The sequence below is a fragment of the Manis javanica genome, chromosome 17, assembly GCF_040802235.1.
Source record: "Manis javanica isolate MJ-LG chromosome 17, MJ_LKY, whole genome shotgun sequence".
Classification (NCBI taxonomy): domain Eukaryota; kingdom Metazoa; phylum Chordata; class Mammalia; order Pholidota; family Manidae; genus Manis; species Manis javanica.
This window is the reverse complement of record NC_133172.1, coordinates 26,688,828-26,760,916: the sequence shown is the minus strand read 5'-3', so window position 1 is coordinate 26,760,916 and position 72,089 is coordinate 26,688,828. Positions and strand designations below refer to the sequence as shown.

At 40.4% G+C, this 72,089-nt stretch overlaps 1 protein-coding gene across 1 annotated transcript; it reads right to left on the bottom strand.

Moving 5' to 3' along the window:
* Positions 1–38,287: 38,287 nt before the first annotated feature.
* On the bottom strand, positions 38,288–69,290 carry LOC140846986 (uncharacterized). The gene is made up of 8 exons (XM_073225605.1): positions 69,264–69,290; positions 67,159–67,593; positions 66,044–66,140; positions 65,317–65,420; positions 61,717–61,817; positions 57,666–57,809; positions 44,519–44,624; positions 38,288–42,027 (listed from the first exon to the last, which is right to left on the bottom strand). Exons 1-6 carry the CDS (start codon positions 69,288–69,290, stop codon positions 57,752–57,754), a joined length of 822 nt encoding a protein of 273 aa, XP_073081706.1. The 3' UTR covers positions 38,288–42,027; positions 44,519–44,624; positions 57,666–57,751.
* Positions 69,291–72,089: the final 2,799 nt, after the last annotated feature.

The window sequence follows — 72,089 nt, the reverse complement described above, 5'->3', positions numbered from 1 at the left end:
TCTTGTTTTGTTCTTCCTAATGCTACATTCTTTTTCCCTAGGATCATATTCCATTATGTATTTATGCATGTAAGCTGCATCTCATACTCTGCTTTCTGGGGCTAGGGGTGGTGGTGGTTGGGGACCCAAAGGAAGTAGGAGGCTACTGTAACAGTCCAGACAGGACTAATGAGACTCGATCAGCTTGGAAAGAGAGTGGGTGGTGCTGATGGATGGTAAAGTTGTTTGGAGTCAGTGATGAAGTAGGCCAATGTCCACTTTGAATGGTTCTGTAGGAGGAGTGAAGATGAAGCTTCTTTCATTTGTCTGGGGGTAGACAATGCATTCTCCCAGGCCTCGAAGTCTATTTAAAAGGGCTGTCCTGTGCCTAGATGGAGAAGACCAGAAAGTCCCTGCTCTTGAGTCCACAACCTCCTGGGATACACTAATGTAGACAGACTACTTGAATAGGTTAGGCTTTGTGCCAGGAGAGTGCAGAGGGAGCAACATGTGACCTTTATACCAGAAGTTGTCTTTTTACCACAGGTAATCTCAGTTAATCCATGATCCTTTGAAATCTGGCAACCAACCACTTTTCTGAGATTAACTCCTGATATTTCACAGAGTAGTTCCATTCCCTTCTCTCCCATCCAACCAGCTCTAGGCTTTAGCCCACACTGTTCCTTCCAACTAGGATGAATTTCTTTCCCTCTCTCCTCACTCAGATCCTATTTATCTTTCAAGGTTTGGATCTGCTACTGCCTCCTCCATCAGATAACATGAATTGTTCCCCATCTGCATTTCCTGAGTTACAGAACTTGTCACACTGTGCCTGGTGTTGGATTTGCCTGTTTATACATCTGTCTTCCTCATTAGGCTGTGAGTTTGAGAGTGGAGGTAATCGAGTGTACTTTAGTCTCCTTGTGTCTCTTAGAGAAGGTTAGCACATAGTGAGTGATCAGGAAAGTGTAGTGAATTGAGTTCAATAACACAGCTTCCATTAATTTTCTCAACTGACCTTTTGCTAGTAGAAAGCAAAGGCGTGAAAAGACTATAAGCGACAATAACTAATCTCTGGTGGAAAAGAGTAATTTGTAAGTGAGGCTGTTATATAAGCGGAAAGCATGAAACCATCTTGCCCCAACCTCTAGAGCATCATCTTACAGGACTGCTCAGGACCAGGGGGTAAAATCTTTCTCTTATATTTAAAAAATGGGTTTAGGGATTTGATAGTATGTTGTTTTTTCTTTTCTCTTTTTCCATCACTTAGGTGGGGCCGAAGCCCAGTCAGAGAGCTTTTCCTCTCAGCCCCACAGCCTTAGTAGGAGTGACCACTCTGGTTTCCAGAGCTCTCTTAGGCTTTAGGCAGCCATAAAAGTCACTACTACCAATAGTCAGCATTTACTGAGTAGGGGCTCTGTACAAGGCACTGTGCTAAGTTCTTTGCATGCATTTCCTCACCAGGAAGGTGGTGCCATTTCCATTTTAAAAGACAAGAACACAAAGACCCAATCAGTGAAGTTCCTCATCAGCACCTGGACTTAAGAGTCTTGGTTGTACAGCTGAAGCTGCCACTTGTAACTACTGGATTTCTATGTTAAATGTGGTCTAGAGCTCAGTCTACACCCTCTTATAAACACTACCTCATTCCACAGAGACTACCTTCAGTGGCTGGACAGAGCATCTTCTCTGAAGGAAATGATCCCACCATAACCTTGGGATATTTAGGGATTGCCTGGAAGTTCAAATATGTAGGACTCATTTTTTTCCTGTTGTTTACTAATAATATGCTCAACTGAAATGTTTTTTGTCCATACCAAGGATTCAGAAAAATCAACAAATATTTTGTCCTTAAAATGTTTGATGAGGAGGAGCCAGGATGGTGGCGTGAGTAGAGCAGAGGAACTCTCCTCCCAAAACCACATAGAATTATGAAAATATAACAAAGACAACGTCCTAAAATAGAGACCAGAGGACACAGGACAACATCCAGACCGCATCCACACCTGCGAGAACCCAGCGCCTCGCAAAGGGGGTAAGATACAAGCCCGGCCTGGCGGGACCCAAGCACACCTCCCCCTGGCTCCCGGCGGGAAGAAAGAAACTGGAGCGCTTTTTTGCCTTTTTCTTCGTGAGTGCTTTTTGGAAGCCTTAAAGGGACAGGGACCACAATACCAGGGAAACAGGGCAGTAAGACTGGTGACCGGGTGCCTGAGACCGGCGCCTGAGGGCAAAGAAAATCGCGGGTTTTTCCCTTTTTTTTGGCGAGTGCTTTTTGGAAGCCTTAAAGGGGCAGGGAACCGAACACTAGGGAAACAAGGGAGCAAGACCGGTGAGCAGGTGCCTGAGACCGGCGCCTGGGGACAAAGAAAATGGCACGTTTTCTCCTTTTTCTTTTTTCCTCTTTCGTTGTTGCTGTTGTTGTTTTGCTTTGGACAGTGCTTTTTGGAAGTCTTAAACGGGTAGGACAGGACACTTACCCACAGGCAGGAAATCTGGGGATCTCTGGGCACTCTAATCCCCTGGACAACAGGGAGCACAGAGGCCAATTACAGAGATAAATAGCCTCCTAGCCGGTACCCCTTCAACGGGGCTCCACCACTCTGGAGGAGCAATCCCAGGCAGGACACGCCCACAGCAACAGCAGAGATAAACTCCACAGCAAAAGGGCAGGTAGCAGAAGCCCTGTCTGCCACAGCTGCCAAGCATTACCCACTAGAGGTCGCTATTCTCCCAGGAGAGGAAGGCCACAAACCAAAAAGAAGGGAAGCTCTTCCAGCGGTCACTCGTACCAGCTCTGCAAACAATCTCTATCACCATGAAAAGGCAAAACTACAGGCAGACAAAGATCAAAGAGACAACAGCTGAAAAGGAGACAGACGTAACCAGTCCTCCTGAAAAAGAATTCAAAATAAAAATCATGAACACGCTGACAGAGATGCAGAGAAAAATACAAGAGAAATGGGATGAGATGAAGTGAAAAATGCAAGAGCAATGGGATGAAGTCCGGAGAGAGATCACAGAAGTGAAACAATTGCTGGAAGGATTTATAAGCAGAATGGATAAGATGCAAGAGGCCATTGAAGGAATAGAAACCAGAGAACAGGAACGTATAGAAGCTGACATAGAGAGAGACAAAAGGATCTCCAGGAATGAAACAACACTAAGAGAACTATGTGAACAATCCAAAGGAATAATATTCATATTATAGGGGTACAAGAAGAAGAAGAAAGAAGAAAAGGGATAGAAAGTCTCTTTGAATAAATAATTGCTGAAAACTTCGCCAAACTACGGGAGGAAATAATCGAAGAGACCAAGGAAATACACAGAACCCCCAACAGAAAGGATCCAAGGAGGACAACACCAAGACACATAATAACTAAAAAGGCAAGGATCAAGGACAAGGAAAGAGTTTTAAAGGCAGCTAGAGAGAAAAAGGTCACCTTTAAAGGAAAACCCATCAGGCTAACATCAGACTTCTCGACAGTAACCCTACAGGCCAGAGAGAATGCCATGATATATTTAATGCAATGAAACAGAAGGGCCTTGAACCAAGGATACTGTATCCAGCACGACTATCATTTAAATATGATGGTGGGATTAAACAATTCCCAGACAAGCAAAAGTTGAGGGAATTTGCTTCCCACAAACCACCTCTACAGGGCATCTTACAGGGACTGCTGTAGTTAGGAGCACTCCTAAAAAGACCAGAGAACAAAACACACAACATATGAAGAATGGAGGAGGACGAATAAGAAGGGAGAGAAGAAAAGAATCTCCAGACAGTGTATATAACAGCTCAATAAGCAAGCTAAGTTAGGCAGTAAGATACTAAAGAAGCTAACCTTGAACCTTTGGTAACAACGAATCTAAAGCCTGCAATGGCAATAAGTACATATCTCTCAGTAGTCACCATAAATGTAAATGGACTTAATGCACCAATCACGAGACACAGAGTAATAGAATGGATAAAAAAGCAAGACCCATCTATATGCTGCTTACAAGGAACTCACCTCAAACCCAAAGACATTCACAGACTAAAAGTCAAAGGATGGGAAAACATATTTCAGGCAAACAACAGTGAGAAGAAAGCAGGGGTTGCAGTACTAATATCAGACAAAATAGACTTCAAAACAAAGAAAGTAACAAAAGATAAAGAAGGACACTACATAATGATAAAGGGCTCAGACCAACAAGAGGATATGACCATTCTAAATATATATGCACCCAACACAGGAGCACCAGAAATTGTGAGACAAATACAAACAGAACTAAAGAGGGAAATAGACTGCAATGTATTCATCGTAGGAGACTTCAACACACCACACACCCCAAAGGATAGATCCACTGGGCAGAAAATAAGTAAGGACACACAGGCATTGAAAAACACACTAGAACAGATGGACCTAACAGACATCTATGGAACTCTACATCCAAAAGCAACAGGATATACATTCTTCTCAAGTGCACATGGAACATTCTCCAGAATAGACCACATACTAGCTCACAAAAAGAGCCTCAGTAAATTCCAATATATTGAAATTCTACCAACCAATTTTTCAGACCACAAAGGCATAAAACTAGAAATAAATTCTACAAAGAAAACAAAAAGGCTCACAAACACATGGAGGCTTAACAACATGCTTCTAAATAATCAATGGATCAATGAACAAATCAAAATAGAGATCAAGGAATATATAGAAACAAATAACAACAACACAAACCGCAACATCTGTAGGATGTAGCAAAAGCAGTCTTAAGAGGAAAGTATATAGCGATCCAGCACACCTGAAGAAGGAAGAACAATCCCAAATGAATAGTCTAACATCACAACTATTGAAACTGGAAAAAGAAGAACAAATGAGGCCTAAAGTAAGCAGAAGGAGGGACATAATAAAGATAAGAGAAGAAATAAACAAAATTGAGAAGAATAAAACAATAGCAAAAATCCACAAAACCGAGAGCTGGTTCTTTGAGAAAATAAACAAAATAGATAAGCCACTAGCCAAACTTATTAAGAGATAAAGAGAACCAACACAAATCAACAGAATCAGAAATGAGAATGGAAAAATCATGACAGACCCCCACAGAAATACAAAGAATTATTAAAGACTACTATGAAAACCTATATGCCAACAAGCTGGAAAACCTACAAGAAATGGACAACTTCCTAGAAAAATACAACCTCCCAAGACTGACCAAGGAAGGGATACAAAAGTTAAACAAACCAATTATGAGCAAAGAAATTGAAACGATAATCCAAAAACTACACAGGAACAAAACCCCGAGGCCAGACGGATTTACCTCAGAATTTCATCAGACACACAGAGAAGACATAATACGCATTCTCCTTAAAGTGTTCCAAAAAATAGAAGAGGAGGGAATACTCCCAAACTCATTCTATGAATCACCATAATACCAAAACCAGGCAGAGATGCCACCAAAAAAAAAACTTACAGACCAATATCCCTGATGAATGTAGATGCAAAAATACTCAATAAAATATTAGCAAACAGAATTCAACAGTATATCAAAAGGATCATACACCATGACCAAGTGGGATTCATCCCAGGGATGCAAGGATGGTACAACATTCAAAAATCCATCAACATCATCCACCACATCAACAAAAAGAAAGACAAAATCCACATGATCATCTCCATAGATGCTGAAAAAGCATTTGACAAAGTTCAACATCCATTCATGATAAAAACTCTCAGCAAAATGGGAATAGAGGGCAAGTACCTCAACATAATAAAGGCCATATATGATAAACCCACATCCAGCATTATACTGAACAGGAGGAAGCTGAAAGCATTTCCTCTGATATTGGGAACCAGACAGGGATGACCACTCTCCCCACTGTTATTTAACATAGTACTGGAGGTCCTAGCCACTGCAATCAGACAAAACAAAGAAATACAAGGAATCCAGATTGGTAAAGAAGAAGTTAAACTGTCACTATTTGCAGATGATATGATAATGTGCATAAAAAACCCTAAAGACTCCACTGCAAAACTACTAGAACTGATATCGGAATACAGGAAAGCTGCAGGATACATAATCAACACACAGAAATCTGGAGCTTTCCTATACACTAACAATGAAGCAATAGAAAGAGAAATCAGGAAAACAACTCCATTCACAATTGCATCAAAAAGAATAAAATACCTAGGTATAAACCTAACCAAAGAAGTGAAAGACTTATACTCTGAAAACTACAAGTCACTCTTAAGAGAAATTAAAGGAGACACTAACAAATGGAAACTCATCCCATGCTCATGGCTAGGAAGAATTAATATCATCAAAATGGCCATCCTGCCTAAAGCAATATACAGATTTGATGCAATCCCTATCAAATTACCAGCAACATTCTTCAATGAATTGGAACAAATAATTCAAAAATTCATATGGAAACACCAAAGACCCCGAATAGCCAAAGCAATCCTGAGAAAGAAGAATAAAGTAGGGGGGATCTCACTCCCCAACTTCAAGCTCTACTACAAAGCCATAGTAATCAAGACAATTTCGTACTGGCACAAGAACAGAGCCACAGACCAGTGGAACAGATTAGAGACTCCAGAAAGTAACCCAAACATATATGGTCAATTAATATTTGATAAAGGAGCCATGGACATACAATGGCAAAATGACAGTCTCTTCAACAGATGGTGCTGGCAAAACTGGACAGCTACATGTAGGAGAATGAAACTGGACCTTTGTCTAAACCCATATACAAAGGTAAACTCAAAATGGATCAAAGACCTGAATGTAAGTCATGAAACCATTAAACTCTTGGAAAAAACATAGGCAAAAACCTCTTAGACATAAACATGAGTGTCCTCTTCTTGAACATATCTCCCCGGGCAAGGAAAACAACAGCAAAAATGAGCAAGTTCAGCAAAAATTAAGCTGAAAAGCTTCTGTACAGCGAAAGACACCATCAATAGAACAAAATGGAACCCTACAGTATGGGAGAATATAGTTGAAAATTACACATCCGATAAAGGCTTGACGTCCAGAATATATAAAGAGCTCACATGTCTCAACAAACAAAAAACAAATAATCCAATTTAAAAATGGGCATAGGAACTGAACAGACAGTTCTCTATAAAAGAAATACACGTGGCCAACAGACACATGAAAAGATGCTCCACATCGCTAATTATCAGAGAAATGCAAATTAAAACTACAATGAGGTATCACCTCACACCAGTGAGGATAGCTGCCATCCAAAAGACAAACAACAACAAATGTTGGCGAGGCTGTGGAGAAAGGGGTACCCTCCTACACTGCTGGTGGGAATGTAAATTAGTTCAACCATTGTGGAAAGCAGTAGGGAGGTTCATCAAAATGCTCAAAACAGACTGACCATTTGACCCAGGAATTCCACTCCTAGGAATTTACCCTAAGAATGCAGCAATAAAGTTTGAGAAAGACAGATGCACGCCTATGTTTACCGCTGCACTATTTACAATAGCCAAGAATTGGAAGCAACCTAAATGTCCATCGGTAGATGAATGGATAAAGAAGATGTGGTACATATACACAATGGAATACTACTTAGCCATAAGAGGAAAAATCCTACCATTTGCAGCAACATGGATGGAGCTGGAGAGTATTATGCTCAGTGAAATAAGCCAAGTGGAGAAAGAGAATTACCGAATGATTTCACTCATCTGAGGAGTATAAGAACAAAGGAAAAACTGAAGGAACAAAACAACAGCGGAATGACAGAACCCAAAAATGGACTAACATGTACCAAAGGGAAAGGAACTGGGGAGGATGGGTGGGCAGGGAGGGGAAGAAGAATGGGGGTATTAAGATTAGCATGCATGGGGGTGAGGGAGAAAGGGGAGGGAGGGCTCTACAACACAGAGAGGACAAGTAGTGATTCTATATTTTGCTATGCTGATGGACAGTGACCGTAAGGTGCTTTTTAGGGGGGACCTGATATAGGGTAGAGCATAGTAAACATAGTATTCTTCATGTAAGTGTAGATTAAAGATTAAAAAAAAAAGAAAGAAAGAAAGAAAAGGGGGATTACTCCTTGAAAGGTTAAAACAATTGGTAATTCAAAGATTTCAAAGATTAACGCATGCTTTAAATATTCTTAATGTTGATCACTTAAAGAGTGTCAGACGATCAGCTATGGAGGTACTCTTTTCTGATAATTTTCCTTTCTCTTAATAAAAAATAAATAAATAAATAAATAAATTTAAAAATAGGAAAAAAAGCAGTTCCTATGTGCTGACCACAAATGAGTTGTACACAGTGATATAGAGGCATGTCAAAGTGTGGGCAAAGGGTCTGTTTGTTTCTATGCAGAAGATCAAGGCCTAGCTTGGCTACCCAGAAAATGAACTAAGATACAATATGAGGAGGAGCTTCCGGCATCAGCACTCTCTGGAGGACTCGTTCCGGGGGATGATCATCAAAAAGCCTCCACAGGGATCTGGGCGATGTTGCGGTTGTGGCTGCGTCCACCCCACTGTTTCCTGGACTTGCCATTGGAATGAGGAGAGAGATGTCTAGGCTGGCATGTGCATACAGTGAGACAACGAATTTGACCGGATCTGTACTGTTGGAACTCAATCAGGAGTTGGGAGGGGTGCAAGTTGTACCGCTCCAAAATCTTATGACTATAGACTATCTATGGTTAAAAGAACATATGGGATGTGAACAGATCCCAGAAATGGGTTGCTTTAATTTGTCTGATTTCTCTCAGACTGTTCAACTACAGTTGGACAATATCCATCATATCATAAACTAATTTTCACAAATGCCTAGGGTGCCTAAATGGTCTTCTTGGCTTCACTGGAGATGGCTGGTAATTATAGATTTGCTTTGTTTATGTCACCGTATTCCTATTATGTTAATATGTATGTGCAAGTTAGTAGTTTAAAACCTATACATACTTAAGGTACTCTACAAGAATATATGTCAAAGAAATAATCAGTCCTCCCATGTTCTCTTCCATATGCTACCTCTATAGCTTTTCTTCTTCCTTCCTAATTACAACCCTTAAATAGAATTCGTGCCTCATATCGAATTTACCGAGTATCATACTTCCTCCAGGTGGTAAAGATACCTCGAGACAAGTGCTGGGCATAGAAGCCACAGGGCATAAATCTGCAAAGAAGTAAAAAGCTAACTTTTTCAAACAATATGGCTTCTCTCTCACTTACCAACTTTACATTTCCCTGTATGGCCCCGGAAGATGACTGGTTAGCCAGAGACGGGTAAGATTCCTCAAGGGAGGAACAACCTAAGACAGGCACAGTCGCAGGGGGGGCATCAGGTGAGAAACTGGGGAACAACAGTGGTGAGGCTTAGTACCTCAACCCCCCCCCCCCCGTGTTGAGAGAAAGTTTCTACATCCATGGATGTTTTATTGCCCTTGTCTAGCTCGGATTAGCTCATATTCTACAGGCACACACCTGATCATCTACAATTGGTCTCTTACAACTCTAAACTATGTTTTCTACCTTTATCTTGCATCTACCTACCACTTCAGCAGTTTACTAAAAATAAAAATAATAATAATAAAGGGAGAAATGTGGGATCCACATATAAATCAATTATAAAAATCAAACGAATATTCATATTTGACCTGATTGTTTATAGTTCATGTGTGTTCAAAACTGAAAGTTTCTGTGATGAATGCCCTTGTACTGTTCACCATGTAACAACTTATTCACTATGTAAGAATTCGTACACCATGTAAGAACTTGTTTGTTATGCTTTAGAAGATTGGAGACTGAAGAGAACTAGGCTTGAGATCGATTAATGACTGTGCATTGAGCATTGACCCCCCTATACAGAATTTTATTGGTGTTAACAACCATTTGATCAATAAATATGAGATGCCCTCTCAAAAAATTAATAATAATAAAGAGAGAAATGTGGTATTCCCATATAAATCAAGTATAAAAATCAAACGAATATTCATATTTGGACTGATTGTTTATAGTTCATAATGCGTGATCAAAACCGAAAGTTTCTGTGATAACTGCCCTTGTACTGTTCACCATGTAACTTATTCACTATGTAAGAATTTGTTCTCCATGTAAGAACTTGTTCATTATGCTTCAGAAGTTTGGAGACTGATGAAAATTAGGCTTGGGGTGGATTAATGATTGTACATTGAGCATTGACTCCCTTATACAGAATTTTATTGTTGTTAACAATCATTTGATCAATAAATAGGAGAGATGCCCTCACAAAAAAAACCAAACAAAGAACAACAACAACAAAAAAAAGTACACACTTCCAATTATAAAATGAATAAGTAACCGGGATGTAATGTATAGCATAAGGAATATAGTCAAAATATTGTAACAACTTGGTATGGTGATAGCTGATACCTAGAATTATCATGTATATAAATGTTGAATCACTGTGTTGTACACCTGAAACTAATGTAATACTGTGTCAACTACCCTTCAATAAAAAAATAAATAAAAATAAATTTAAAAAAATGTTTGATGAGAGAGGAGGAGCCAAGATGGCGGCATAAGTAGACCAGCGGAAATCTCCTCCCAAAACCATATATATTTTTGAGAATACAACTATTCCTAAAAGAGAGACCAGAAGACACAGGACAACAGCCAGACTACATCTGCATCACCATGCAAAGGGGGTAAATACAGGCTGTGGCCTGGGTCATGCCCCTCACCCCAACTCCCAGTGGGAGGAGAGGAGTCAGAGAGGGGAGGGAGAGAGAGACTAGCACTGCCAAACACCAAGCCCAAGCCATCCGCACTGGGAGCAGAGACACAGAGTGTGTGGTGTGCTGTATACTAGGGAAATGGAACAGTAAAATCTGCGAGTGGGTCCTGGATGACAGTGACCCAGGGACAAAAGGAAAGCAAGTGCCTTTGAAAGTCTTAAAGGGACAGGGACCCCACAGCTGGATGGAAGCACCGAGGTACACTAAGCCTAGCAGCTGGGAATCTCAGGGAACTCCGGATGCCCTAACTCCCTGGGTAGCAGTGCAGCTCTGAGGCCCCTCACAGAGATAGACAGCCTCCTGCCCATTCCCCCTCCAGTGTGGCTCCGCCACAGTGGAGCAGCAGCCTGATGCCAGCCATGCCCACAGCAGCAGGGCAGAGTTTCTATCACAGCAGCCAGGCAAGAATCAAAGATCCCGTCTGCGCGGAGCTGTCCAGCACAACCTGCTAGGGGTCACTGTTCTCCCAGGACAGAAAGGCCACAAATTAGCCAGAAGGGATGTTCTCCCAGTCGTCACATATGCAAGCTCCCCACAACTACCTCTATCGTCATGAAAAGGCAGAAAAATTTGATCCAGACCAAAATCACAGAGACAACCTCTGAGAAGGAGCATGGAGAGATAGACCTAACCAATCTTCGTGAAAAAGAATTAAAAATAAAAGTCATAACCATGCTGATGGAGCTGCAGAGAAAAGTACAAGAGCTAACAAATTAGGGAGGGAGACTACAGAAATAAGACAATCTCTGAAAGGATTTAAAAGCAGAATGGATGAGATGCAAGAGGCCATTGATGGAATAGAAACCAGAGAACAGGAATGCAAAGAAGCTGACAAAGAGGGAGATAAAAGGATCTTCAGGAATGAAACAATATTAAGAGAACTGTGTGACCAATCCAAAAAGAACAATATTCACATTATAGGGGTACCAGAAGAAGAATAGAGACAAAAAGGGATGGAAAGTGTTTTTGAATAAATAATTGCTGAAAACTTCACCAAACTGGGGGAGGAAATAATCACTCAGACCACAGAAGTACACAGAAATCCCAACAGAAGGGACCCAAGGAGGACAACACCAAGACACATGATAATTAAAATGGCAAAGATCAAGGACAAGGACAGAGCTTTTTTTTTATTGAAGGGTAGTTGACACACAGTATTACATTAGTTTCAGGTGTACAACACACTGATTTAACATTTATATACATGATAATTCTAGGTACCAGCTATAACCATACCAAGTTGTTACAATATTTTGACTATATTCCTTATGCTATACATTACATTCCAGTTATTTATTTTACAATTGGAAGTGTGTACGTTTTTTTTTGTGTGTGTGAGGGCATCTCTCCTATTTATTGATGAAATGGTTGTTAACCACAATAAAATTCTGTATAGGGGGGTCAGTGCTCAATACACAATCATTAATCCACCCCAAGCCTAATTTTCATCAGTCTCCAATCTTCTGAAGCATAACGAACAAGTTCTTACATGGAGAACAAATTCTTACATAGTGAATAAGTTACATGGTGAACATTACAAGGGTAGTCATCACAGAGGCTTCTGATTTTGATCATGCATTATGAACTATAAACAGTTAAATATGAATATTCATTTGATTTTTATACTTGATTTATATGTGGATACCACATTTCTCTCTTTATTATTATTATTTTTAATAATATGCTGAAGTGGTAGGTAGATACAAGATAAAGGCAGAAAACATAGTTTAGTGTTGTAAGAGAGCAAATGTAGATGATGAGGTGTGTGCCTGTAGACTATGTGTTAATCCAAGCTCGACAAGGGCAATAAAACATCCACGTATGCAGAAGATTTCTCTCAGAACAGGGGGTGGAAGGTTCTAAGCCTCACCTCTGTTGATCCCCATTTTCTCACCTGATGGCCCCCCTGCGACTGTGCCTATCTTAGGTTGTTCCTCCCTTGAGGAATCTTACCCATCTCTGGCTAACCAGTCATTTTCCGGGGCCATACAGGGAAATGTAAAGTTGGTAAGTGAGAGAGAAGCCTTATTGTTTGAAAAGGTTAGCTTTTTTACTTCTTTGCATATTTTATGCCCTGTGGCTTCTACACCCAGCATTTATCTTGAGGTGTCTTGAGGTGTCTTTACCACTTGGAAGAATTATGATACTCAGTAAATTCGATATGAGGTACAAATTCTACTTAAGGGTTATAATTAGGAAGGAAGAAGAAAAGCTATAGAAGTAACAGGTGGAAGAAAACATGGGAAGATTGATTATTTCTTTGACATACCTTCTTGTAGAGTAACCTCAGCATGTATAGGTTTTAAACTACTAATTAAATTGCACACACACATAAACATAATAGGAGTACAGTTACATAACCAAAGCATACCTATAATTACCAGCCATCTCCAGTGAAAAAAAGAAAACCAGTTAGGCACCTTAGGCATTTGTGAAAACTTATCTATGATATGGTGGATATTGTCCAACTGAACTTCAACAGTCTGAGAGAAATCAGACAAATTAAAACAACCCATTCCTGGGGACTGTTCACATCCCATACGTTCTTTTAAAAGTAAATAGTCTGTAGTTGTAAGATTTTGGAGCGCTACAATTTGCACTTCTCCTAATTCTTGGTTGAGTTCCAACAGTTTAGATCCAGTCAAATTTGTTGTTTTGCTGTATGCACAGGCCAGCTTAGATATCTCCTTCTTCATTCCATTGGCAAGTCCAGGAACTGGTGGGATGAATGCATCTACACCTGTAGCAGTGCATGGATCTTTGTTGGGGTTTTTTGATGGCCATCTTCTGGAATGAGTCTTCCCAACAGTGCTGATGTTGGAAGTTCTTTTTCATATTGTATCTTAGTTCATTTTCGGGGTAGCCAAATTAGGCTTTGATCCTCTATATAAAAACAAACAGACCCTATGCCTACACTTTTATATGCCCTTTATATCATTGTGTAGAACTCACTGGAGGAGACCACACAGGAACTGCTTTTTTTTATCATTAATCTACACTTACATGACGAATATTTTGTTTACTATGCTCTCCCCTATACCAGGCCCCCCCTATATACCCCTTTACAGTCACTGTCCATCAGCGTAGCAAAATATTGTAGAATCGCTACTTGTCTTCTCTGTGTTGTACAGCCCTCCCCTTTCTCCCACCCCCCATGCATGCTGATCTTAATATCCTCCTTTTTATCCCCCTCCCTTATCCCTCCCTACCCACTCACCCTTCCCAGTCCCTTTCCCTTTGGTACCTGTTAGTCCATTCTTGAGTTCTGTGATTCTGCTGCTATTTTGTTCCTTCAGTTTTTCCTTTGTTCTTATACTCCACAGATGAGTGAAATCATTTGGTATTTCTCTTTCTCCACTTGGCTTGTTTCACTGAGCATAATACTCTCCAGCTCGATCCATGTTGCTGCAAATGGTAGGATTTGCCTTTTTCTTATGGCTGAGTAGTATTCCATTGTGTATATGTACCACATCTTCTTTATCCATTCACCCATCGATGGACATTTAGGTTGCTTCCAATTCTTGGCTATTGTAAATAGTGCTGCGATAAACACAGGGGTGCATCGGTCTTTCTCATACTTGATTGCTGCATTCTTAGGGTAAATTCCTAGGAGTGGAATTCCTGGGTCAAATGGTAGGTCTGTTTTGAGCATTTTGATGAACCTCCATACTGCTTTCCACAATGGTTGAACTAATTTACATTCCCACCAGCAGTGTAGGAGGGTTCCCCTTTCTCCACAGCCTCGCCAACATTTGTTGTTGTTTGTCTTTTGGATGGCAGCTATCCTTACTGGTGTGAGGTGATACCTCACTGTAGTTTTAATTTGCATTTCTCTGATAATTAGCGATGTGGAGCATCTTTTCATGTGTCTGTTGGCCACCTGTATTTCTTTTTTGGAGAACCATCTGTTCTTTATATATTCTGGACATCAAGCCTTTATCGTATGTGTCATTTTCAAATATATTCTCCCATAGTGTAGGTTCCTTTTTGTTCTATTGATGGTGTCTTTTGCTGTACAGAGGCTTTTCAGGTTAATATAGTCCCACTTTTTCATTTTTGTTGTTGTTTTCCTTGCCCAGGGAGATATGTTCAAGAAGAGGTCACTCATGTTTATGTCTAAGAGGTTTTTGCCTATGTTTTTTTCCAAGAGTTTAATGGTTGCATGACTTACATTCAGGTCTTTGATGCATTTTGAGTTTACTTTTTTATATGGGGTTAGACAATGGTCCAGATTCATTCTCCTACACGTAGCTGTCCAGTTTTGCCAGCACCATCTCTTGAAGAGACTGTCATTTCGCCATTGTATGTCCATAGCTCTTTTATCAAATATTAATTGACCATATATGTCTGGGTTAATGTCTGGATTCTCTAGTCTGTTCCACTGGTCTGTGGCTCTGTTCTTGTGCCAGTACCAAATTGTCTTGATTACTATGGCTTTGTAGTAGAGCTTGAAGTTGGGGAGTGAGATCCCCCCTACTTTATTCTTCTTTCTCAGGATTGCTTTGGCTTTTCAGGGTATTTCGTGGTTGCATATGAATTTTTGAAATACTTGTTCCAGTTCATTGAAGAATGTTGCTGGTAGTTTCATAGGGATTGCATCAAATCTGTGTATTGCTTTGGGCAGGATGGCCATTTTGACAATATTAATTCTTCCTAGGCAGGAGGATGGGATGGCTTTCCATCTGTTAGTGTCCCCTTTAATTTCTCGTAAGAGTGACTTGTAGTTTTCAGAGTATAAGTCTTTCACATCTTTGGTTAGGTTTATTCCTAGGTATTTTATTCTTTTTGATGCAATTGTGAATGGAGTTGTTTTCCTGATTTCTCTTTCTATTGGTTCATTGTTAGTGTATAGGAAAGCCACAAATTTCTGTGTGTTGATTTTGTATCCTGCTACTTTGCTGTTTTCCGATATCAGTTCTCGGAGTTTTGGGGTGGAGTCTTTAGGGTTTTTTATGTACAGTATCATATCATCTGCAAATAGTGACAGTTTAACTTCTTCTTTAGCAATCTGGATTCCTCGTATTTTTTTGTTTTATCTGACTGCCGTGGCTAGGACCTCCATTACTATGTTAAATAACAGTTGGGAGAGTGGGCATCCCTGTCTAGTTCCCAATCTCAGAGGAAAAGGTTTCAGCTTCTCGCTGTTCAATATAATGTTGGCTGTGGGTTTTTCATAGATGGCCTTTATTATGTTGAGGTACTTGCCCTCTATTCCAATTTTGCTGAGAGTTTTTGTCATGAATGGATGTTGAACTTTGTCGAATGCTTTTTCAGCATCTATGGAGATGATCATGTGGTTTTTCTCTTTCTTTTTGTTGATGTGGTGGATGATGTTGATGGACTTTCGAGTGTTGTGCCATCCTTGCACCCCTTGGATGAATCCCACTTGGTCATGGTGTACGATCCTTTTGTTGTATTTTTGAATTCGGTTTGCTAATGTTTTGTTGAGTATTTTTGCATCTACGTTCATCAGGGATATTGGTCTGTAGTTTTCTGTTTTGGTGGGGTCTTTGCCTGGTTTTGGCATTAGGGTGATGTTAGCTTCATAGAATGATTTTGGGAGTATCCCCTCCTCTTCTATTTTTTGGAAAACTTTAAGGAGAATGGGTATTATGTCTTCCCTGTATGTCTGATAAGATTCTGAGGTAAATAAATCTGGACCGGGGGTTTTGTTCTTTGGTAGTTTTTTGATTACCGCTTCAATTTCTTTGCTGGTAATTGGTCTGTTTACATTTTCTGTTTCTTTCTGGGTCAGTCTTGGAAGGTTATATTTTTCTAGGAAGTTGTCCATTTCTCCTAGGTTTCCCAGCTTGTTAGCATATAAGTTTTCATAGTATTCTCTAATAATTCTTTGTATTTCTGTGGGGTCCGTTGTGATTTTTCCTTTCTCCTTTCTGATAGTGTTGATTTGTGTTGACTCTCTTTTCCTCTTAATAAGTCTGGCTAGAGGCTTGTCTATTTTGTTTATTTTCTCGAAGAACCAGCTCTTGGTTTCATTGATTTTTGCTATTGTTTTATTCTTCTCAATTTTGTTTATTTCTTCTCTGATCTTTATTATGTCCCTCCTTCTGCTGTCTTTAGGCCTCATTTGTTCTTCTTTTTCCAATTTCGATAATTGTGACATTAGACCTTTCATTTGGGATTGTTCTTCCTTTTTTAAATATGCTTGGATTGCTATATACTTTCCTCTTAAGGCTGCTTTTGCTGTGTCCCACAGAAGTTGGGGCTTAGTGTTGTTGTTGTCATTTGTTTCCATATATTGCTGGATCTCCATTTTGATTAGGTCATTGATCCATTGATTATTTAAGTGCATGTTGCTAAGCCTCCATGTGTTTGTGAGCATTTTTGCTTTCTTTGTACAGTTCATTTCTAGTTTTATGCCTTTGTGGTCTGAAAAGTTGGTTGGTAGGATTTCAATCCTTTGGAATTTACTGAGGCTCTTTTTGTGGCCTAGTATGTGGTCTATTCTGGAGAATGTTCCATGTGCACTTGAGAAGAATGTGTATTCTGTTGCTTTTGGATGTAGAGTTCTGTAGATGTCTATTAGGTCCATCTGTTCTAGTGTGTTGTTCAGTGCCTCTGTGTTTTTACTTATTTTCTGTCTGGTGGATCTGTCCTTTGGAGGGAGTGGTGTGTTGAAGTCTCCTAGAATAAATGCATTGCATTCTATTTACTCCTTTAGTTCTGTTAATATTTTTTCAGGTATGTTGGTGCTCCTGTATTGGGTGCATATATATTTATAATGGCTATATCCTCTTGTTGGACTGAGCCCTTTACATTATGTAATGTCCTTCTATGTCTTTTGTTACTTTCTTTATTTTGAAGTCTGTCTTGTCTGATACCAGAATTGCAACACCTGCTTTCTACATTTTGTTCTTCGCCTGAAATATCTTTTTCCATCCTTTGACTTTAAGTCTGTGCATGTCTTTGGGTTTGAGGTGAGTCTCTTGTAAGCAGCATATGGATGGATCTTGCTTTTTTATCCATTCTATTTCTCTGTGTCTTTTGATTGGTGCATTCAGTCCATTTACATTTAGGGTAATTATTGAAAGGTATGAACTTATTGCCATTGCAGGCTTTAAGTTTGTGGTTACCAAAGGTCCAGGGTTCCTTTCTTTACTATCTTAGCGTCTAACTTAACTCGCTTGTTGAGCTATTATACACACAGTCTGATGATTCTTTATTTCTTTCCCTTCTTATTCCTCCTCCTCCCTTCTTCATATGTTGGGTGTTTTGTTCTGTGCTCTTTTTAGGAGTGCTCCCATCTAGAGCAGTCCCTGCAGGATGCCCCGTACAGGTGGTTTGTGGGAGGCAAATTCCCTCATCTTTTGCTTGTCTGGGAATTGTTTAATCCCTTTTTCATATTTAAATGATATTCATGCTGGATACAGTAGTCTTGGTTTGAGGCCCTTTTGTTTCATTGCATTAAATATATCATGCCATTTTCTTCTGGCCTGTAGGGTTTCTGTTGAGAAGTCTGATGATAGCCTGATGGGTTTTCCTTTGTAGGTAACCTTTTTATTCTCTCTGGCTGCCTTTAATACTTTGTCCTTGTCTTTGATCTTTGCCATTGTAATTATTATGTGTCTTGGTGTTGCCCTCCTGGGATCCCTTGTCATGGGAGTTCTGTGTACCTCTGTGGTCTGAGAGGCCATTTCTTCCCCTAGTTTGGGGAAGCTTTTGGCAATTATTTCTTCAAAGACACTTTCTATCCCTTTTTCTCTCTCTTCTTCTTCTGGTATTCCTATAATACGTATATTGTTCCTTTTTGATTGATCACTCAGCTCTCTTAGAATTCTTTCATTCCTGGAGATCCTTTTATCTCTCTCTGCATCAGCTTCTCTGCATTCCTGTTCTCTGTTTTCTAGACCATTAATGGTCTCTTGCATTTAATCCATTCTGTTTTGAAGTCCTTCCACAGGTTGTTTTATTTCTGTATTCTCCTTCCTTAGTTCTTGAATATTTCTCTGCAAGTCCATAAGCATGGTTATGACTCTTGTTTTGAATTCTTTTTCAGGAACACTGGCTAAATCTATCTCCCCAGGTTCCTTCTCAGGGGAAGATGTAGCAGATGCCAAAGCTGTCTGGGTTAGGCTTGTATGGATCATATTTTTTTGCCTTTTCATGTTGACAGGTGCTATTGACTGTCAGCTGGGAGGGCCAAACTTTTCACTTGCTACTGGCCTTTCTTTACTGGGACAACTGCGACCCCTAGTGGCTTGTGTTGGGTAAGTGCATGTAGGCTGGGTCTTTGTGCCTTGCCTGGCCAAAGTGTAGGAATTTTCCTTTCTGCCTTTCTGTGGGCGTGTTTTGCCTTAGGCTGTTTCTCTGCTTTCGCAGTGGTGGGAGGGGTAATGGACTGGGGGGGGGGGCTGTTTGGCTGTTTACCTCTGTGAGGGGTCTCAGAGATGTTGCCCATGGGGTTAGTGCACCCAGTTTTCCCTGTAATTTCCAGCCACTGGGCTGTGACCTGTATTGTTTCCGTCCAGCTGTTAAATCCCTGTCTCTTTAAGACATTCAAAGAGCACTAGCTTTTCTTTGTCACAGGGGCATCAGCTTCGGCACCCGCTCAGAGGTCTTGCTGCCCTATTTCCCTAGTTTCCAGCCCTCCAAGCATGCACTGTGTCTGCGCTCTGGTGCGGGTGGCTGGGGCTGGGAGGAGGTGTGCTGGGGTCCCGCCGGCTGGGGCTTGTATCTTACCCCTTTCACCAGGCGCTGGGCTCTCGCACATGTCGATGTAGTCAGGCTATTGTCCTGTGTCTTCTGGTCTCTCTTTTAGGATTAGTTGTATTTGTTGTATTTTCAAAAATATATATGTTTTTGGGAGGAGATTCCCACTGTCGTACTCACGCCGCCATGTTGGCTCCACCTCCTCAAGGACAGAGTTTCAAAGGCAGCTAGAGAGAGGAAAAAGGTTACCTACAAAGGAAAACCCATCAGGCTATCATCAGACTTCTCAACAGAAACTTACAAGCCAGAAGGGTATGGCATGATATATTTAATGCAATGAAACAGAAGGGCATTAAACCAAGAATACTGTATACAGCATGATTATCATTTAAATATAAAGGAGGGATTAAACAATTCCAAGACAAGAAAAAGTTGAGGGAATTTGCCTCCCCAAAACCACCTCTACAGGGTATTTCAGAGGGACTGCGCTAGGTTGGAGCATTCCTAAGGCAAAACAGATGTCCACAGAGAAAATAAAATCCCAGCAAAGAAAGCAGACAAACCAAATACTAACTAAAGGCAAAAAATAAAATCAACTACCCACAAAAGCAGTTAAAGGAAACACAAAAGAGCACAGAATAAAACACCCAACATATAAAGAATAGAGGAGGAGGAATAAGATGGAAGAGAAATAAAGAATCACGAGACTGTGTTTATAATAGCTCAATAAGCGAGTTAAGTTAGGCAGTAAAATACTAAAGAAGCTAACCTAGAACCTTTGGTAACCATGAACCTAAAGCCTACAATGGCAATAAGTACATATCTTTCAATAATCACCCTAAATGTAAATGGACTGAAGGTACCAATCAAAATAAACAGAGTAATAGAATGGATAAAAAAGCAGGACCCATCTTTATGCTGCTTACAAGAGACTTACCTCAAACCCAAAGACATGCACAGACTAAAAGTCAAGGGATGGAAAAAGATATTTCATTCAAACAAAACAGAGAAAAAAGAAGGTGTTGCAGTACTAGTATCAGACAAAATAGACTTAAAACAAAGAAAATAACAAGAGATAAAGAAGGACATTACATAATGATAAAGGGCTCAGTCCAACAAGAGGATATAACCATTATACGTATATATGCACCCAATACAGGTGCACAGGCATTTGTGAAAAAAATACTAACGGAACTAAAGGTGGAAATACAATGCAATGCATTCATTTTAGGAGAATTCAATGCACCACTCACTCCAAAGGATAGATCCACCAGACAGAAAATAAGTAAGGACACATAGGCACTCAACAACACACTAGAGCAGATGGACCTAATAGACATCTATAGAATTCTACATCCAAAAGCAACAGGATACACATTCTTCTCAAGTACACATGGAACATTCTCCAGAATAGACCACATACTAGGCCACAAAAAGAGCCTCAGTAAATTCCAAAAGATTGAACTTCTACTAACCAACTTTTCAGACCACAAAGATATAAAACTAGAACTAAATTGTACAAAGAAAGCAAAAAGGCCCACAAACACATGGAGGCTTAACAAAATGTTCCTAAATAATCAATGGATCAAAGACCAAATTAAAATAGAGACCAAGCAATAATATATGGAAACAAATGACAACACAACGCAAAGCTCCAACTTTTGTGGGATGCAGCGAAAGCAGTCTTAAGAGGAAAGTATACAATAATCCAGGCATATTTAAAGAAGGAAAAACAATCCCAAATGAATAGTCTAACATCACAATTATCGAAATTGGAAAAAGAAGAACAAATGAGGCCTAAAGTCAGCAGAAGGAGGGACATAATAAAGATCAGAAAATAAATAAAATTGAGAAGAATAAAACAATAGCAAAAATCAATGAAACCAAGAGCTGGTTCTTTGAGAAGATAAACAAAATAGATAAGCATATAGCCAGACTTACTAAGAGAAAAAGAGAATCAAAACACATCAATAGAATCAGAAATGAGAAAGGAAACATCATGACAGACCTCACAGAAATACAAAGAATTATTAGAGACTGCTATGAAAACCTATATGCTAACAAGCTGGACAATCTAGAAGAAATGGACAACTTCCTAGAAAAATACAACCTTCCAACACTGAACAAGGAAGAAAGACAAAATCTAAACAAACCAATTATGAGCAAAGAAATTGAAGTGCTAATAAAAAACTACCCAGGAACAAAACCCCCGGACCAGATGGATTTACCTTGGAATTTTATCACATACAGAGAAGACATAACACCCATTCTCCTTAAAGTTTTCCAAAAAAATTGAAGAGGAGGGAATATTCCCAAACTCATTCTATGAAGCCAACATCACCCTAATACCAAAACGAGGCAAAGACCCCACCAAAAAAGAAAATTACAGACCAATATCCCTGATGAACGTAGATGCAAAAATACTCAACAAAATTTAGCAAACCGAATTCAAAAAGACATCAAAAAGATCATACACCATGACCAAGTGGGACTCATCCCAGGGATGCTAGGAGGGTACAACATTCAAAAATCCATCAACATCATCCACCACATAAACAAAAAGGACAAAAATCACATGATTATCTCCAGAAATGCTGAAAAAATATTCAACAAAACTGAACATCCATTCATGATAAAAACTCTCAACAAAATGGGTATAGAGGGCAAGTAACTCAACATAATAAAGGCCATATATGATAAACCCACAGCCAACATCATACTGAACAGCGAGGACCTGAAAGCTTTTCCTCTGAGATCAGGAACAGGACAGGGATGCCCACTCTCCCCACTGTTATTTAACATAGTCCTGAAGGTCCTAGCCATGGCAATTAGAGAAAACAAAGAAATACAAGGAACCCAAATTGGTAAAGAAGAAGTTAAACTATCACTATTTGCAGATGATATCATATTGTACATAAAAACCCCAAAGACTCCACTCCAAAATTACCAGAACTGATTATCAGAATACAGCAAAGTTGCAGGATACAAAATTAACACAGAAATCTGTGGCTTCCCTATACACTACGAATGAACTAATAGTAAGAGATATTAGGAAAACAACTGCATTCACAATTGCATCAAAAAGAATAAAATACCTAGGAATAAACCTAACCAAGGAAGTGAAAGACCTATACCCTGAAAACTATAAGACACTCTTAAGAGAAATTAAAGAGGACACTAGCAAATAGAAACTCATCCCATGCTCTTGGCTAGGAATAATTAATATCATCAAAATGTCCATCCTGCAGAAAGCAATCTACAGGTTCAATGCAATGCTTATCAAATTACCAACAGCATTCTTCAATGAACTGGAACAAATAGTTCAAAAAATCATACGGAACCACCATAGACCCCGAATAGCCAAAGCAATCCTGAGAAGGAAGAATAAAGTGAGGGGGATCTTGCTCCCCATCTTCAAGCTCTACTACAAAGCCACAGCAATCAAGCCAATTTGGTACTGGCACAAGAACAGAGCCACAGACCAGTGGAAGAGAATAGGGACTCCATACATTAACCCAGACATATGAGGTCAATTAATATATGATAAAGGAGCCATGGACATACAATGGGGAAATGACAGTCTCTTCAAGAGATGGTGCTGGCAAAACTGGACAGCTACGTGTAAGAGAATGAAACTGGGTCATTGTCTAACCCCATACACAAAAGTAAATTCAAGGTAATTTTATTCTTATGAGCGTTTGGTCCTAGATTTACCATTCACTTATGTTACCAAAAGAATGAGGGAAACAGAGGAAAGAGCAGGGGGTTTAACTGTGCCATTAGGGAATGGTAGGGAAACTGAGGCTGTAATACAGAAAGCTAAGAACTAACCATGTGATGCCGGGGTTCTTGTTCACAAAGCCGAAGAATGAGTTTCACAAACACTCAATAGGCCTCACCCTACTCTGACTACACCCACGGTCCCTGTCTCACTTGGATCACAGTATCGAAATGAGCTCCTAAAGAAACCATTCATATTTGGAGAGGGTGGGAGGAGGTGAAGAGAACTGTAAAGATTTATCTAGTTAATGATGTACAGAAACTGGCCAAAGCAGAAATTGTCTCTGAGGGGACCTAGAACCCAGAACTAAGGAAGAAAACGCTCATTGTTCCTAATCACAGATCCATGCCCTCGAGCATGTCAAGAGAAACCAGTGGCATCTTGATTGGTGAGAACATGAGAAGCTCTGTCCGATAGAATCTTGAGCCTAAGGAAAATCTTCACCCTCCTAGGGCCTAACTGCCCCCTCCTTCCAAATCCCCTGCTGTTAAACACAGTTATCTGGAGTTGCTTTCCTCTCTGGAGGCCCAAGGAACAGCTACAAGGCCTCAGAAGACAAAGATGAATGTACCCGGTTATACCATGTTTGAAATTTATGGAAAGAGAAGAAAAGGGAAGATCGGGATATGGGGGAGTTGGTAGAGGCACAGAAGGGACACTGACTGTTGCTCAGTCAGGTATTCTATTTGTCTGGGTTGATTTCAGTAACACAAACTATTTTAAGCAGAAAAGACCTGAATACAGGGACACAGGTGCTTACAAAATTGTCCCGAAAATGAACTACTAAACTCACTCACCAGATAAGCTCCAGAAAGGAAAAGAATCAAGATTGTATCACTGAATTGAAAGACTAAACAACAAATGCTGTTGAGGATGTGGAGAAAGGGGAACCCTCCTACACAGCTGGAGGGAATGTAAGGTAGTTCAACCATTGTGGAAAGCAGTATGGAGGTTCCTCAAAAAACTACAAATAGAAATACCATTTGACCCAGGAATCCCATGCCTTGGAATTTACCCAAAGAATACAAATTCTCAGATTCAAAAAGACATATGCACCCCTATGTTTATTGGAGCACTATTTACAATAGCCGAGATATGGAAGCAACCTAAGTATCCATCAGTAGATGAATGGGTAAAGAAGAGGTGGTACATATACACAATGCAATACTATTCAGCCATAAGAAAGAAACAAATCCTACCATTTGCAACAACATGGATGGAGCTGGAAGATATTATGATCAGTGAAATAAGCCAGGCAGAGAAAGACAAGTGTCAAATCATTTCCCTTATTTGTGGAGTATAACAATGAAGCAAAACTGAAGGAACGAAATAGCAGCAGACTCAGAGATTCCAAGAAGGGACTAGTGGTTACCAAAGGGGGGGGGGGTGGGAAGACGGGTGGATAGGAAGGGCGAAAGGAATTGAGGGGTATTATGTTTAGTACACATGGTGTGGGGAGTCACCGGGAAAACAGTGTAGCATAGAGAAGGCAAACAGTGAATCTGTGGCATCTTACTCCACTGATGGACAGTGACTGCTTTGGGGTATGGGTGGGGACTTGATAATATGGGTAAATGTAGTAACCACATTGTTTTTCATGTGAAACCTTCATAAGAGTGTATATCAATAATACCTTAATAAAAAATTAAAAGAAAAAAAAAGTAAATTCAAAATGGATCAAAGACCTGAATGTAAGTTATGAAACCATAAAACTCTTAGAAAAAAACATAGGCAAAAATCTCTTGGACATAAACATGAGTGACTTCATGAACGTATCTCCCTGGGCAAGGGAAACAAAAGTACAAATGAAAAAGTGGGACTATACCAAGCTGAAATCTTCTGTACAGCAAAGGACACCACCAATAGAACAGAAAGGTACCCTACAGTATGGGAGAATATATTCATAAATGACAGATCCAATAAAGGGATGACATCCAAAATATAGGAAGAGCTCATGCACCTCAAAAAACAAAAAGCAAATAATTCAATTAAAAAACAGTTAGAGTAGCTGAACAGTTTTCCAAAGAAGAAATTCAGATGGCCAACAGACACATGAAAAGATGCTCCACATCACTAGTCATCAGAGAAATGCAAATTAAAACCACAATGAGATATCACCTCATACCAGTAAGGATCACCACCATCCAAAAGACAAACAACAACAAATGTTGGTGAGGTTGTGGAGAAAGGGGACCTCTCCTACACTGCAGGTGGGAATGTAAATTAGTTCAACCATTGTGGAAAGCAGTATGGAGGCTCCTCAAAATGCTCAAAATAGAAATACCATTTGACCCAGGAATTCTACTTCTAGGAATATACCCCAAGAATGCAGCACTCCAGTTTGAAAAAGACAGATGCACCCCTATGTTTATTGCTGTACTATTTACAATAGCCAAGATATGGAAGCAACATAAATGTCCATAAGTAGATGACTGGATAAAGATCCGGTACATATACACAATGGAATATTACTCAGCTATAAGAAAAAAACAGATCCTACAATTTGCAAGAACATGGATGGAGCTAGAGGGTATTATGCCCTGTGAAATAAGCCAGGCAGAGAAAGACAAGTACCAAATGATTTCACCCCCAAAAGATGGGGCAGCTAACATGTACCAGTAACAGTCTTAGTTACCATTTGTTGAGTACTTATTATATACCTAGCCCTTTTCTAAATGATTAATGCAAATTTCCTCATTTAATACTCATAACAACTCTAAACTGCCTCTTCTATGAGCTACTTTGGGTTGGATATCCATTACCTACAGCCAAAAAGCATAGGAAATAAGCAATAAAAGAAATATTCCACAGAGATTAAAGATGGTGGCATAAGAGGTGAGACAGAAGCCTCCTCCTAAAACCACATATAATGCGAAAATATACTAAACACAACTAATCCTGAAAGAGCAACAGAAAAGAAGGATGCACCAGAGTGCATACAGCTGGAGAAAAGAGCAGACCTCATAGAACAGGGTAACATACCAAAGCCGTGATCCAGGAGGACCTAAGACCTACCCCCACCCCAGCTCACTGGCAGGAGGAAGAGAAATGGAAGAGGGAGGGAGTGGAGGGCTGGGACTGCTAAACACTTAGCTCTGGAGATCTTCTCTGGGAGCCCAAACCTGCATTGTATGGTGCTCTGATGATTACGGGGGTTGGAAATCTAAGGCAGAATACTTAGAGAGACTGAGATTCCAGCCAGTTGTGGAAAACAGGGATCCATATCTGGCTGCTCTGGGACAAAGGAAAGGCTGGTAGTCTGAGAGACTTCCTAAGAGCAAGACAGCTGCTAAAGGAGCAAGGAATGCCCAGAGCTTACTTCTCATGAGAAAGGACAGGTAGACAAAATTGTCTCGGTGCACCCTGCCCAGCAGGTTGGGAACTTTCATGATCCTCAAGTGCTCCAGCCTCCTGGTTGGCTATGCAGCTCCAAGGCCACCCTCTGTGATATGCAAACTGTTGCACCTTTATTCCGGCCAGCCTGCACCTGGCTCACAAACTGGCAAACCCTGCACTGGTGTCCGATCAGCTAGAGGGAAGCCCCACCTATAGCACTTACAAACGCAAAGCATAGAGGCTTATACCTGAGTGCTCATCCCACTGGTTCTGGCAGTGGAAACAGGCACAGCAGCCAGGAAGCAGGAAACAGTTCTTTCCTCCCCTCAGTTACCAACACCACTCCCCTGCGACCTCAAACATTGCTCCAGGGGCTGAACAGCTCCAGAGAGTAGAGCTTCTGGGCCCAAGAGGGCACCACATACAAGTGTGAAACATAAAAGGAACCTGGTTCGAAGCAAAATCCTACATACTCCAGGGAAAGAGTAAAATGAAACCAATCTCATGAATCTTTCTGAGAGAGATTTCAAAATAAAAATCATAAACATGCTCATGGAGTACACAGAAATATTCAAGAACTCAGGAATGAATTCCTGTCAGAGACCCAATTATTATGGAACACAGTTTCAGAAATGAAACATACAAGGTTTAAAAAGCAGATTAGATATGGTGGAGGAGACAGTAAATAAAATAGACATTAGAGAAGAGGAATGCAAAGAAGCTGAGGCACAGAGAGTAAAAAGTATCTCTAAGAATGAAAGAATTTTAAGAGAACTGTGTGACCAATCCAAATGGACCAATGTAAGTATCATAGGGGTACTAGAAGAAGAATAGAGAGACAAAAGGGATAGAAAGTGTCTTTGAGGAGTTAATTGCTGAAATCTTCCCCGATCTGGGGAAGGAAATAGTCTTTCAGGCCATGGAGGTGCACAGATCTCCCAATACAAGAGACCCAAGGAAGACAACACCAAGACATATAATTATTAAAATGGCAAAGATCAAGTATAAGGACAGACTGTTAAAAGCAGCCAGAGAGAGAAATAAGATCATATAAAAAGGAAAGCCCATCAGGCTATCATCAGACTTCTAAGCAGAAATGTTAAAGGCCAGAAGGGAGTGGCATGATATATTTAATGCTATGAAGCAAAAGGCCTAGAACCAAGAATACTGTATCTGGCAAGAATATCATTTAAATTTGAAGGAAGGACTAAACAATATCCAGATAAGCAAAAGTTGAGAGAATTTACCTCCCACAAACCGTCTCAACAGTGTATTCTGGAGGGACTGCTATCAAGGGAAGTGTTCCTAAGGTTTAAAAGTTGTCACCAGAGCTAATAAAACCACAATATATTACAACAGTTAATCACTAAGCAAATGCAAAATTAAATTAACTACCCACAGAGTAACTCAAGGGATAGACAAAGAGTACAGAAAATTACATCTAATATATAAAGAATGGAGGAGGAAGAAAAAGGAGGAGATAAAAAGAACATTTACATTGTTGTAATAGCATACTAAGTGAGTTAAGTTAGATTCTTGGACACTAGGAAAGTTAACCTCGAACTTCTGGTAACCACGAATCCAAAGCCCACAATGGCAATAAGTATATACCTATCGATAATCACCATGAATGTAAATGGTCTGAATGCATGAATCAAAAGATACAGAGTCACTGAATGGATAAAAAACAAGACCCACCTATATGCTGCCTACAAGAGACTCACTTTAAACCCAAGGACATACACAGACTAAAAGTGAAGGGATGGAAAAAGATATTTCATTCAACTAATAGAGAGAAAAAAGCAGGAGTTGCAATACATGTATCAGACAAAATAGACTTCAAAACAGAGAAAGTCACAAGAGACAAAGGAGGACATTACATAAATATAAAGGGGTCCATCCACCAAAAAAAATATATAACCATTATAAATATCTAAGCTCCCAACACAGGAGCACCTACATATGTGAAACAAATACTAACAGAATTAAAAGGGGAAATAGAATGCAGTGCATTCATTCTAGGAGACTTCAACACTCCACTCACTCCAAGTACAGATTAACAAGACAAAATAAGTAAGGACACAGAGGTACTGAACAACACATTAGAACAAGAGGACCTAACAGAAATCTACAGAACTTTACACCCCAAAGCATTAGAATACCATTTTTCCCAAGTGCACATGGAACATTTTCAAGAATACATCATATACAATGTTGACAGAAAGATGCTCCATAAACTTAAAAAGATTGAAATTGTACCAACCAGCTTATCAGACCAAAAAGGTATGAAACTAGAAATAAATTAAACAAAGAAAATGAAAAATCCCACAAACACATGGACGCTTCACAACATGCTCCTAAATAACCAATGGATCAATGATCAAATAAAAACACAGAACAATCAATATATGGAGAAAAATGACAACAATAATTCAACACCGCAAAATCTGTGGGATGCAGCCAAGGCTGTGCTAAGAGGAAAGTATATTGCAATACAGGCCTACCTCAGAAAAGAAAAACAATCCCATATGAACAGTCTAAACTCACAATTTATGAAACTAGAAAAAGAACAACAAATGAGTCCTAAAGTCAGTAGAAGGAAGGACATAATAAAGATTAGAGCAGAAATAAATAAAACAGAAGAATAAAACAATAGAAAGAATCAAAGAAAGCAAGTGCTGGTTCTTGGAGAAAATAACAAAATAGATAAACCCCTAGACAGACTTATCAAATAAAAAAGAGAGTCTACACTCATAAGCAGAATCAGAAGTGAGAAAGGAAAAATTACTAAGAACACAACAGAAACACAAAGAATTTTTGGAGAATACGATGAAAAATTATATGCTAACAGACAGGATAACCTAGAAAAAATGGACAACATTTAGAAAAATACAACCTTCCAAGGCTGACACAGAGAGATTCAGAGAATCTTAATAGATCAATTACCAGCAAGGAATTTGAATTGGTAATCAAAAAACTACCTAAGAACAAAATGCCTGGACCAGGTGCCTTCAACACTGAATTTTATCAAACATTCAGTGAATACCTAATGCTTTTCCTTCTTAAAGTTTTCCAAAAGGTAGAAGAAGAGAGAATACTTCCAAATGCAATCTACGATGCCAGCATCACTCTAATACCAAAACCAGGCAAAACCATGACATAAAAAGAAAATCACAGACCAATACCCTGATGAACATAGATGCAAAGATACTAAACAAAATATTAGCAAACTGAATTCAAAAATACATCAAAAAGACCATCCATTATGATAAAGTAGGATTCATTCCAGGTATGCAGGGATGATACAATATTAGAAAATCCATCAACATCATCCACCACATCAACAAAAAGGACAAAACCCACATGATCATCTCCATAGATGCAAAAAAGCATTAGACAAAATTCAACATCCATTCATGATAAAAATTCTCAACAAAATGGTTATAGAGGGCAAATACCTTGACATAATAAAGGCCATATATGACAAACCCACAATCAACATCATACATTACAGAGAGAAGCTGAAAGTCTTTCCTTTAAGATCGGGAACAAGACAGGGATGCCCACTCTCTCTGAAAGGAAAGGAGCAACACACAGCAGCAATTCACCGGAGAATTCCGCTTTATTAGGGAAAGGTGCTGGGTTATATAGGAAGGGGCATGAGCTGATTGAGGTGTCACTTTTACAGGGCTGGTGGTTATTGGCTAGGTGCTGGGATTAGGGGTGGCGAGGGGTGAGTTCGCTATCTTATGGGTGGGGGCCCTTCATTGCCCCCTTTCTCCTCTATGGGGTTGTGGACGTTGCTTTCTCTCTGACTGCTTCCTGCTGAACGGGGGCGGAGAAGGGAGTGAGGGCTTGAGGATTGGGAGGAAAGGGTTGATAGGACTCCCCACAGTAAGGACAGGTAGATGTGGACTTCTTCAGATTGGAAATCAATGAAGGTTCCCTGTAACCATACGTCGAGGACTTGTTGATTCTAATGGTGCCAAGAGGATACGGGTGCCAGAAGCCAGGCGTCTGCGGCCATTGTTTCCAGGAACAGTTTCCAGCGGGATGAGGGGTCCATCTCAGCGTGTGGTGAGGAGGTTACATGAGGGTGAGGGATCTTCTGTGGCCAGAGGCTGATAGTTCCTGAGTAAAAGCTAGTTGAAAGTTTGATTAGAGATTTTTCCGACTTGGGATTTGATGAACTTTATTATACAGGGTAGGAAGAGACAGGCAAGAAGAATGATTATTATGGGGCCTGCAATGGGCCAGAGCCAGGTAAGGAGGGGGTTTGTTAGTATTGAAGAGAATGGGTTGGAATTGGAAGCAGAGTGGAGGCTGGAGGCAAGGTCAGTGAGTTTGGTAATGTCAGTTTCTACAATGCCGGATTCGTTGATGTAATAGCAGCACTCTTCTCGAAGGAAGATGCAGGTGCCGCCCTTTTCGGCTGTAAGCAGATCTAAGGCCCGCCAGTTTTGAAGGGTGACCTTAGCTAGCGAAGTGACCTGTATTTGGAGAGAGGTCAGTGGATGTCAGGGCTCCCTCAAGTTTGGCATTGAGATCTATAACTGCCCATAGAGAGTGACCCAAGGCTCTTCCCGAAAACCCTGCCCCAATGGCTGAGGTAGCTAGGGAAATACTGATCATAATGGGAAGGAAAGCAACCCTTCTTGTGTGCAAAGGCAAGGGAGGTTGGAGCTCAAGGAATTCTGCCATGCTGTAAAGTGTAAGCTGTGGGATTAGGCTGATGAGAATGCAGGGTGTGCTGGAGTTGGGAGGCAGTGAGTTGAAAAGACTGCCATTACACTAAAAGGAGTGTCCCGGTTGCATAAAAGTCTTAAGAGCCGGAGGTAGGGGTGTAGATAGAGAGGCAGTGAAGTGTGCTGGAGGGGGGTGGAGTTGGGCCTACACAGTGGTGGATGGTGAGATTATCTGCGTATTCTGGTTCCCATAGGGGTATGTCTGACAGGGGGCAGAGGGGTTGTCTTTCTGCATGGAAGAAGTAGTTGGAAATATTAAGGGGCACGGCGGCCAGCAGTGGGCGCTGTAGTGATGTGCATAAGAAACAATTGGTGGTGTTGAGGGAGTGGTTGAGAAAGATGGTGGTGTCTTGAATGAGCTGTAACCAAGAGTAGGAGAAATTGGAAGAGGGGCGGGGATAAGAAGATGAAGAGGTGCCGTCAGGAGTTTGGATAATGACTTTTTTGGAATGTCCGATATCTGATGCAACTTGAGAGATCTGGGAATGAGAGGGAACATACTTTCAAGAGATATGAAGGTTACCGTGGGGGTTCGAGGACCCCTCATAGTAAACTGAGGCTGTGATTCCGGCGGCCCATCAGGAGTCCCAGGGATCTGGGATTGATAAGGAGAATGAGCTGTTGGGATATTTTATGAAACGGTTGGAGGAGTAATACTGTGGGTACTGGGAGTTACCCATGTAGTGAATGGCGCAAGACCAGTAGGGACATCCCCCGTAGGTGTCTGGCCATCGCCTGCAACAGGCTTGTTTTTGGTCATAGAGGAAGCAGAGGTAGGGAGAATAAAGGCAGCTGCTAGTGAACACTTCGGTGGAGGGAGGAAAGTGGAGGTATAAAGGCTCGGAGCAGCCTTTCAGAGGGCAGTCTGATGTGGCAATGAGGGCGGTAATTTTTGTTTGATGCTGTGTGTAAGTCTGTCTGACTTTGAATTGCCATACAAAGGAGGCTGGGGTGGCGGGGAAGACAATAGGAATGAGGAAAAAAAGCGAGAGAGCAGTAAAGGAGGAAATAGTCATGATTTGGGTATGGATGGCAAAGGGGGTGAATGGGATTTTGGAGGAAAGAGGACAGTAAGGTCAGGAGTCTGGAGGGAGGGAGAGTTTGTAAACTTTTGTAGGTGAAGAAATGTTTTAGGTGATGTGGGGACAGAATGGTAAGGGGCTCCCTGAATGTCAGTTTATGAGCTTCCTTCTGCAAGAGCTGTCCACTGGCTAATGCCCGTAGGCAGGGGGCCCATCCCCGAACTGTGGGGTCTAATTGCTTGGAGAGATAAGCTACTGGGGCAAAGGATGGACCATAATACTGGCCCAGGACTCCTAGAGCTTGACTGGACCTCTCATGAATGTATAATGAGAAGGGCTTCAACAAATCAGGAAGATGGAGAGCTGGGGCTTCCACAAGGCTTGACGGAGCTAAATGAAGGAGTGTCGGGGTGAGGATGATAATGGTTCTTCAGGGGGGCCCTTGCTGAGGTCGTATAGGGGTCTTGCCAACAGGGAGAAGTTAGGGATCCATGTGCTAAAATACCTAGCCAGGCCTAGAAAGGAAAGGATTTCTGTCTTGGTTTTGGGAATGGGCAGGTCAGAGAGGAGCCATTTTCTGTCTAAGGTAATGTACTTTCTTTGTTGAGATAGAAGGAATCCGAGGTAAGTGACAGAAGGGGAAGAGATTTGAGCTTTGACGGGGGATACCCGGTAATGATTGGAAGCTAGAAGGTTAAGTAGGGAGGCAGTGTCAAGTTGAGACTGTTCCCACGAGGGACTGCAGAGTAGAAGATCGTCCATGTATTGTAATAAGGTGGACTCGGAGTGATCATGATGAAACTGTTTGAGGTCCTGAGCTAGGACCTGTCCAAAAATATGGGGACTATCTCGCAAGCCTTGTGGCAAAACTGTCCAAGTGAGTTATTCAGAATGTCTTGTGTATGGGTCCGTCCAGGTGAAGGCGAAAAAATCTTGGGAGGAGGGGTCCAGAGGGATAGAAAAAATGCATCCTTGAGATCTAGGACTGAGAAGTGGGATGCTGAGGCAGGGATCTGTGATAAAAGGGTGTATGGATTTGGAACTAAGGGATGGACAGGGACAACGGCCATGTTGATGAGGCGAAGGTCTTGGACAAGGCGGAAAGATCCATTGGTTTTTTTTAACAGCTCATATGGGGGTATTAAATGGGGAGTGAGTGGGTCTGAGGTAAGTTTTGTTTAAGAGATCTTGAATGATGGGTTGGAGGCCTATGAGGGCTGAAGTGGTTAGGGGGTATTGGGCCTGACAGATATACTGAGAGGGGTCACGAAGGCGGAGGAGGTGAGATGGGGGAGGAGATGGTGGGGGAGGAAGGGAGAAGGGCTGTTGTAGAAGGGGAAGGGAGTGAATGGGAGGCTTCTGCAGGGGTGGAGGCGGCGGCGACTGCAGTGGTGGTGGAGGAAGGGGGAGGGGCTGTTGTAGGAGAGGATGGGGAAGGGGGTGGGCTGGAGGCTTCTGCAGGAGAGATGGCTTGCAGGCTAGGAGAACTTGGGGGGAGGTGTGGGGAGTAGGAGGCCACAGCAGCGAGGGGGGCGGGAGGAGGAGGAGGGTGAAGGGAGTGAATGGGAGGCTTCTGCGGGGGAGACGGCTTGCAGGCTAGGAGAACTTGGCGGGACGCAGAGGCAGTGGTGGCAAGGGGGGTGGGAGGAAGAGGGGGGAGTGAACAGGAGGCTTCTGCAGGGAGATGGCTGGCAGGCTAGGAGAACTTGGGGGGAGGCGGGGGAAGGAGGAGGCGGAAAGCTTCGATATAGGGAATCTCCTTCCATTATTTCAGGCGCTGGCAGTAGTTAAAGAGATTGCGAGTGATGTTAGGATCAAGAGTTCCCCCTGCGGGCCATTGGTTGTTATTGTCTAGGGGGTATGTTGGCCAATCTTGGGAGCAATATTTACGGAGAAGTTTTGGTTTTATATCAGGTGTCAGGGAGAGGGTAGCTAGATACTTGAGCAGGCATTCAAGAGGTGAATCTTTAGGGAGGGAGGAGGAGGCTCCCATGGCTAAAGGACAGAGAAGGAGACAAACAGGGGAAGATGAACAGAGATCCTTGGACTGGGAGCAGACCGCAAGGAGACAAAGGGCGTCTCCGATGATCCCTGGTGGTCTGCGGAAACTCATATACGAGTCGGAATTTCTTAGGAAGTGTGGGTCGTCACCCAGACTTCTCTAAGAAGGCAGAGTGCCAGAGTCACGAGGTACCTAGTACTAGGAATTTTTGGCGGAAGGAACGGAAGGACGAGGGGGGGGGAAAATGGAGCATTCCTACCCGCAAAGAAGTCACCTCGTTTATGGCTACTGGAGGAGGGGCCTGAGGGTCCGACACAGCCGTGAAGGCCTAAGGCGGGGAGAGCAAAGGAGTCACCTTCTTTATGGCTGTTGGAGGAGGGGCCTGAGGGTCGGCCGCAGCCATGAAGGCCTAAGGCGGGGAGAGCAAAGGAGTCACCTCATTTATGACTGTTGGAGGAGGGTCCTGAGGGTCGGACGCAGCCGTGAAGGCCTAAGGTGGGGAGAGCAAAGGAGTCACCTCGTTTATGACTGCTGGAGGAGGGGCCTGAGGGTCCACCGCAGCCATGAAGGCCTAAGGTGGGGAGAGTTCTCTCCTCGTCCCCGAGCGTCACGGCCTTGCCGGATGATCATGGTCAATGGCGCTGAGATAGCTCAGGGAATAGCGGCCCACTCCGAGGGAAAACTTACCCAAAGGCCAAAGAGGAGTGGTGAGTGTGAGGAGCCAGCGCCGGAAAAAGAGGATGAGGGCAAGCTGCTGCTGGTGTCGGGGGAAAGATGGGCCCAGTTGGGGTGTCCCATCTCCCGGGTTTCGGCACCAATGAAAGGAAAGGAGCGATACACAGCAGCAATGCACGGGAGAATTCTGCTTTATTAGGGAAAGGTGCTGGGTTATATAGGAAGGGGCATGAGCTGATAAGAGATGTCACTTCTACGGGGCTGGTGGCTATTGGCTAGGTGCTGGGATTAGTGGGGGGCGAGGGGTGAGTTTGCCATCTTATGGATGGGGGCGCTTCACTCTCTACTTTTAGTCAACATAGTTCTGGAGGTCCTTGCCACAGCAATTGGGCAACACAAAGAAATAAAGACCATCCAGGTTGGTAAGGAAGAAGTTAAACTGTCACTGTTGGCAGATGACATGATACTGTACATAAAAAACCCTAAAGAATCCACTCTAAAACTACTAGATCTAATATCTGAATTCAGCAAAGTTGAAGGATACAAAGTTAATACACAGAAATCCATTACAATCCTACATACTAACAATGAACTGGCAGAGAGAGAAATCAGGAAAACATTTCCATTCACAATTGCATCAAAAAGAATAAAATACCTAGAATAAATCTAACCAAGGAAGTGAAAGACCTATACTCTGAAAACTACAAGAAATTCACAAGAGAAATTAAAGAAGATACCAATCAATCAAAACATATCCCATGCTGACAGACAGGAAGAATTCATAATGTTAAAATGGCCATCCTGCCTAAAGCAATGTACAGATTCCATGCAATTCCTATCAAAATACCAACAGCATTTTTCAATGAACTAGTGAAAATTTTTCTAAAATTCACATGGAACCACAAAAGACCCCGAATAGCCAAAGCAATCTTGAGAAGGAAGAATTAAGCTGGTGCTATTACGCTTCCGGACTTCAAGCTCTACTACAAAGCCACAGTAACCAAGATAATTCGGTACTGGCACAAGAACAGAACAATAGACCAATGGAACAGACTAGAGAGCCCAGATATAAGCCCAAGCATATGTGGTCAATTAATACACGATAAAGGAGCTATGGACATACAATGGGGAAATGACAGCCTCTTCAACAACTGGTGTTGGCAAAACTGGACAGGTACATGCAAGATAATGAAACTGGATTACTGTTTAACCCCACACACAAAAGTAAACTCAAAATGGATCAAAGATCTGAGTGTAAGTCATGAGACCATAAAACTCTTCAAAGACAGCATGGGCAAAAATCTTCTCACTATAACCATGAGCAACTTCTTCCTGAACGCATCTCCTCGGGCAAGGGAAAGAAAAGCAAAAATGAACAGGTGGGACTACATCAAACAAAAAAGCTTCTGTATGGGAAAGGACATCATCAACAGAACAAAAAGGAATCCTACACTATGGGAGAATATATTTGTAAATGACGTATCTGACAAGGTGTTAACATCCAAAATATATAAAGAACTCACATGCCTCAACACCCCAAAAGCAAAGAATCTGATTAAAAAATGGGCAGAGGATACGAAGAGACAATTCTCCAAAGAAATTCAGATGGCCAACAAACACATGAAAAGATGCTCCACATCACTAATCATCAGGGAAATGCAAATTAAAACCACAATGAGATATCACCTCACAACAGTAAGGATGGCCAGCATTGAAAAGACTAAAAACAACAAATGCTGGTGGCAAGGATGCAGAGAAAGGGGAACCCTCCTTCACTGCTGGTGGGAATGTAAGGTAGTTCAACCATTGTGGAAAGCAATATGGAGGTTCCTCAAACAACTAAAAAGAGAAATACCATTTGACCAGGTAATCCCACTTCTTGTAATATACCCAAAGAATACAAATTCTCAGATTCAAAAAGACATATGCACTCCTATGTTTATTGCAGCACTATTTACAATAGCCAAGATATGGAAGCAACCTAGGTGTCCAGCTGTTGATGAATGGATAAAGAAGATTTGGTAGATATACACAATGGAATACTATTCAGCCATAAGAAAGAAACAAAAGGAACAAATTCTACCATTTATAACAACATGGATGGATCTGGAGGATATTATCCTCAGTGAAATAAGCCAGGCAAAGAAAGACAAGTACAAAATGATTCCCCTCATTTGTGGAGTATAACAATGAAGCAAAACTGAAGGAACAAAACACCAGCAGACTCACAATCTCTATGAAGGGACTAGAGGTTATCAAAGGGGAGGTGTGTGGGAGGGTAGGTGGGGAGGGAGGAAGAAGGGGATTGAGGGGTTTTATGTTTAGTACACATGGTGTGGGGGTTCACGGGGAAGACAGTGTAGCACAGAGAAGTCAAAAAGTGAATCTGTGGCATCTTACTATACTGATGCACAGTGACTGCAATGGGATATGGGTGGGGACTTGATGATACGGGTAAATGTAGTAACCACATTGTTTTTTCATGTGAAACCTTCATAAGAGTGTATGTCAATAATACCTTAATTTCAAGAAATAATAAAAAAAAAATACTTCACGTGAAATGTGGTACTGGTGCACATTTTGGGAAAATGGCTGGTTAAATTATGGGCACTACCCATTCCTAGTTGGTGTTTGAGGCTGAACTGTCAGCATTCAGGTCTTTCACATAGACTTGATTTGTGACTGACAATACTCATCACCTTGTATCACCCAGTTCATGATTTTATTTAGACTCTGAATTGTATGTCTAGACGGTGAGAAGATCAGCTCTTTAAAATACGTAACCAGAGGAAATGCAGAACAGGCTGATAAGGGCCCTGGCATGCAAACAAATACCATGATAAAAATGCCCTCCCTATCAGGCCTCCCAAAGTTGCCTTTGTGCTAAAGGCAGACTCCCAGTGCTCTGTCTTCTGCCTTTGATAACATCTTTACAATGAACTTTTTCCTAAAGCCAGGCTGGGACAACCCACAGAGGTTGCAAAGATCCTGTTGCTTCTGTGTTTAAAAGCTTCTGAAATGTACAGAGCAAATTATCCTATCCTTACTTGTTCTCCTATTAAGACAGGTCTAGTGTCTCTCTCTCAGATGTATTTCTTTCCTGAGGTGGCTGGTTATTGAGAAACAGCTGCAGCCTTTGCTGGCAGTTTGAAGGTTTAGTAAAGGTCACAATCTAAAAGCAAATGACTGACTTTATTGAATTTAGCCTTTCTGATTTGGATTCTAAAATGTGGAATCAGAGCAGATCATTTGAGCTGCTTCCTCCATATAAACATTTGTAAGTCCGGGGAGAGGAAATCCTGGGGCAAAATGCCTCTAAACACCAAAATCAGTCAAAGGGAAAAATAAAGTTTAAAAAATCTGTTTATTGCTTACACACCACAGTCCGGGCCCTTCTCTCTTTCCTGCTCCAGCAGAAACAAAACTGCTACAGCTCCCCTGACCTCTCAGCTACAGAGAAGCCCTCTGTTGCCCAGGTAATTACCCATTGATATGGAGATGAACTTCTCTCAACCCCTGAGGAATGATGCAAATGGACTAAAGTCATACTTCTCTCCACTCTTGAGTGCCTGTTGATATGCAAATGTACTAAAGCCAGGCGAGATATTCTGGAAATATTACAATTTTACCCACAGGCCACCCTTCCAGAAATCTCACCTTACAATTTACTCATTCCCCCTCTTCCGACCAAACTAATGACATACAATAAAATCATGATAATCCTCAAGCCAGAGGACTCATCCTATACAGATTAAGTAAATGTACTTTACAGCACAATCCCTTACCAAGCACAAAATATGTTTCTCCACCTGTTTACTCATTCCTAACAGCCATGCTAGACTGCTCACAAAACTTTTACCAAACATTAGTCAAAGTCAATCCTCTAAGATTTTTTTTCTTGACAACAGCAATACGATCATGATAATTCTCCAGACAGAGGATTCAACAAGGTTCAAAGTCCCATGCAGATTAAGTCCAAAGCTTGTCCATTCCAGCCATCACGTGGCAGCTGCAGTCAGGGTACACATCCAGGACACAAGGACTGTAGAAGTAAGTTGTGGGGGGCCACTTTGCTGTTTTTCCAGGACACATGAGGACAGCTTCCAGGCCTTTTCCCCAAAGTGCCAGAAGAGCCAGCCATTGCTGGTCCATGCGTCGAAATGCCAGGGCCATGTCCATTTGATTCCTAATTGCTGCACCCATCCTTGCAATGCACATCTAATAATGTGGGTACCTTACTCGCTCTCAATCACCGGCGACGGGCCATAGGCTGCAAAGAGATGCTTTAGGTCCTTCTTGGTGGTTTGCTGATCTGCACAATGTGCAGGGCACTTCTTCCAGGCTCGGCTGACTTCTTCAAAGGTCAATGGCAAGCCCCACCAATGGGCAACAAGCCCATATTGTCTTTGTCCCTGTGTGCAGCAAACGCTGATGTAGCTATTGGCCCACATCAGTGGCAGGCTTTCCTTCTAGCCAGGGCACCTGGGGCAATGCATCTGCTTCATCATTCCCTGGGGAATGCAAAAGCAAATGGCCAGTCACATGATATACAGTAGATGTCTGTGCCACACCACTCCATGGCCTTTAGGTCCAGTCTCTCAGTTATCCCGTGATGGGACAGGTGTTTATTATCTTGGTCGGAGCTTTTCTGGCAATGGGCTCCGGGGTACATAGCAGCCAGTTGCTTCTCTAGCAAGATGTACTGGACCTCTGCTCCTTTCCACAGTTGTGACCAGGCTCCAGCCGGCAGCAGAAGCAGCAGCAGTGGCAAAATCAGTAGACTTAGGCTCGGGCAATGGGCTGGGGTCGGCGCTTCCATGACCACATGAGTGTAGACACACTTCCCTTGGTGCGAGCGCCACTTCTTCCCAACATTTCTAGGGGCAGCCCTCCCAAAGGTCCTACCCATTGTAACAGATTTTGGGTTCAGAGGAATACTGCTAACTGCACCAAATGTTAAGTCCAGGGAGAGGAAACGCAAGGGCAAAATGCCTCTAAAAACTGAAATCAGTCAAAGGGAGAAATAAAGTTTAAAACCCATTTATTGCTTACAAACTGTAGTACAGGCCCTTCTCTCTTTCCTGCTGCAGCAGAAACAAAACTGCTGACGCCCCCTTCACCTCTCAGGTACAATAAGCCCTCTGTTGCCCAGGTAATTACCCACTAATATGTAGATTAACTTCTCTCCACCCCTGGGGAATGATGCAAATGCACTGAAGCTGTTGGTGCCCTCCCTGCCTCTGTCCTGCAGATAAGGGAGGGGACATGATGAGATATCAAAGATCTGAAAGGGCCAGCCAGAGGACTCAAGGCATAACAGTGCAAGAGTAATGCCGAAAAGGCACTCCTCATATTTATTGAGTAAATGAACCCAAACATCCAAAGAATTCTGAGTAGGGGTTTCAACACATGACCAACACACAATCATTATCTGACCTAGGGCGTGATGCTCCTCAAAGACACCAAAACCATGTGAGGGTGGTCATGAGTTGTAGGAACTGTTTTGTCTTTACTCATTCTGTTACTGATCATGCATCAGGAGTTGTAGGAGAAACAATCAGGTCATACGTATTTGTACATATGATCCCTATATCACTTGATTTATGTGTTAAACCCATTAATCCCACAAAAGCCATACTTCTCTCCACCCTTGAACACCTGTTGATATGCAGATGAACTAAAGCCAGGTGAGATATTCTGGAAATATTAAAATTTTACCCACAACATCATTTAAAATTTATCTTTAATTGCCAAGAAAAGGATCTGGTTAGGTTATGAATCAGTAATACAAGCTCCTGATGCTGTTCTTTATCACTGTAAGGGACATTTCTTAAAAATTATGTTTGTGATCATTTAAATCCAAGGATTGAGAAGAAGATGAGGAGTGTCCTTTGCAGATATTATACTCCCATTGGAAATAAAGATGTAAATAACACTGACATTGGCATTCAGATAGTAAGGATTTTGGGGTTCAAAATGAGTCATAAGTCAAAGATAACTTGGCTAAGTTCAGTGCAGCCCAACCCAAAGAATGCTTTCATTCCTTTTTTTATTGAAATAAAGTTGACATACAGTTATATTTCTTTCAGATGTACAACAAAGTGATTCTATAATTATATGTATTACTGGATGCTGACCACCATAAGTGTAGTTACCCTCTGTTACCAAACCAAGATATTACAATAGTATTGGTTGTATTCTTAATCTTATCTTCTTAAGAATGATAAAGTGGTTGAGTCAATGGGCTCAACACCCTTTTTGCTAATCAACATTAGAAGAAATCCAGTCAGGGATACACTAAGACTAAGACAGGAGTGTATATGTGTACATGTAGGCAGGAGAAGTTACTAAAAATAGTGAGTTCTGAACACAGTCTTGAGCTACTGAAGTTAGTGTTATTTTCTTTCATTTAGTCAATCATATTTTTTAGTTTGTAGCACCTTAAAGGCACCATTCTAAGTTATGAAGACACACTGGTGATTAAGACAAACAGTCCCTCACTCATGACACTTAAATTCTCTCCCACTTGGAAACACATCCCAAGACAGACTCAAGATTTATCCTCTGGCTTTTCATGGGAGACACATTATGTGGACCTGAGGATCAAAGCCATAGTCCTAAGTCATCATTACTGTTTCATCCACTGTAGGCCATATATATCCCAAGGTAAAACAAGCCCCAAGTAGAAGTCTTCAACCCTGGAGCCAAGGCAGTGGTGGTGGAAGGCAAGGATTGGGTGAAGGGTGCAAATTCCTTTTTTTTTCTTCAATTGCATGCATCAAATACATACACCTTTTCCTTTAATTTAAGGGTCTGATAGTAGAGAGGGCTTAATTTGAGCATGGGCTTTGAGAATCTTGGAATAGGCCTTTTATGAACCACTGCAATTGGATCAGGAGCCATCCCGACTCAATCTGGCAATAGGAGTGGCAATTATTTACTCCTTAAGGACTTCCAGGTAAAAAGTTTTCCCAATGCAGATCCAGCTTGCTTTGAGTGAAGACTTTCTTTTTCATCAAATTTCAGTGAGCTTATTGCACATGTATTTGTTAGTACCTGTTTTCGGACAGGCTCTGTTCTGGTTTCTGAGCATATGGTGTTGAAGCAGAAAGACAGTTATGAGACTTATGGTAACTAAGTAAAGATAGAATTAAACAAGTAAATTTAAAATTTATTATTTGATCCCAGCAATGCCATTTGCTCTGAAGGGTGCTGAGTGTGTAAGTGATAAAGCAAACTGACTTATTCTGGGGATCAGGAAAGCCCTCTTATTTGGCTAGAAATAGGTGAATAGGAATTGGCAGGGAAAAAAGGAGGACAGTTTTAGGCAGAAATAAGAGAGTGAGGAAAGAGTGGCAGATGTGTGTGTGAAGAATGGAATAACAGAAAAACACATTTGTTTAAAGCCTGGACCGTGAGGAAGACAGTGCTGCCAGATGAGGAAGGAGATGGGCAGGCCTCATAGTACTATGGACCTCAAAGACGAGGGTGAGGAGTTCAGAAAGTCTGTTAACAGAGACAAGAAGCATTTTAAGCTGGCCATGAGTAAGATTAGATTAGCATTCTTTGAAGATCACTGCAACTGCCACATGGAAGTGGTTTGAAGGGAAGCTGATGTGAAGTACAAGAACTGTCAGGGAAATAGTACAATTGTTCAGCAAGGAATGATGAGGGCTGGGATTCAGGTGGTGTGAATAGGTATAAATTTTAAACACCCTTCCTTGCAAAGAATTCTAGGGTAGGTCAGCCATCTAAATTTTCCCCACAGAACTTTCTGCTCTACCAGAGGGGAACAACATGGGTTCACACTGGGGCTGGTGTGTCAGCTGCATTCATGGTACAGCATAACTGTACGTGTATGCTATCAAACACAGGTCCTTTTGCAGAATCAAGATATGCAACAGAGCTAATGCCCATTTATGGGACTTGGACACAAGAGTATTGTTTCAGGTGACCAGAGCAGCTTCCAGCTATTGCAGATTTGTGTTTAGGATAGTTTGGTCATAGCTCTGATTTATTGGATGTTGAGCCCTTAATTGGGATGCTCTTCCAAAAATGGCATTTTTCCTGTGGGGAATATGATTACCTTCATGACAGTCTGATTTATGGACAACTTTTCAGGAATACCCATTGATTCTAGTGCTCAGCACCAACCCTGTTCTAGGTCAACTGTGTGCTAGATATAGGGTATACAAAGATGTCTTCAAGAAGGAGTTCACAACCCAAGAACGTCAGGCTCATTTCTAGCTGGAAAAACCCAAACTTATACTCCATCTAACCAGATTTCTTAATGATCACTGCCATCATGTTTTCTCACACCACCCCTTTCAGCTGGCCCTTTATCCTGTCCAGACTGACATCATCCGTAGTCACAATTCCATAGAGATCCAGGCCAAAGGGCCAGAAAGCAAAAACAAAGGAAACCATTTATTCATGGATTGCATTCTAATATCTTCCTAGGCCATGGTTTATGTATCCAAGTATTTTCCACAAAAGACCTAGTATCTCAGAAATATGCCAAAGCAAAGCTTTTTTTAACTGTTTTTTTTCCATAAAAAAATTCTCAGACTTGAAAGTGCGGCCCTTCATTAATAAAATATGATACTTACTAACTCCCTGATGTAATGAAAAATGCAGTGTTTGGAGATGGGAGCATGTGTGCAGATTATTTATCACTGAAGTAGCTTCCAAAGCTGGATTTCCAAGCATGAGCCATATAAATAGAAGCTCAGAAAACCTCTTGTGAGTGACCTGGCCTTTTTGCTATCACCTCTCCTGAGCTAACAAGATAAATACTTTGCTTCTTTTAGAGGAAACACTTCAAAGGCAAAAATAGCTCTTCCAAGAAATCATTTCTAAAAGCTACTGCCTTTGAGGAGGCTACACATGGCTCTCTAATGAAGCAGTAGCTTACTGTTTTTCTTCCTCTTGCTAAACTATTTCCTCTTGCTTGTTCTTTTATGTTTTTTTTAAATTTGCTTATCTTTCTGAGGCTTTTGTGAACACAGCTAGAGCATAAAACTCTTTAAAGTCCACTATATCTACCAGGAAACTGACTCTGTGATTTTGTGAAGAAGCAACCAGAAGAACTGTGAGCAGTGGTCCCGGCTGGCTCCAGAGAGATGTTGTTTAGAGGTTTCCTGCACAGAACCCAGCTGTGTTCTAGTCCCTGACTTTTGTGAGTTTACTCTGACAAAAGTGTAGCTTCATGCATCAGAAATGGCATCAATACCCTAAAACCTTGTTTATCCTCATGTGTATGTAAGTGGATGTATGATGAGAAAGACAGAGAGAGACAGATATCCAGGTAATAGTGGTTCCCACAGTAATTGGTAGTAATAAAAATGTTAATATTAATAATAATAGTAATCATATTGATAACAATGAGTAATAAAACTATAATGCATTGAGTACTTGCTTGTACAGATAATGAACTAAAGTGTTGATATTTATTATCTACCTCAATCCTCGTAACTCCAGAAGATTGATTATATTAGTCAGAATAGGCAGGTGAAACAGCAATAATAAATTAACTCTAAAATCAGTGGTTAACAAAGGTTAAGATTTATTCCTTACTTGTATCTGTTGTGATTTCCTTGGCCATTATACTCCAACAGTGGTAAAGTGATCTGAGTAGTTTCCTCCTGCCATTCTCCATCCCTTAAGTTCTTTGGTCATCTATCTGTGTAGATGGAAACAAGTATAAAGAACACATATGTCCTCTTATCAGTATCAGACCAGAATTGGCATGTTTTAATTCCCCTCACAAACTATCGACTAGAAACAATCCCATGACCCACACAAACTGCAAACGAGGGGAGCATATGCACTACTTTGTGAGCACCACTGTCTTGTCCATTTGATAACACTATCATCATCATTTAACAGACAGAGAATGAGAGACTTTGAGAGGTTAGTGTTTCAAAAATAGTAAGAGCCAGGGCCAAGGTTGGACCGAGATCAGGGATGCTGAACCTTGTTCATATTCTTTCAGGATAATTAGACTCATTCATTCATTCATTCATCCCACAAACATTTGACAAGCATCCATTATATACTATACAAAGAACTGTGCTGGGCTCTGACAACACCACAGTGAGTAAGTCAGATGAGGTTCAAGGTAAATACGTGTGGGGCTAAAACATACATATTTTCTTTCTATTCAAAAGACATTTCTTGAGCATTTCCTGGGTAGTTGTACAAGACACTATATTGAGGAGATCATAGTAAAATCCAATGTAGATCCTGGCCTGAAGACTTGATGATCTATTAAGGTAAACTGGATATCAAAACTCTGTATACTCAACAGTGATATCATGCTTTGCTTGATCATAAGGTGGAACATACCAATTACTGTGGGAACCAATAGCAGGCAGAAGACTAGAAGTGTTTTCATGGTACAGATGTAATAAAACAGGGTAATGGGAAGTGGGGAAGATGTCTAACAGATAGTGTTGGAGTGAAGGATGGAGAGACCTGCATGAGGAAAATCCCATAGAGAAAATAGTGTTTGTTCAAACAGAGGTAGCAAGATCTCCATGCATGTGGAAGAGAAATGTATGCATAGGCAAGTGTGAATAGGGTCAGAGCTAAAAAGCTAGACATCAGGCGACATGGATAAAGCAGTTCAGCAAATGGTCAGGACTCTGCTGTCATGAAATAATATGTGAATACTAGCTTGGCTTATTCCTTACTGTGTGGCCTTGGACAAGCCCATTAACACTCTGAGTTTCAATTTCTCATTATATTAAAATAGGGATAAATTTAGAACCACCTCATAGGATTGCTGAGAATATTAAATCAGATAATGTTTCTAAAGTCTGGCATGTAGAAATCCAATTCTGTGCCATGCCTAATGCCTTATACTCAGGTGGATTGACTCACAAGGGTCATTATGGTCATTTTCCAATCCAGTGTGCTACATCCAGAATGTCCATTTCCTCCAAAAGCCCCACATCTGTATTGAGTGAATCACAGAATGTGCTCTTGGCTTGGGGTGGGAAGTTTGGGTGATGGCTAGTCGGGTAAGTTCTGTAGTTCTGTCTTTCAAGATTCTCTTTGCTAAGACTGATTAAAAGCTATGATTCTTACATTCTTGTTTTGAATGGCTCAAAGGTAACATTGATCTCTTTAGGATGGTTGTGGTAGGGATGCTTCCCTTAGAAACTAAACTGTCAGAGATGGAGGAGCCAATGTGGCTTTTTAGAGGAATTTTGACTCAAGGGATATTCTTAAATTCTTTTGAATTAAGTACTTCACTAGTTGTTTTCCCAACTAGAAAGAGCCTCTAGCTTGTAAGCAAAAAAGCATTAAATACTGTATTAGTTATTACAGAGACCCTTCATGTTTTTAACTAGAAGAAATGATTAATATTTATTCCTTGCCTCAGGATTATGATGTTCATAAGATCCTGGGTCTTGAGGGAAAACTGCCCCATCATTTGGCAATGGTAACACTCGTTACTGTTAATGCAATGGTAACACTCGTTACTGTTAATGGACTTGCAGGGAAGCGCACTCCCTCTCAAACTGCCTCAATCTATTCTGGAACTGGAGCCAGTACTGTGAGTTTTAGCTACTCAGCAGAGCAGGCAAAGCCTAACTTTTCAGAAAAGTATTTTAAGCACTTTCTGCTAGCTTCCTTGTTAGGTAAGGTATCAAGGTAATTTAAGTCCCTTTTGTGATCTAAAGCCTCTGCTTGCTGGCTTATTGCTTTTTAATACTTTAATACTAGTGGCTTCTGGTTTTATAATATTTTACATTTATTTTACAGACTTCTAGATTTGCTGAGATGACTCAACTAAAGAAGTGCAAACTGATTAGCAACATATGACAGAAGGGGAGCTTCCTCCTTGTCTCCTGCCTTAACGTTCTCAAGAATGTTCAGAAGCCTGGGTAGCTCAGCATCCCTGAACTCCCCTCTGCTTTTGGTAAAGGCACAGATTTTGGACTCAGCAGAATTCATAACAGACTCTGTGTGGTGCCACACTCATGGGTGAGCACATGGTATGTGCTTCTGAAACCTCTACTGAATGAGTGAATGTCCACAGGACATACTCAGGAAACTGGAAGAAAGCATTTTGTGGATAATTCTCAATTCACCAGGTACGCCATTGTTTTACCCAATGCTTTGCAGTAGTTCCATCTTTAACCAGGGTACTTTTTTTTGCAGCTGTTAAGAACAAATATAAATTCTGCTTGTGAATATAACCTATGAAATTACTTATATGGGATGTGAGAGATAGCTATATATCTAAAATGTACAACTATCTATTTCTTTATCTATACATATTCCCATAACCATATATGAACCTTTAAATAAATATCATTCTATCAAAAAAATTAAGGGCACGTGTAACAGGTAACTCTAAAACTCAATGGCTTAAAACAATAATCACTTAACATCGTTCATGAATCAGTGGGTTATATGGGTACTTCCGCTGATCATGGATCAGCCTGCTCATAAGTCTGAGGTCAGCTGTACATTCTTTAAGTGTGAATTCTAGTGTGGCCTCACTTGGGGTGACTGGGGTGTTTCAGTCCTCTTTAACATCTAGATTAATGTCCCTAGTATAATGCCCCTCTAGCAGGCTAGATCTGGCATGCTTTCATTGGGGAGACAGGGATTCAATAACAAGCAAGAGGTAACATGCAAGCCCTCTTGGGGCATAGGCTTGGAAATGGCACCATGTCATTTCCTCTGCATTCTATTGGCTTAAGCAAATTACAAGGTCACCTCAGATTCAAGGGATGGAGAATCCGTTCTGCCTCTTTTGGAAAGGAGTGAAGAAACAGAGCTATTACTTCAATATGTCTACCACAAGCAAAGAAGAGCATTAGTTGGAATTGTGAGGAATAAGCTAGGAACAAAATAATGACCAGAGATAAATTTTCTTTAATACTTAACTAGAATCTTCCATCAGAACTGAGGATTTATGGTTTAGAGGAATGACTGGGGGAAGCCCCATGGACTGATGTGGAAGCTGGGACCACTACTTTGAACAGAAGTTCTGGAAGCTAAGATACTACTAAAGGCTTCATGTGGTCTGACTACAACAAACAGAATGGATGAAATTGCCACATAACCACCTGGGCATGGAAGAGCTCCACAGACCTGCTTCTTCCAAGCATAGCCCCATTGTCTGTTTAGGGTGCAATAAAGAGTTTCTGACTTGCTCTGTCTCCCTTGTGAACTTTATCCTTAAACAAATGTGAAGTAGGTCAAGAGTAAAAGAAAAGTAACTATGCACTTTCTCTTCCTTTTCTCTCCATGTCAGTCTCCTTCAATCCTATTTCCGTTTTGGTCTCTATGAAATGGAGATGACAGAGGGAGGAACATTAAGACACCATTCACAGAAAACAATGTCATCTTTGCTTATTCATACACCCATGTATAACCAAGGCTTGGTGTATATGTTTCTGTTGTGGAATGAAATTAAACAGCTTTGGTTAATTTTTGAAGTTTAAAATGAGATAACAAATATTTTGGCCCTAGATCTGCATACAATTTACCATTAGCACTGAATTAATCAGTTACCAATCAGTCAGTCAGTCCATATTGAGTGTACCTATTATTTTCATCTCTAAGGAAAAGTAATATCCATGGTTTCTACTCTATATAGTTATGAGCTTTAATTCAGGTTAAATTTACCTTTAAATTTGCTGAACTTGGGGTTCCTCAAATGAAATCAGGTGTATGTAACCATTTCTGGCCCAGGTAGCTTACAGAGATGATAACAAAAGAAATGGGACAATGGATGGAATGGGACTTTGAATAAATCTCTTCAAGATATAAGGAATTATTGAGACTGAAAGAGGATAGTTGTTTTTTCAGGTGACAGAGGGTAGTGTTTTGCCAGGTGACAGAGGGTAGTGTTTTGCCATGCCTGATGGAACGCTTTCAAGTGAAATGTTTTCATTTCCATCAGCACATTTTAGTGCTGTATATTAAAGTAGGACGTGTGTGGTTATATGCATAATTAAAAGGTAATAAAACAGCTACTTCACAGTATTCTAATTCAGAATGTGACAGATGAGAACTTAATTGTTCACTCTGTGATGGCTGCACTCAGTGTCCACTTAACAGAAGGTGACTCACGTGGAGACTTTCTCATCAGGGCCTTGAAGGGCTTCTGTTATAATCTCCATTCTCTTGTTTCTGATGCTGCTGCTGTTCCAAGGTGGTGACAATCCACTTAAGTGTCAAGGAGAAATTAGAATCCTTTCACAGCGCTGGATTGTACTGCTGGCCCCTTGAGCCGAGCACAATCCATCTAATTGCATGTCCTTATTGAGTTCCTCGGGATGTATGTGGCACTGATTTTAAAGACTGAAGGGGAGGAGGACTGAGAAGCCTACAGTCTGGCTTGACTGATAAGCCTTTCACACAGAGGCAATTAAGGAACAAGATAGTACATGCATGGTTTAACAGCTTCCAAAATGTATTGTTTGTGCATCTACTGTGCATTTATTCTAATCTTACTTGTATTAACTGTGTCAATATCTGTTACTGCCACTTGTGTGTAAATTCTTGAGGGGAAAGAACAATTACATATGTCATGTCACTCTCAATAAAAATCCTTCAGTGGGATTTCTTTCTTAGGTCATGACAGAGTTTTGGGCACCAAACTCTTTGTCCTATGACAAACAATTAGGGCTGTGGAAAATGGATCAAAAAACTGTTTACAGGCATTGGTAAATAGTGTAAGATTATGACTTGAGATAGAAAAGAGAAAAATGAGGTGAGACCTATATTCCTTTTTGCCTGGAGTAATTTTCTAAATTGTGCAGAGAGGGGAAATCCAAGCAGAATCAATGTGGTCATACTGAGTTGATTGAATTTCAAAGAGAATTAAACAACTGAAATTTTCAGAGAAGAGAACCATAGAAGAGGAAGTTACACAAAGAAAGAGCTCAAGATTGCATGGGGCTTTCCTGAGTCTTTGGTGAATAGTGATTTATGTATGTCATGAAATTGGGCTAAGAGCAACTATCAATAAACTCTAAACTGAACTTTGAATTCCATGGGGTTGAGACTTTTGAATTCCTGGGAGATGACTGAATGAGTCAGAGTAATGAGTCTTTATTGAATACTCATTCTGTAGAGCCCCCAGAAGAGTCAAAGCAGTCCTAGGGTAAAGGCCATTCTAGATGTTCACCAACAAAACCAACCATGAAAAGATCAAACTGATCTACAAGAAATGTCAAAACCAATATTAGTACTCTTTAAAGGATAATAACAAAATCCAGGCATTCACCAATGTGATTTTCACAATACTTGTATCTAATCAGAAATTACTAGAAGTGCAAAGAATCAGTGTAACCTATAAACACAAGGAAAAAATTAATCAACAGAAACAAATTTAGAAATGACAGAGATGCTGGACTTAGGAGACAAGAGAGAAGGCCAGAAAAAAATACCCCATAATATTGACCCAAAGCCCCAGCTGCTGCCCTCTGGACCCACCTCTCTGCTTGCACTGAGACTGTGTTTCTTAGGGCTTCTCTAAGCCAATGACTGAACATGGCAGAGGATTTAAGGTAAGCCCATTCCCCCAATGGGAGACATTGAAGATTTCCTTATCTGTCTGGTTGAACTCTTCTTGGTACTGCTCAGCTGTCTAAGATTTTTCTACCCAATCCCCTTCCTCCCCTCTCTCTATGATAGTTGTCAGATCTGCCCCATGGTTTGAAGTCTCTCTCTGCCTTTTCATGCCTTCTCCCCTTTATCCTTCATAGGCATTTTCACCAATAAATGCCTTTTATTTCTATTCCTGTGTCAATATTTGCTTTTTGGAAGACTTCAGCTAAAAATGTCAAAGGACAGAGCTTCAAAATTCATGAAGAAAAATATGACAGAAATGAAAAAGAGAAATACATATGGCAGAATATATATTCTTTTAAAGTATACATAAAATATTTATCAAGTCAAATCATATATCGCTCCATTGAGTGAGTCTTAATACATTTGTAAGGCTCAAAATTATATAACATATTCACCCTTGATTCAGTAAAATTAAATTAGAAATCAATAATAAAAGGATAATTGAAAAACCTCCATGTACTTGAAAATTAAATGATTAAAATAATTATAAGTAACCAATGAGTCAAACAGGAATTTTAAAGCAGAGTTGGAAAATATTTTGCATTGAATAATTAATACAACATATAAATATTTTGGAATCCAGGTAAAATAGAGTTAATGGGAAATGTATAGCTTTAGAAGAAAGGAAGTATTAAAAATCAATTATCTAAATTTCCCTTTCAAGAAGCTAAAAAAGGAGTGGACTGAACAAAAAGCACAAAGAATAAAGGAAATAATACATATAAAACCAGAAATCAATTGAACAGAAAACAGAGAAATAATATAAAATATCCATAATGCCAAATACCATTTGTTGTTGAAAAAAACAGTAAAATTAGTAAAACTCTAGTTAGACTGATCAAAAGAGAGAAAGAAAAGACACAAATGATCAGAATGAAGACTAGAAGAAGAGATATCACTGTAGAACCTCCTGACATCAAATTATATTAACGAAATATTGCAAAACATTTTATCAGTAAATTATAAAATTTTTAATGGAAAAAATTACTTGAACGATACAAATTAGCTAAAAGGCTCAAAAATGAATATAAAATATGAATATATCTGTATTTATTAAGTAATATAAATTTAAACCTCATTAAAGAAATTCCAGGACCAGAAGGTTTCATTGTTGGATTCTCTATATTTAAGGAAGAAATACTACCCATCCTACACAAACTGTTTCAGGGAATAGAGGAGGAAAGGGCACTTTTATTTTTTTTATTATTTATTTTTTATTAATGTATTATTGATATACACTCTTATGAAGGTTTCACATGAAAAAACAATGGGGTTACTACATTTACCCGTATCATCAAGTCCCCACCCATATCCCATTGCAGTCACTGTGCATCAGTGTAGTAAGATGCCACAGATTCACTATTTGACTTCTCTGTGCTACACTGTCTTCCCCGAGAACCCCCACACCATGTGTACCAAACATAAACCCCTCAATCCCCTTCTTCCTCCCTCCCCACCTACCCTCCCACACACCTCCCCTTTGATAACCTGTAGTCCCTTCATAGAGACTGTGAGTCTGCTGGTGTTTTGTTCCTTCAGTTTTGCTTCATTGTTATACTCCACAAATGAGGGGAATCATTTTGTACTTGTCTTTCTCCACCTGGCTGATTTCACTGAGCACAATACCTTCTAGCTCCATCCATGTTCTTGCAAATGGTAGGATTTCTTTCTTTCTTACGGCTGAATAATATTCCATTGTCTGTATGTACCACATCTTCTTTATCCATTCATCTACTGATGGACACTTAGGTTGCTTCCATTTCTTGGCTATTGTAAATAGTGCTGCAATAAACATAGGGGTGCATGTGTCTTTTTGAATCTGAGAACTCGTACTCTTTGGGTAAATTGCACAGAGTGGGATTCCCGGGTCATATGGTATTTCTATTTTTTGTTTTTTGAGGAACCTCCATACTGCTTTCCACAATGGTTGAACTAATTTACATTCCCACCAGCAGTGAAGGAGGGTTCCCCTTTCTCCACATCCTCACCAGCATTTATTGTTCTTAGTCTTATCGATGCTGGCCATCCTTACTGATGTGAGGTGATATATCATTGTGGTTTTAATTTGCATTTCCCTGATGATTAGTGATGTGGAGCATCTTTTCATGTGTCTGTTGGCCATCTGAATTTCTTCTTTGGAGAATTGTCTCTTCATATCCTCTACCCATTTTTTAATCAGATTATTTACTTTTTGGGTGTTGAGGCATATGAGTTCTTTATATATTTTGGATGTTAACCCCTTGTCAGGTGCGTCATTTACAAATATATTCTCAGGGAAGCACTTTTCTTTTATAAGCCTAGCATTGCCCCATTATAAGAATCAGAAAAAAATTAATGCATTATGGACAAAAATCCTCTAATGAAATATTAGCAAGTCAAACTGGGCAATATATAAAATGGTTAATCCATTGTGAAAAAGGAGGGGTTACACCAGGATGCAAGTTTGGTTTGTCATTTGAAAATCAATCAGTGTAGTTCACCATATTAACAGAATAAAAGGGGAAAACTGGTAAGGTTTTCTCAGTAGATGCAGAAAAACTATTTGACAAGATCTAATACCTATTAATGATACTAAGCACAAAAGAATTTCATCAAAGTATGGGTAGAAGAGTATTTCCTCTACCTGTGAAATACATTTGTAATAAATCTACAGCTGACATCATACCTGATGGTAAAAGATTGAGCATTTCCCCCATGACATCAGAAAGCAAGGATGTCTGCTTTCACTTCTGTTCAGTATCTTTTTTTAGATTCTAACTACTGCCATGAGACAAGAAAAAAAATAAAAGCATACAGTTTGGAATTGAAGAAGTATCCTTATTTATAGAAATAATAAATATTAGCAGTGTTACAGAGTAAAAGATCAAACTACAAAAATCAATTCTAATTCTATATACCAACACTGGAAGATTTGAAGTGAAATTAAAATTTGCCTTTACAGTAACATAATAAGATAAACATTTGGAGGTAAATTTATCAAAATATGTGTAAGACCAGTACACTCCAAACCATAAAATACTTTGTAGAAAATTTAAGAATATCTAAGTACATGAGGAGGTTTGTGAATTCAAATATTTCGTTTCTTTTAAAGCACCAATGCTATCCAGTTTGGTTTAGATTCAATGCAGTTCCAAGCAAAACACCTGCAGGTGTTTTATAAGGACTGACAAGCTGATCCTGAAAATTATATGGGAATGCACAGCTAAAATAATTTTGAAAAGGAATAATAAAGGTAGAGGACTTAGACTACCTGATTTCAAGGCTCACCCTGCAACTAAAGTAGCAAGACAATGTGGTATTTATGTAAGGACAGACATATAGATCAATGGAACAGATTAATTAGCTCAAAAATAGACCCACACATATATTATCAATTGATTTTCAATAAAGTCGCTAAGATATTTTAGTGGGGAAAGTGTTGTGCTTTTAACAAATGGTGCTGGGAAAACTGGATGTACATATGATAAACAAATGAATCTCCTTCACATCATATAGAAAAATCATCTTAAAATGGATCATAGACCTAAATTAAGAACTAAAACTATAAACTTTTGGAGGATAACACCAGAAGAACTCTTTTCAGCCCTGGGATTGGCAAAGATTTATTAGAATGCAAAAAGCTCTGGTCATAAAAGAAAACATGATAATTTGACTTTAAAACTAAGACTTATGTTCTTCAAAGCTATCATTTAGAAAATGAAAATACACCACAGATGGTGTCTTAGTCTGTTTGAGTTGCTATAACTATATCACAGACTATGTATCTTTTAAGGAACAGAAATTTATCACTCACAGTTCTAGATGCTGGAAAGAACAAGATCAAGGTGCCACCACGGTAATGTTTTGTTGAGAGATCTCTTACCGGTTCATACCTAGCAGCTTCACACTGTATCCTCATATGGTAAAAGGCTCTGGGGAATCTTTCTGGAGCCTCTCTTACAAGACACTAATCTCACTGATGAAGGCTGCACCCTCATGAAGTAAGCACCTCCCAAAGGCTCTACTTCCTAATACCAGCATCTTGGGGAGCAGGACTTTAACACAGGAATTCTAGGGGACACAAACATTTAGACCATAGCAAATAGAGAAATTATTTTTGCAAAACATGTATCTGAAAAAGAAAGAACTACTTCCAGAATATTTAAGAACTAGTATAACTCAATAAAAAGACAAACATCTCAACAAAAACAGGCAAAGAATGGGAACAGACATTTCATACAATAAGATAAATGCCCAAAAGCACCATGAAAAATGTTCAAGATTATTATTCATCAAAGAAATTAGTTTAAAACCACAGGAGATATCTCTACACATCCACTAGAATGGCTATAATTAAAATGACTTATTTTCACCAAGCTATTCATCCCTCTTCAAAGAGTCCTTCTTTGAACTCAAATCCAGACTATTTTCCCTCACAGCCCTTTATAATTCCCTTCTTAGCACCTAAAATAATTCTGTAATACATATTAAAATGAATATTAAGTGATAGTCTTCTCCTTTAGAGTAAAGTGCCCTGAAGGTCAGGCTACCATTTTGGCCCCCATTCCGTATCTGGAAACCTCTACAGTGGCTGACATTTAGGAGAGTCTCAATAAATACTGAAGATAAATGAATGAATGAAAAGCCTAAAGTGACACAGAGACTTATAGAACAAATACTTATAAATGCATGTATTAATGAAAATTAAATATGGGCTCCTGTTATATTCTCATTTGTTTACTCATTTTATAAACTCCCTACCCAGGCCAGTGATTTAGAATAATCTCATATGTTCAGCTGGGAAAGCTTTCTGATGGGTAGAGGCAAGTTTGCTTCATTTGTTCTTGACTGCTTTCAGTAGGGTGAAGGCAATGTCTTTGAACTTTCACCAATATCCTTGTCATATCTATTTGATCATTCTGTATTTGAGCATTACTAATCCCAGAATCTAAATCCCAGTTGCTATGGCCTTTTGTGATCTAGGGCATACTGAAAAGCAAAGCCTTTTTGAGTTACAGATTTTTAGACTGATTCACAGATTTTAAAACTTACTGGTTTCTTGGTGTTTACTACAGTACATTTTGATACAAGGCTGACTGAAAAGAATGGGCTTTCACAAAGATCTAAACCAATACTTTAACATTTTCTCTAGCTTTCTGACAATTTCACACCTTCTATCACATGAAATCCCTCATTTTATTAAAACAGAAGTCTTACAAAAAGTTCCTGATGTTTCTATTCTTCTGCTCTTCTCTACTACTTTACTCATTCCTCTACTTCCTATGGTATGTGATGTGACTTACCTGATATTTAAAACGTGGAAAGAATAAACTGGCCATATTTAGCTCATTCCTACCCTTATTTTTCTTGAGAGTCACCTTTCTGAAGAAAGTACATGGGCTCTGTTGCCCTAGACCAACTCAGTTTAGTGCCACTCTGCCTGGACAGATAACTTTATTAAAGTCCTGAGATCCAGATTTGAGGCTAAGACGCTCTCCCACTAAGCTGCTTGTACCAGTTTTGAGGCTAAGATGCTCTCCCACTAAGCTGCTTGTACCAGGTTAGTTTTTAACAGTTCTCAGGTTGACATATTTATTGCCACTCTTTTCCTTTGTTTTTTAGTTTATTCAGAAGTTGGGCAGGAATAAGAAGTATGCTTTATTGGGCTTCCACAGAGATCTTCACAATGAACACTGTCTCTGTAGATTTAGGCTTCTTAAAGTTTAATTATGAAAACAATTCCCAATTAGCATCAGCAGACATTTTTATTGACCATATATGTTCAGGCAAATACACCAGACTCATGAGGAATTCATGGCTTACTTAGAAAGATTTAACATAGATAGGAACCTAATTGCGGCAAAGTAGAACATGGTTTTTGTTTAGTTTCTATTTTTTATGTGTATAATTCAGAGGATTTTAATATATTCACAAAGATATATAACCATCACCATTATCTAATTCTAGAACATTTTCATCACCTTGCAAAAAATGTGTATCCATAAGAAGTCATTCCCTATATTCCTTCCTCTAGCCCCTGGTAACTACTAATCTACCTTTGGTCTCCACAGACTTGCCTATTCTGGACATTTCATAAATATAGAAACATATAATAGGTGGCCTCTTGGGTGTAGATTCTTTCACTTAGTATAGTATTCTCAAGGTTCATGAATATCATAGCATGTATCAGTACAGCATTGATTCTTGTGAGTGAATAATAGTCCAGTGTTATAAGAAATGTGTATAATTACCAAATATTATGGGATATTTCAGATATCTTCCATTGAGTCCAAGTTTAATCCCTTCATGACATAAGAAAGTACTTTTTATGATTTCTACTTTAATACACTTCATTAAGGTACCCTTCATGATCCTCATATAGTTATATTGGTGATAATTATTAATTCCATATTAAGCTAAAAAAACATGTATACTACCATTGTTGGGAAGAGTGGTAAACGATAACAAAATCAAATAAGTAAGATAGATAGATAGATAAACAAACAAACAAAGGCAGCAAGCCAGTTTGTAAAAGACACATTCACCCTTTGTTTATTACAGCACTACTTAGAATAGAAAAGAAATGGAAAGGACCAATGTATCCATAGTTAGAGTAATAGATAAAGAACATGTGGTACATATAAGCAATGGAATATTATTCAGCCATAAGAAGAAAACAAATGCTACCATTTACAACAACATGGATGAAGCTAAAGGGTATTATGCTCAGTGAGATTAGCCAGTCAGAGAGAGAAATGCATTGAATCATTTTACTCTCCTGTGGAGTATTAGAACAAAGAATAAACTGAAGGAACAAGACAGTAGCATCCTTGCCACACATAAGAATGGACTAATGGTTACCAAACGGAAAATGACTGTGTAGGATGGGTGGGAAGGAAGGGATAAGGGAGAAAATCGGGCACTACGAGTAGCACACATAGCGCGGGCGGGGAGAGAAGCACGGAGATGGCAGTATAACACAAAGACCAGTAGTGATTCTACAGCATATTACTGGGCTGAAAGACAGTGACTCTCATGGGGTATGTGGTGGGGACTTGATAATGGGGGGAGTCTAATAAAAATAATGTGGCTCATGTAAATCTTAAGTACTGACAACAAAATTAAAAGAAAAAAACAGTACCTTGGATATGGTTTCCATATTCCTGATGCTGTCAAGGTGCTCAGCGCGCACCTCACCGAAATCATACCCCCAGCCAGGGCATCAAGCTATGAAGTGGGAATGTGCTCCAATTGCCGTACACACTCTGTCCCTACGAAAGAGGCACTGTTGTGATGTTATTGAAACTCCATGCAACAGTGCTTCTCTTGCAAAGTCCAGCCTCAGATACATATATGTGTATATATATGTAAACACACACACACACACACACACACATATATATGTATATCAAAGATTTCTCTCATCTGGGGACTACAACAACAAATAAATTACTGAAGGAGCAAAAGGGCAGCAGCCTCACAGTACCCAAGAATGGACTAACAGTAACCAAACAGTATGGAACAGGAGCAGATGGGTGGGAATGCAGGGATAAGGGAAGGGGAAAGAAACGAGGCATTCTTTAGGATGTATAATGTGTGGCGGGTCACAGGGAAGGCTGTACGACACAGAGAAGACTAGTAGTCATTGGACATCATCTAACCCCCCTGATGGACAGCGAGTTCAATGGGGTATTTTGGGGGAACTTGGTGATAGCAAGAGACTAGTAACCATAATGATCCTCATGGAGAAGTACATTAATGAAACCAAAATATAAATAAACAAGCAACAATAGAAAAAAATAATGATACCAAAATATAAAATAAATAAGTATAAAAAATGCTGAAAGCCACTTTTTAAAATATCTAGGTACCCCTATGTTTATCACAGCACCATTCACAATAGCCAAGTTAACTGTATGTGAGGAGATGAATAGTTAAACAAAATGTAGTACATATACACAATATAATATTATTCAGCCATAAGAAGAAAATACATACTACTATTTCCAAAAACATGGATGGAGCTAGAGGGTATTATGCTCAGTGAAATGAGCCAGACAGAGAATGATGAGTAAGAAATCATTTCACTCAATTGGGAGTAAAGAACAGAGAAAAACCTGAAGGAGAAAAACATTAGCAGACTCACAGAACCCAAGAATGGACTAATAGTTACAAAATGGAAACAGACTGAGGTGGATGAGTTGGAATTTAGGGATAAGGGTGGGAGCGAAAGCAGGCATTATGATTAGCATGTATAATGTGGGTTTGGCACAAGGACGGCTGTACAACACAGTGGAGACAAGTAGTCATTTTAGAGCATCTTATACTGCATTGATGGACAATGATGGCAATGGAATAACTGGGGGAAACTTGGTGATGGAGAGTCTAGTAAACATAAATTTCCTTATGTAAAAGTAGGTTAATGACACCAAGAAAACAAAATATGTGTGTATATATATATATATATATATATATATATATATATATATATATATATATATATATTTATATTTATATATATATATAAAAAATGCATGTATGTATATATCAATAAATTAATAAGTAAAATGGAAGACAGTTAACCAGTTTGAAAAACACATATGCACACCTATGATTATCACAAGACTATTCACAGTAGAAATGGAAAGATCCGATGTGTTCACAATTAGACTAATGGATAAAGAAGATGGGGTACTGATAGGCAATGGAATATTAGTCAGCCATAAGAAGAAAACAAACGCTAACATTTACAACAACATGGATGAAGCAAAAGGGTATTATGCTCAGTGAGATGAGGCACACAGAGAGAAAAATGCATCAAATGATTTCACTCTCTTGTGGAGTATCACAACAAAGAAAAAGCTGAAGGAACAAGACAGAAGCAGCCTTGCCAAAGCTGAGAATGGACTAAGGGTTACTAATAGGAAAGTGACTGGAGGAAGGTTGGGAAGGGAGGTATGAGGGGGAAAATTAGGCATTACAAGTAGCACACATAATGTGGGCTGGGAGGGGAGCACAGGGAAGGCAGTAAAACACTAAGACCAGTAGAGACACTAGAGCATATTACTGGGAGGAAAGACAGCGACTCTCATGGGGTATGTGGTGGGGACTTGATAATGGGGGGAGTCTAGTAACCGTAATGTTTCTCATGTAACTGTTTAGTACTGACACCAAAATTAAAAGAAACACACAGTACCTTGGATATGGTTCCTAAGTTCCTGATGCAGTCAAGGGGGTCGGCGCAGACTTCACTGAAATCAAACCCCGGCTAGGGCACCAAGCTGTGAACAGGGAACCTGCTCCAATCACCATAGACAATCTGTCCTTACGAAAGTGGCACCACTGTGATGGCATGGAATGTTGTGATGTCATGGAATCTCCAGGCAACAGAGCTTCTCTTGGAAAGCCCACCCCCACATGGTAGGCACTTCCCAGCCGTGGCAAGATGCATCATCTTAGCAAACAGTAGTGGTTCTAGCCTACATATACATATATATATATACATTTACATATACACATATCAAAGATTTCTCTCATCTGGGGACTACAACAACAAAGAATAAACTGAAGGAGCAAAAGAGCAGCAGCCTCACAGAACACAAGAATGGACTAACTGTAACTAGGGGACTGGGGTGGACGGGTGGGAATGGAGGGATAAGAGAAGGTGAAAGAATGGGGGCATTGCTCAGCATGTGTAATGTGTGGGGCGGGGCACAGGGAAGGCTGTTCAACACAGAGAAGACTAGTAGTCATTCACAGCATCTTAACACGCTGTTGGACTGTGAGGGCAAAGGGTTATCTGGTGGACACATGGTGATGGGGAGAGTCTATTAACCATGGTGTTCCTCGTGGAATATATTAATAATAAAAAAAATAAACAAACAAGTGAAAATAGAAAACAAATTAGTGATACCAAAATATAGAATAAATAAGTAAAAAGAAACAAGTGCAGCAACCCAGTTTGGAAGAGACCTATGCACCAGTTTGTTTATAACAGCACTATTCACAAAAGCCAAGTTAAGTGTCCGTATCAGGAGATGAATAGATAAAATGTGGTACACATACACAATAGAATATTACTCAGCCATAAGGACAAAGTAAACACTACCATTTCCAACAACATGGATGGAGGAGGTAGAGTATTATGCTCAGTAAAATTAGCCAAGCAGTGAAGAAGAGTACCAAATGATTTCACTCATATGGGGAGTATAAAAACAGAGAATAAACTGAAAAAGGAAAACAGTAGTAGACGCACAAAACCCAAGAATGGACTTACAGTTACAAAAGGGAAAGGGACAGGGATGTAATGGCGGGAATGGAGAGACAAAGGGCAGGGAAGAAAGGGGGCATTATGATTAGCATGTATAATGTTGGGTGGCATGGTGATGGTTGTACAACACAGAGAAGACAAGTACTGACAGAACAGCTTCATAGTACGCTGATGAACGCTGACGGCAATGGGGTATGTGGCGGGAACATGGTGATGGGCAGTCTAGTAAACATAATTTGCTCTTGCATTTGTAGCTCAAAGATACAAAAACAAATAAACAAATAAACAATGCAGCAACCCTGTTTGAAAAAGACATACGGCCCCCTATATTTATCACAGCACTCACTATTCAGTGTAGAAAAGAAATGGAAAGAACCAATGTGTCCATAATTAGACTAATGGATAAAGAAGACGTGCTACATCCATGCAATGGAATATTATTAAGCCATAAGCAGAAAACAAATGCGACCATTTACAAAAACACGGATGAACCTAGAGCGTATTATGCTCAGTGAGATTAGGCAGACAGAGAGAGAGAAATGCATCACATGATTTCACTCTCCTGTGGGGTCTTAAAACACAGTAAAAACTGAAGGACAAGACAGAAGCAGCCTCGCCAAACCTAAGAATGGTGTAACAGTTACCAAAGGGAAAGTGACTGTGGAGGATGGGTGGTAAGGAAGGGTAGGAGGGAAAACTGAGCATTGGAGTAGCACACATAATGTGGGCGGGGAGGGGAGTGTGCAGTAGGCAGTATGACACAAAGACCAGTTGTGATTCTACAGCATATTACTGGGATAAAAGACAGTGACTCTCACAGGGTATGTGGTGGACACTGGATAATGGGGAGAGTCTAGTAACTATAATGTTCCTCATCTAAGTGTTTAGTATTGATGCCAAAATTAAAAGAAACACACAGTACCTTGGATATGGTTTCCATATTCCTGATGCTGTCAAGGTGGTCCACGCGCACCTCACGGAAATCATACCCAACGATAGGGCACCAAGCTCTGAAGAGGGAACCTGCTCCAATCACCACAGATACTCTGTCACTAGGTAATAGGCACCATTGTGATGTCATGGGATCTCCAGGCAACAGTGCGGCTCGTGCAAAGTCCACTCACAGATGGTGGGGACTGCCCAGCCATGGCAAGCTGCATCATCTAAGCAAACATTAGTGGTTCTGGCCAACGTATATATGTGGGTATATGTATGTATGTATATAGATAGATAGATAGATAGATAGATAGATAGATAGATAGATAGATAGATAGATAGATAGATATACACACACACACATATATATGAAAGATTTCTCCCATCTGGGGACTACAACAACAAAGAAAAAACTGAAGGAGCAAAAAGGCTGCAGCCGCACAGAATCCAAGAATGGACTAACAGTAATCAAAGGAAAAGGGACTGGGGTGGAAGGGTGGGAATGGAGGGATAAGGGAAGGGGAAAGAAAGGGGACATTGTTTAGCATGTGTAATGTGGGGGAGCACAGGGTAGGCTGTATAACACAGAGAAGACTAGTAGTCATTCCACAGTATCTTATCACGCTGATGGACGGGGAGTGCAATATTGTATCTCGGGGGAAATTGGTCAAGGGATGGGTGTAGTAACCATAATGTTCTCCGTGGAATAGTTGATTAATAATAACAAAATATAGATAAAAAATAAAAATACAAAAAAATTAATGATACCATAATATAGAATAAATGAGTACAAAATAAGAATGCAGCAACCCAGTTTGGAAAAGACCTATGCACCCCTATGTTTAGCACAGCAATATTCGGAATAGCCAAGTTATGCGTCCATCAGGGGATGAATAGTTAAAAAAAAATGTGGTACACATACACAAAAGAACATTATTCAGACATAAGAAGAAAAAAAATTCTACCAATTCCAACAACATGGATGGAGCCAGAGGGTATAATGCCCAGTGAAATAAGCCAGACAGAGAAGGATGAGTATCAAATTATTTCACTCGTCTGGGGAGAATAAGAAGAGAGAAAAACCTGTAGGAGAAAAACTTAAGCAGACTCACAGAACACAAGAATGTACTAATAGTTACAAAACTGAAAAAAACTGGGGTGGATGGTTCGAAATGCAGGGAAAAGGGTGAGGGAGAAAGCAGGCATTATGATTAGAATGTATAATGTGAGTTTGGGACAGGGAGGGCTGTACAACACAATGGAGACAAGCAGTGATTCTTCAGCATCATACAACATTAATGGACAATGACTGCAAAGGAGTAACTGGGGGAAGCTAGGTGATGGGGAGTCTAGGAAACGTAAATTTCCTCATGTAAGAGTAGATTAATGACAAAAAGAAAACAATACATATATATATATATATATATGTTTTTATATATCAATAAGTAAATAAATAAAAAAGTAAAAAACAGAAGGCGGTAAATAAGTAAGCAAAACATACACGCACCCCTATGTTTATCACAGCACTATTTAGACTAGTAAAGAAATGGAAAGAACCAATGTGTCCATAATTAGGCTAATGGATAAAGAAGATGTAGTACATGTATGCAATGGAACTTTATTTAGTCCTAAAAAGAAAACAAATGCTATCATTTACAACAACATGGATGAAGGTAGAGGGTATTATGCTCAGTGAGATTACTGAGACAGAGAGAAAAATGCATCAAATGATTTCCCTCTCCTGTGAAGTATTAGAAGAAAGAAAAAACTGAACGACCAAGACAGAAGCAGCCTTGCGAAACCAAAGAATGGATTGATGGTCACCAAAGGGAAAGTGACTGTGGGAGATGGGTGGGAAGGGAGGAAAAGGGGGAAAATTGGACATGATGAGTAGCGCCCCTAATGTGGGCTGGCAGGGGAGTACGGGGAAGGTAGAAAAACACAAAGACCAGTAGAGATTCTACAGCATATTCCTGGGCTGAAAGACAGTGACTCTCTCATGGGATCTGTGGTGGGGACTTGATACTGGGGGTGTCTAGTAACCATAATGTTCTTGATGTAAGTGATTAGCACTGACACCATCTTAAAAGAAACACACAGTACCTTCGATAGGGTTTCCATATTCCCTGATTCTGTCAAGGTGGTCAGCGCGCACCTCACCAAACTCATACCCAAGGCTACGGCACCAAGCTCCGAAGTGGGAACCTGCTGCAATCACCATACACACTCTGTCCCTAGGAGAGAGGCACCACTGCTGTGATGTCACAGTATCTCCAGGCAACCGTGCGGCTCTTGTAAAGTCCAGCCACAGATGGCGGGCACTGCACAGCTGCTCAAGCTCCATCACCTTACCAAACATTAGTGGTTCCGGCCTACATATACATATATGTGTATATATACATACATATATACTTATATATATATATATTAAATAATATCTCTCATCTGTGGACTACAAGAACAAGGAAAAAACTGAAGGAGCATAAGAGCAGCAGGCTCACAGCACCGAAGAATGGACTAACTGTAAACAAATGGAAAGGGACTGGGGTGGAAGGCTGGGAATCTGTACCCCCCCACATTATACACACGAAAAATTGCCCCCTTTCTTTTCCCTTCTCTTATCCCTCCATTCCCATCCTTCCCAGGGATAAGAGAAGGGGAAAGAAAGGGAGTAGTTTTTACTGTGTATAATGTGAAGGTGGGGGTGTGCACAGGGAAGACTGCAAAACACAGAGAACTCTAGTAGTAATAACAAAGCATCTTACCACGCTCATGGACAGTGAGGGCAGTGGGGTATCTGGGGGAAACTTGGTTATGGGGTGAGTTTAGTAACCATAATGTTCCTCGTGGAATAGTAGATAACACCAAAAATATATGTATGTATGGGTGCATGTATATATATATATATATATATATATATGTAGATACCAATAATAAATGTAGAAATAGGAAAAAAAAAAGGGTGCAACCCAGTTGAAAAAGACATATGCACCCCTATGTTTATCACAGCACTATTTAGAGTAGAAAAGAAATGGAAAGAACCGATGTGTCCATTGAGTAGACAAATGGATAAAGAAGATGTGGTAATACACAATGGAATACTACTAAGCCATAAGAAGAAAACAAATGCTGCAATTTACAACAACATGGATGAAGCTGGGGGGTATTATGCTCACTGAGATTAGCCAGAAAGAGAGAGAAAAGCATCAAATGATTTGACTCTCCTGTGGAGTATTAGAACAAAGAAAAAGCTGAAGGAAGAAGATAGAAGCAGCCTTGCCAAAGCTGAGAATGGACTAACGGTTACTAAAGGGAAAGTGACTGTGGAGGATGGTTGGGAAGAGAGGGATAAGGGGGAAAATTGGGCATTACAAGTAGCACACATAATGTGGGCTGGGAGGGGAGCACAGGAAAAGCAGTAAAACACAAAGACCAGTAGAGATACTAGAGCGTATTATTGAGAGGAAAGACAGTGACATCATGGGGTATGTGGTGGTGACTTGATAATGGGGGTAGTCTATTAACCATAATGTTTCTCATGTAACTGTTTAGTACTGACACCAAAATTAAAAGAAACACACAGTACCTTGGATATGGTTTCCATATTCCTGATCCTGTCAAGGTGGTCCACGCGCACCTCACGGAAATCATACCCAACAATAGGGCACCAAGCTCTGAAGAGGGAACCTGCTACAATCAACAAACACACTCTGTCACTAGGAAAGAGTCACCACTGTGATGTCATAGAACCTCCAGGGAACAGCACTGCTCTTGCAAATTCCACCCCCAAATTCCAAAGGGAAAGGGACTGGTGAGGATGGGTGGGAAGGGAGGGAAACGGGGGAAAATAGGGCTTTACAATTAGCACACATAATGTAGTGCGGAGGGGACTGGGGAAAGGCAGTATATACAAATAATGATTCTACAGTTTCTTAGTATGCTGATGGAAAGTGACTATAATGGGGCATGTGGGGGAAACTTGATAATAGGGGTAGTCTAGTACCCATAATGTTCAAGTAATTGTACATGGACGATATCAAAATTAAAAATAAAGAAGGAAAGAAAATAAGTAGTAAAAAAAGGAATAAGGTAAGAATCTTACTTCTTGGCAAACAGAGAATCTATAGCATCTTACTACACTGATGGACAGTGACTGCAGTAGGTAAGAGGGGGACCCGACAACATGGGTGAATGTAGCAACCACATTGTTTTTTCATGTGAAACCTTCATAAGCGTGTGTTTTAATAATACCTTAATAAATCAAAAAAAGAATCCTACCTGTTAACATCCTGGATGTTCAAATGCAATCTTACCTTTAAGATGGGATGCTTCCTGCCTCTTACTACGTTGTTTGTGACTGGGTTTACTTGACATATTAATCGCCCAGGTTATATATAACTTGATTAGGGGCTGAAGGAGGAAAAGCAGCATCTGGGCAAAGTTAAAGATAAACTAGGCCTTTTCGCAGGCTAAAGTAAATTTTACAATAGCCTCATTTAATTGACACAATGCAGACTTGGGCCATGCTGAGGTATTTTCTTATCTGGGAAATGTTCCAACATTCCAGGCCAGGCTACTCCTGGCTTTTTAGTTTTAACTAATCTTCACGGAAGAATGCTTATACTCCTAGTTTGGTATTTTACTTGAGAGAATTCATGTGACTCTGACTTTGCTGAATTGTTTAATTCGGAGTTTTGGAAAGGGTCTTTTTCCAGAGGCCCTCACCCTACTCTGACTACACCCACGGTCCCTGTCTCAGAATCCCTGTGGCAGACTACGAACCGAAATGACGGTAAGATATGAATTTCTAAATACAAGAAAATGCACTGTCAGTTCCCATACCAAGTAAAGAAACTTCATTCCCAAATAAAAAATACGGGAGGTACCTCACGAAAAATTTTTTAATTCTAAAGGCGCTGCCTCCAGGCGGCCCTCGCCCGCTGCACCGCCCCGGGTCACACTTGAACCTCAGCTCGCCAGCCCTCACCCTCGAGGCCCCCGCCGAGAAAATCCACACACGGCAAAACGCCCACCGGCCTCCCCATCTGCGCGGCACGGCGCGGCCCCTCCACCTGCATCCACGGCCCGGGCGGCGGGACCAGGTCGGCGTTGCGGCCCTAGGCCGGGCCGACGCGAGCCGCGGGGTGGAGAGCAGCCGCCCTCACCACCCGGACGGATGGAAAAGCAGCGGCTCCGGCGAGCCCCTCCCCAACTGCCACGGAGAACTTCAACGGCCGCTCGCACGTCTGCCCCGGGCGCATCTGCTCCGCTCCCTCCCTACCCGGGCGGCTCCTCTGGCGGAATGCTTCGACCTCCGGACCCCGGGCGGACCCCGCGAGCTCACAACCCGCGTCGGCCGCTTCCCGACCCCGCGGGCCACGCGCTGCCCACCAAGCCACTCGCAGGAGCGCCCACTCGTCCAACTCACCCGCGCCCTCAGGCGGAGGCAGGGGTTACGGCGCCACGTCCGGGTCCCGCCGCGCCCCGCGGCCACGTACCTTTCAGCCCGTAGAGCCGTCGCTGTCGCCTTCACCCTGAAGCAGGGCCCGCTCTGGACCCTCCACTGCAGGTCTGTCGCAGCGGGAGCCGCTTCTCGGCTGAGCTCTCTGAAGTCCGGCCGGGCCAGCGGCTCAAGTCCGAGCCGATCGCCGCCCTCAGGCCGCCGCGGGAGAGCGGAGGAGGGGCGAGGCGGCGATCCGAGGCCGGTACCGCCCCCGCATGCGCGCCGGGAGGCCGGCGCAGCCGAGCACGGCGCGGGTCCGTCCGCATCTGCTGCGTGGACTGGACGGTGCGGGCCGCTCCTGACCGGACCGAAGCACGGACGGAACAGCGGAAGCTGCCTTTCCCGGCGGCGCTCGCGACACTACTGACTGGGGGATAAGACGGCGGCGGCGCCTGCAGCTACTACGCAGCCGCCGGACTTAAGCGATCTGCGCCCAGTGGCTGCCCGCCATCGACTGACGGCCCTCCCGGCCAATGGGCGCGAGTCGCTCGGGCGCAGCCCCGCCCCCGACTGTCCGCAACAGTTAGACGGTGGAAAATAGAAGGAAAAAAATTAAATCTATTTTCTGTCTCTATGTATTTATCTCTTCTAGACATTTCATATAAAGAAATTATACAATATGTGACCTTCTGTGTCTGCTTCTTTCACTTACAATGTTTTTAGGGTTTATCCATGTTGTCGGATGTATCAATACTTCATTCCTTTTTATGACTGAACAATATTTCACGCTATGGATATAACATCTTTGTGGTGTATCCATTCATCAGTTGATGCGGTTGTTTTCACTTTTTGGCTGTTATAAATAATGCTTCTATGAACACATTTTTCTATAAGTGTTTTCAAATCTAGGTAGTAATGGAATTCCTGGGTCATATGGTATGCTATGTCTAACTTTCTGAGTAACTGCCAAATTATTTTCCAAAGACGCTGCCCCATTTTACATTCCCACCAGAAATGTATGAGGGTTCTAAATTCTCCACATCCTTATCAACACTTATTTTTTCTGTTCCTGGTGGGTTTTTTTTAACCATCTTAACTGTCTTTGTGGGCATGAAGTAGTAGCTTCTTTGCCCTTTAACTTTTCTTGTGTCCCTTGTAAACAATATAGAGCTGACGTTTGTTTTTGTTCCCTTGTCTGACAACCATTTTCTTTATGTTATGCGTTTATTTAATTTCTTGTACTCTAATTACCAACTTAACTGGATTTATTTTTAATCACATAATTTTGTGCTTATTATGTCATATTATTTGAAAAATATTCTTTCCTTTCAGATTAATATTCCTTTTCTATTTCCTCATGACACTTTTCTCCATGTCTCAGTTTGAAAGTTCTATTCAGTATGTCTATTTTTCAAGAGCTCACCATAGATATTTTTATTTTTTATTTTTTCATTTTTTTATTTTGGTATGATTAATGTACAATTACATGAGCAACATTATGGTTACTAGAACCCCCCATCCTCAAGTCCCCGCCACATACCCCAATAAGAGTCACTGTTTTTCAACCCTGTAATATGCTGTAGAATCACTACTTGTCTTCTGTGAGGTATCCTGCCCTCCCCGTGCCCCCATCCCTGGCCATATTATGTGTGCTATTGTATTGCCCCTTTTCCCCCCTTTTCACTCCCTTCGCACCCACGCTCCCAAGCCCCTTGCCCTTTGGTAACTGCTATAGTCCATTCTTGGGTTCTGTGAGACTACTGCTGTCCTGTTCCTTCAGTTTTCCCTTTGTTCTCATACTCCACAGATGAGTGAAATCACATGATACTTGTTCTCAGCCTGGCTTATTTCACTGAGCATAATACCCTCCAGCTACATTCAGCATCATAGATATTTTAACATGCATTCTCAACAATATCTCAGGTTATCGTGATGCTTTAACTTCCTTCACAAAACAAAGCGTTCTTAAACTTTGATCATTCTCTTCCCCATTTATATGCTATTATTTTCTCGTATTTTTGTTCTAACTGTATCTTAAATCCACCCATGAGGCATTGTTATTGTTTCATGTAGTCGTTCAAAGCACTTACCACATAGTCAACAATGTCTTTGTTCATTCCCTTTTGCTTTTCTATAATTTTTTTAAAAAATTTTAGTTAAGGTATTATTGATATGCACTCTTATCATTGTTTCACATGAAGAAACAATGTGATTACTACATTCACCCATATTATCGGGACCACCCCCTTACCTATTGCAGTCACTGTCCATCGGTGTAGTAAGATGCCACTGATTCACTGTTTGCCTCCTCAGCTGCACAGACACTTCCTATCTCTTTTTCTCCCTCTTTTTCTTCTGGTACCCCTATAATGCAAATGTAGTTCCATTTGGATTGGTCACACAGTTCTATTAATATTCTTTCATTCCTGGAGATCCTTTTATCTCTCTCTGCCTCAGTTTCTCTGTATTCCTGCTTAAGTAACCTCAGTGACCATCATTTTTAAATAATTTTTTACATGCGTTTTTAATTCAAATGGATTTTGAAGATAACAGAAGAATAAACTGGAAAATACTACAGTGATCATCCCCTACAGGTGCTTAAAATTACTTAAACCAAGGTTACAAAAACAAATTTTTTTTAGAATCCAGGGATTACCATTAAATAAAAATTAATTTCATTGTTTGGATAACTCTACTCCTTTCTGCTAGACCTTTCCCATGTTATGAAATATTTCCATTATGCTAAAAAATAAAAAGCATGTGTCAAAGCAAAACAGCAGTAAATAAATACAAAAAAACGTTTAGCATGTGAAAAGCAGGAAAAAAACAAAGGCAATCTTTGTGCATAATGTTTACATGTCATGTACTTAGTGCAATTTATTGAAAATTTATTAACGCATAGACTTTATGTATGTAAAAGTAAATTTACACATGAAAGTGCTTCTTCTTGAGCATTCACTTTTATCACTTCCTCCCTTCTTATTTCAAGATTAATAAGGGAAATCATCCCAACAAAATGCCTTTAGTTAAGTGAGCCAGAATTTAAATACTGCCCTGATTCTTTCAGTTGTAAACTCATACAAGTACCACATGAGTAAAGTACTATTCCTGACTTTGAGGAGCTCACGGTACAGTGGAAGTAACTGATACAAACGACATACAGTCTTTTAACATTTTCTTTATCTATATGAGAAACCATAGCGTATTTTCACTTATCTCTAGGATAAAATTAAGTTTACATGCGTAATACCGAAATACACCTGTTAAAAAGGTCAGTTTAATGTTGTAAACTAAATATGGTTACTAGAAGTTCTCATTGCTTGGTAGATGTTGATATTTAATGCATACGTTGTATAATACATACATTTTTATTTTTATGACAGATACTTGAAATTGAAAATTTCACTGATACATAATTTAGAACAGGGTCTTGCAATTGGTACTTGGAATATTTGTCCTTCCAATTTTTCATAAAGAGACATACACTATGGATTCCTCCTACTGAAATAACAAAAACACATAAAATGTCTGTTTACTATTTCACATATTTTAATGATTTTGTGAATTTATAGTATTTTCTATTCACTCTTTCTCATCTCCTAAAATAGCTATTTTCCTGGCCTTCCATCTTCTGCATCTGTATTGCAATTAATACACTTTCTATGCTGAAAATATAGATCTTTTATCTTCAATTGAAATTGACAAAAAGATGCTTAAGAAAAACAAAAATAAGGATAGTTTCTATTAGGACCAGGAAACTATTTAAAGCCTCTTGGTCTGCATTGACACTTTCTTAGCTAGGTATTACCCCTGACTACTTCACCCCCCAAAATAATTCAGTTTACACACACACAAACACACACCTCATTTGTAGTTTTCAGTGTCCTTTATTCCTTGTAACACATTGGTTATAAACACATCCTTTATTCCTTATAACACAAAGTGATCCTCTGAACTTTTCTTCTTTAATTTTCTCCTTTGGGTTTAGATCTTTTCATTGATTTTTCTTTATTCTTTAAAAATTCCAGATATGTTAAAACTCCTGTGAAATCTCCTGACCTATTTGTAATATTTAAAGTTCAATCTTAGAGTGCAGAGAGAACTAAAGGCAGAATTCTTGTAATTCATGTTTAGCTTGGGAGAATCCAGAATTACGCTGCAAAATGCAAAATGAAAATTTTTGTTAAAAGGAATTTTAAGACAGTAGGAAAATTCACAAGTGGAAAATTAAATTTAGAGCAGTTGAATACTCCAGTAGAACTATACGTTAGCTTACCATGGGGGTGTGGGTGTGGAAGAGAATTAAAACAAAAAGCATAACTTTAGAGAGATGTGGCCGTTCTTTAAGTGTAAATAAAGGGTCACTGATAAAGAATCTCAGAACTGTAAAGAGGCTGAAAAGTCATCTTGTCCTAGCTCCTTATCTCAAGAGGAGAGGCTGAGGTAAAAAGGCAGATTCTTACCCAAAATCACACAATTAATAATTGCTAAGAATAAAGTCTCTGAAATCTTACTCCAGTGATCACGTTCCTCTTGTAGTATGTGTGTATAGGGGGCTCATAACTGCATATTCCAACAAACCATCAGGCCCTGTCTCTACCTTTCTACTTTTGAAGTTATTAACAAGAAAAAAAATCACCTTAAAATGTTTTCAAAACCAATAAAATACTCATAATTTGAACACATTGGCCAAAGCACCTAAATTATGTCAGTTAAATTATCATTTTAAGTTATCTAACAAAATCCAGTTTGCCTTTTTCAAACTCCTAGCATGAACAAAGCCTAACTGCCTACTGTTTCAGACTATCATTTCTTCCTAATAAATTGCATAAAAAGCAATATGAAAAAGATTGTAAGTTTTAATTGAGAAAGTTTTATATATAATGTATATATAAAAATACACATGCATGCAAGAA

Bases quoted from the DNA above. Each gene is read 5' to 3' on its own strand.
- LOC140846986 (XM_073225605.1), bottom strand. From the start codon at position 69,290: ATGAACAAAGACATTGTTGACTATGTG. The intron at 67,594-69,263 runs GTAAGTGCTTTG...CCCAGTCAGTAG, and splicing joins AAGACATTGTTGACTATGTG to TGTCGCGAGCGCCGCCGGGA. The intron at 57,810-61,716 runs GTACTGTGTGTT...ACATCACAACAG, and splicing joins ATATGGAAACCATATCCAAG to TGCCTCTTTCGTAGGGACAG.